We start from the raw sequence: 60,948 nt of genomic DNA, 5'->3' as shown, positions 1-60,948 counted from the left end.
ATGTCAAGCTTTAAAACCTAACTTTCTAACCAGTTTAACAATAATGCATGATTTATTTTTTTTAACGTTAACTGCTGCAGCTGGATTGTAATGGTCATAGGCCTAGCCTTTCTTTTTTTTGAAACTAATAAAAATAGGTACCATTAGCCTCTTTCTCTACCCCAGATCTTGGAAAGAGATGGATACCCAAACGAGAGGCGTTTCTTACAAATGCTCCTTTGTCCGGCCTCAATAGTCTAAACACACACTTACATGCCAGAACTATCCACCTTGGCTGTGTGAAAACAAATCACTTTTTCTTATAGCTTAGGAATAGGTCTCTACTAAAGTATGCTAGTAAATGGGCTTCACATGCGCTAACTCCCATTTCTAACATGCCCAAGAAGTGGCACAATTTCCAGTGTTTCTCTTTCAGGTCATGCACCGTTTGCATTAGCACGTATATAACTTGAAAAAAGTGACAAAGTCCTTACTGCCTCCTATTGAAGAGATGCTAACCAGTTAGTGCATAGTAATCCGAATGCGCTAGCTGGATAGTGCAGCCACAGCAGTTCTCCAACCCCAACACGCTCCATCCAGAAAATAAATTTAAAAAAAAGAAAATACTATGTGCTTAGCACATGCAAACACGTTATCTGCTACAAAACACTTAAAGGTGCTTTTGCAGTAACTGTTTTCACATGCGCTAAGAGTGCACTAGGGCTTAGTGCCCATAAATTTTCATTTTCCCCTTATTTAAAAGGAAAACATTTCCCCACTGTTCGGGTTCAGACTGAATCAGCTGCTTATGCACATACAAGTTGGGTTTACTTTTCATCTAGCACTTATGAACGCCCAGTTACATACTTGTGGCACAGCCCCTCATCTGGTAGGTGCTGCAGATTGTACACATGATGGACAAAATTTCACTTCAGTAACACGTTTCTAAAATGTAACCTTGTGTCTTCTAAAACTCTCCTGAATCCATAGATACTGCCATGCTTATAACAGTTATCACATCTCATAGTGATATAACTCACTGGGACAAAGCTAAGCTTTGTATACAGATGTCTAGTAGCTTTTAAGACCAAAGCAAACAATCACAGAGCCACAGAAGCTAATACGCAGCAGTACTACATATATATGTAAAAAACACACTTCAGAGGTTGTGACCCGCAAATTAGTATACTTCAAGAAAAATAAAATATACTGCATCAAATACTTTACAAATGATTTCACACACACACATACACACATTATTATTGACTAAAACGTCAAATGAACTGATCATTTCAGGGGTAACTATTCTACACACTGCTATGGTTTAAGGTAGGGGACTACAAAAGAATGACTTGAATCAACCCCCCTCCCAAAAAAACCCCAAAAACAATCAAATATTAACAGAAGGCAGGCATTACCGCTTCCTGCATTAATCACTGTGCCATACAAGGTGGCTATGGCTTAAAACTAGCAAATGGACACAGAACAAGAATTCGTCATCATTAAAAACTGACGACTTAAGGCATTTGCTAGGTTATGTATTATCCCTAAAATCAAAACACGTATTCAGCCTTTAGTCAAAACAAAAATAACCCCCTGAAAATACAACTGGATTTTGCCGACTCTTAAAATGTCTGGAAATAAATTTTGCTGAAAACCAATATGGAGGTTCTCAACTGGTCAAAATCGCCATTATTTTGCTCTAATGATCTCAGTTTTATAACTCTGTGCTGTATACCACATGCATCAATGACCTTCTTCCAGTCATGCTAAACATATAAGCTTATATCTGAGATGGCCTTCCAAAATTATGCATTGGTATTGCATTGCATATGCTCATTTGAGAACATATCTATAACACAACTCAGCACAGCTGCATCAGCAAAATCTAAGGCGTTGGCAGGACACCAACTTCCGTTTTTTTGTGAAGACAGACACCATGAAAACGGTCCATTCTTCAAATATGACCGTCACACTGGGGAGATAATGAAACCAACGCAGCAAAAAGAAATTATACAAAGGCAAAGGTAGAATAACAAAAAATATTTTACTAAAACATAAGATTTACAGAAGGTTTTTCCAGACAAGCCATACAAAATGGTCACAAGCTTTTTTTCTTGAGGGGTCAGGATCTACATTTGACAGCAGTCATTAATAGTGAAATGATGGTAGCTTTTGTTTAAAATGTTCCCATTTTTTGTTCACACAAACCAAGCTTGTCCATCTAGAGTCTTCTAAGTTAAATGGACTGGCTAGAGGGAGTATCCTAATATGTAACTGGTTAGCTGTTTCAAACAATGCAATTACATCACCTTAAAAGGTGAGAAAAAGCTCACAAAACTGAAACAAAAGGAAAAAAAAAATGTACATATCCTACAGCTAACCCTGACTACCTTCAGTCACAGTGCTTATACGTAAACCATGATGGGAGGAGGAACGGATTAGGGCAGAGGCATGACGCCGCTTCCTACAATTTCAAAAACAAACCAGATGAGACTTCTAGCTCCGGTTCATGCGTTAACAGTGAATTAGGACAAGACAGATTTGCTAAATGTGCATTTAATCACCAAGAACTGACGATGTCTGGACTTTTATTCTGTTGTTATGTTTATGCTTCTATGACTGTGTCCATTAAATGCAAACAAAAAAAAAAAAGGAAGAAGTCTTGGCAGAACAGGAGAGGTGATGCACGTGATGTTCAGATCAGATTTAAACATTATTCGTGGCGTATAGCCTAGTCCATGCTCTAGCTGCAAGAAGGGAAAAATATGTTAAACAGGTTCTCATTCTACTCCTTGCTTCAAAAATCATCCCTCAGCTAGATATTTTCTGTCAAGTACAGGTTCCAGGGATCTCAAAGTCCCTCTTTGAAGGCCGCAATCCAGTCGGGTTGTCAGGATTTCCCCAATGAATATGCATTGAAAGCAGTGCATGCACATAGATCTCATGCATATTCATTGGGGAAATCCTGAAAACCCGACTGGATTTGAGACCCCTGGGTTAAGAGGAACTCAAAAGATACAACCTGAGGATGTACCTGATACAAGATCACCATTTCATAACCCAGTTCTGCTTTTCAGCCATTTTTAGACAGATAATATTTCTCGGAGAATGCTTTCTGGCTACCAATTACATATGGATGCTTGTAACCCACTTAGAATTGTAGACCATTTCAGGCTGGAAAATTTTACAGGCATACATTTCTAGAAACTTCCTCCAGCTTGAGAATCTAATTTGCAGGCCAAAAAGGTAGACAAGGTCAATGGGACTTCATTTGTTTTTGGTCTGAAGTTGTCTTTAGTGTTAGTAAATCCTAACACAGGCACATTTCTGACATCAAAGATAATGGTGATGCTGTTGAAAGTACAGTGGCGTAAGCGAGGGTGAGAGGTGCCCCTCCCCCCACGTCTTCCCCCATCCCGTCTGCTGCATGCCCCCTTTCCCTTCCCCCGTCCCTCTAGCTGAAGTTGTTGCTCGCAGCGGTCAACAACGTGCTCCTCGTGACCCTGTGGGCTATCCCTCTGACGTCACTTCCTATGTGCGGCACCCGGAAGTGACGTCAGTGGGAGAGCCGACAGGGGTCGCGAAGAGCGTGTCACTGACCGCTGCGAGCAACAATTTCAACTAGAGAGATGGGGGGAGGGAAGTGGGGGCGCACGCGTGGAGGGGAGGAATGGGATGAGGTGGGGGGGGGCAGAAAGGAGGAGGGGTAATGGCGCCCAGGCCAGACCGTCCCCCTCCCCCTTACTACACAACTGCATCTCTAACTAGGGTACTTTTAGTAAGTTGTGGAAAGAAATTGGCTTAGTGCACCCTTACTTGCCCTTCCCATGCACTGGCACGCTGTCAAAAAGGGTTCTTCTTTATTTGTTTCATTTTTGGCATGTGTGTGGCCATAACCCCCCCCCCCACCCCCACCACCACCACTACTACAGGAGCACTTACTGCATCCTCTTTAGGAAGTGCTAGGGGCTCCCATGTTATGCATGTGCTAACCCAGAGGTGGGCAAGTCCGGTCTTCGAGAGCCACAGCAGGTCCGGTTTTCAGGATATTCACAATAAATATGCATGAGATAGATTTGCATCTCAAGGAGGCAGTGCATGCAAATCTGCCTCATACATATTCCTTGTAGATATCCTGACCTGCCTATGGCTCTCGAGGACTGGAATTGTCTATCCCTGTGCTGACCAGATATCATGGCAGTAAAGTAGTTGCACTGATTAGTGAATAATAATAATAATTTATTTTCTTATATACCGCCCAACCAGGAGTTCCGGGCGATTTACAACAAGAGAACTGAGACATATCAGTGAAAACACAAAATTCAGTAGGATACAATACAAAATAGTTGTGTAAATTTACCAAACAAATAGATTTTCATCAAATTTTCTAAACTCACAGTAAGATTGGAAATGTGCAATCAGAGAACACACCCAAGAATTCATTTTCCCCGCTTGAAAAGCCAGAGTTTTGTCTAAAAAGCTTTTAAAATGACAGGCTTTCAGAGTGGGGTACATGAACATACCTGAGTTTCTTGTGTTCTTACTTGATAGAAATAATTTTAATTGGGAGGATAAGTATGATGGTAGTAGCCCAAAGAGTACTTTGTAACAAATGCAGCTGAATTTAAAAATAACTCTATCTTCACAAGGGAGCCAATGGAGTTACACGTAAAAAGGGCTTACATGGTCAAACTTTTTTAATCCAAAGATCAAACGTACAGCTGCATTTTGAACCAGGTGTAGCCATCCTTCATCGATATGCCCTTTCTAACTAACTAACTAACCACAAGCTTAGATGTCAAAATAAAAGCATAGCATCAGGTTGTTTTTTGCTGAACAGTAGAGAATGACATGGGGACAAATGTTTCCCCCAACCCCGCGGAAACCCATTTTCCCGTTCTGTCAAGTCTTTTTCCTGTCCCATTCCTCAAACACTTTAAAATTATAAGTGTTTGAGGCTTGTGCACTTAAGGCAAAGCTTAAAGGAATGGGGCAGGGACAGTGACAAAACTCAAGAGGGACGGGGAAAAAATTTGCCCCCGTGTCATTCTCTACTTAATGCAGCTTAATAAAGTAAAAGGGCCCCTAAATATTTTTTTATAATGTGAACAAACTGTTTCTAGATATAAAATTTAATGTTAGTTTGGGGGGATTTCTTTTGCTGCTTTGGGCTTCCAGCTCCACTGGAACTATCTTCAGCACATAAGCCTTCAAGCAGAACCACTCGTGGATTTTTCCTCATTATATGTACAGCGCCGATGCAACTCAGCTCTTTTTTTTTTTTTTTTTGCAGCAATGGCCTGCAACCCCTATGTGCAACGACTGGGATTTCCACTTCCTCAGCAACTCCAGCCTCAACGGACCTGGGTCCTCCATACAGCAGTAGATTCAACACCCCGAACCAATGCACGGTTCACAGTCAGTGGCGCGCAAGATGCCAGCGCGGCGACAATCCAGTGCCGACAATTTGGTGCAAGACAGAAGCGCGCGGAAGGAAAAAGTAATTTTTAAAGAGCTCCGACAGGGGTGGCAACCCCTCCACTTTATTGGTTAGTGCTCGCGCTGCTGTTGGAGGGGGGCTCGGGGGGGGGGGGGGGGTTGGAAACCTCCATTATAGTCGGAGCTCTTTAAAAATTAATTTTTTCCCCGCGCGCTTCTGTCTTGCGCTGAATTGTCGGCGCGCTGGTGTCTGACGTGCGATTATCCCGTCACCCCAATGCACAGCCTACAGATTTACTACTACTAATCACTTATATAGTGCTAAAAGACGTACGCAGCGCTGTACATTTTGACATTTATAGACAGTCCCTGCTCGGAAGAGCTTACAATCTAACTTGGACAGACAGACACGACATTTAGAACTACAAGCCTCTTTTCCTTTTATTTTAAGGTATGTCAGAGCCTGGCCCCCAAGGCATTGGTGTGATCTATCAAGAGAACAGCTCTGCGTAAGCCAGATCACTTAAGGGGTAAAAATCTTAGCAATATAATGTTACAGGACATATGCGCCCCCTCCTCTCTACCTATCTGGCGACAGCTGCTCAGTTTTCCAGTTCAAACCACGTCATTTCTCATTTAGTTACTGAGCAGCCTTCTAAGTTGGAACCATTTTTTCTGATGTGTAACACTAGACACAGATTGGCCCACTGCCATAGGGAGGGAGAGAGAGAACACACAAGGAGCTCCTAATTTTCACTAAGCAATGATGTGCTAAAAATGACTGGGCAAATGAGCCAAGATGTCTTAGTAAGGGAACACAATGCCAGACATGCGCTATATATCCTGTGGCTCACTACAGCAGTTTTCAAATTATATAGATACCGTTAATGAAATGGCTTCTGCTAAATCTAAATAAAGTATCTCTCTTCACAACACATTTGACTAGCAGCAGAAGTAGGTAACTTGTCTTCCTTTAGCACACCTGACATATTGCAGTTGTGCTGAATTACCACTACCCTCTACCTGTTTGCTTTTTCAAGAAAGAGCAGTTGCTTACCTGTAACATGGGTTCTCCGTAGATAGCAGGGGAATGCCGCCACACTTGCTGGTGAAGTCCTAGACTGATCCTATGTGTCGGAGCTCTCCCCTAGCTAAAGTAAGCTTTTGCATACTAAGCATGTTCAGTTTCCCGCCTCTCACAGCTGGTTCCCTGCAAAAATCAGTTTTGTCCCTAGCTGAAAAAAGTAGCATGTCAAAGAGGGAGGGAGAAGTGTGGCTGCATTCCCCTGCTGTCTACGGAGAACCCATAAGAACATAAGCAATGCCTCCGCTGGATCAGACCTGAAGTCCATCGCGCCCAGCAGCCCGCTCACGCGGCTGCCCAACAGGTCCAGGACCTGTGCAGTAATCCTCTATCTATACCCCTCTATCCCCTTTTCCAACAGGAAACTGTCCAATCCTTTCTTAAACCCCAGTACCGTACTCTGCCCTATTACGTCCTCTGGAAGCGCATTCCAGGTGTCCACCACACTTTGGGTAAAGAAGAACTTCCTAGCATTCGTTTTGAATCTGTCCCCTTTCAACTTTTCCTAATGCCCTCTTGTTCTTTTATTTTTTGAAAGTTTGAAGAATCTGTCCCTCTCTACTCTCTCTATGCCCTTCATGATCTTGTAAGTCTCTATCATATCCCCTCTAAGTCTCCTCTTCTCCAGGGAAAAGAGTCCCAGTTTCTCCAATCTCTCAGCGTATGAAAAGTTTTCCATCCCTTTTATCAGACGTGTCGCTCTCATCTGAACCCTCTCAAGTAACGCCATGTACAGGTAAGCAACTGCTCTTTTTCCAGAGACAAGCAGGGGATATGCAGGCACACTTATTGGTAAGTCCCTAGCCAAAAAGAAAATAGGGTGGAAGAATAAAAAAAATTATGGAGCAAAAAGATTCTTTTTTCTAAATGAAAAGTATGGAAAAAAAATCCTTGCCTTTATCAGACAGGAAAAGTCTTTACTTTTTTTCCCCTCTTTAAAAAATTTGGAGTGAGATGGAGAGAGCTGTGACTACTAAGGAGCAACTGAGAGAAAAAATGATTTTTGCAGGAAGCCAGCTGTGAGGCAGGAGACTCTACACATGCTTACTTTAGCTAGGGGAGAGCACCAACACATAGGATCAGTCTAGGACTTCACCAATAAGGGTGCCTGCATGTCTCCGGAGAAAAAGAAGCTTTAAAAGAGATCTCATAGAAGTGTGTGGTAGAGAGCAGGAGGGAGAGAGGAAGGGATAGATGCATTTCATTTGCCCTTCAAGAACTTAATGATTCATGATAACATTTCCAAGGTTTGACAGGGGCTAGCTTTAAAGAAAACTTCACTCTCTCAAGTGTGCCTGTAGGATGCAAGACATGCTATAATTGCTATAAGGCTCTCAACAAATCAGATTAGACATGTAACAAAACCTGAGCAGAGGTTATCAACGTGTGGTACCTGGTAGAGGACCTACCTCACCTCCCTCCAGACCAGCAGCAAAATCTAAAGCTGTTGGGGCTGCCGTCTTCATATGTGCACTGTCAGCTGTGCCAGTCCCCTGCCCTGGAATATGAAGTTGAAGTCATAGGGGGCAAGGGACTGGCAGAGCATACATGAAAACAGAGGCCCTGAGTTTGCTTTATGTTGTTTTGCCCCTGGTGCTACTGGTCTGGAGCAGTGGCTGGGTAAACAAAAGATGCGAGGGGAGAGAAAAGTGGAGCGATGCTGGACAGAAGGGAGGGAGCGGATAGAGTGAAAGACTGAGAAATAAGAGGAAGGGTAATATGAAAACTGGAGCGAGGTAAGGAGATGGAAAGCTGTAAGTAAGAGATACAATAAAAAGAGTGAAACTGAAGACTGGATAGTAAAAGTGAATTAAACCTGGAGAGAGGCAGAAAAATAAATTGAAGCAAGTTGAAAGGAAAAAGGCGAGAGAGACAAAATGACAATTGAGAAGATGGAGAAAAGCAGAAACCAAAAACTCAGACCAACACAAACATAAAAGCCAAAACAAAAAGATAGAGAAAAGTAATTTTATTTGCTATTTTGTGATTATTTAGAATGTCAGTTTTTCACATATCCATTTCAAACACTCTGCTGATCAGAGTTCTAGGTACTGGGTTGAAATTTGTTCAGTTTAGGGGGTACTTGACTTGAAGTTGAGCAACACAGAACTTGGTGGTGTGAAGGGATAAAAGAGGCCTAGCACCTACCATTCTATATACCCCCCTCCCCAATATTTTAGAGAATTAATTTGAACAAGCTTAAGAGCCAGTCACTTGATCAGACTCTTTCCAAAGTAATTCCAGATATTTACTGGATGTGAGAGCCCATTCCATTTTAATCTAGAACAAATATATTGCTCTTGAGACTTACCCATAACATTTTAATCTAGAACAAATATATTGCTCTTGAGATTTACCCATAACATTTTTATCTAGAATATATTGTTCTTGTGACTTACCCATAACATTTTAATTTAGAATATATTGTGACTTACCCATAACATTTACTACTCATATCCCTACCTATGGCACATTTAAATAGCCAAGTATGATAGTTTTGTGCTGCATATTTCTAGGAGTACCAGGTTAAAAAGCCTTTGTAAATGATGCCACCCAATACCTGTTTCTATGGCTTGGGCTTCATTGGTCTTCCACTGCTCGGCTACATCATTTGCTAATGGATCATCGGGATTAGGAGCACTTAACAATGCCTGAATTGATAGCAGAACTGTACGAATCTGCAAAGCTGGAGACCACTTATCTAGAAAGACATAAGAAAACTGTCACGTTCAGGACATGAAAGCAATTCCCCTCCTGCTGTCACACACACACTCTCAGTATCAACTTAAAAGGTTTTTCAGTGAAAAGGGAGTGCCAAAAAAAAGTCACACTTTAACACACAGAGAAACTTGTATGTACAACATCATATGCTGTTACTCATCAAGGAGGCCCTTTTCCCAAGCTGCAGTGAGCACCAATACACTGTGGTAAGTTGCAGATGTGTACGCATTACCTACATGCTAAAAAAATATTGTATTTCATTGTTAAATCTGATAAAATTTAATAAAGATGGATTGAACTAAAAAAAAAAAAAAAAAAAGATTTTTAGCTGAGGGCATGTCTGGGACTAGAGAGTAGAAGTTTCTGTGCTAATTAGCGCAGCAACATTAGGGCCAGATTCTCAAAACAAAATCTGCCTTTAACGTGCTCACTAAATAGGTTCCAGATGATTTAGCGAGCACATGCTTTACTGGCGGATTATTAAAATGTCTTACTGAGGTCTTTTGCAAGCTTTCTAGCAGTTTCCGACACTGCTATGCAAATGGCCTCTTCAATATTTAAACGAGCACTCTGGTGGATTCTTAAAAATTGCCGAGCCATTTTCCAAAAGCAGCATCGGCTTTTGGCGACAAAAATCAGTAGCTGGTCCGGGGGTGCCGGTATAGTGCCAGCACTGTGAAAAACATCTTCTCTGGCAAGTGTTTTGACATGCAATTTGAAAAAATTAAAAAAAAAAAATCCCAAATTGAAGTTCAGCAGGAGAGATGCCCTCTCTCTCTCTCCTGCAGCATCGCCGACAACCAACACCCCCCATCCACCACGGCAGCGGGAGAGATGTCCAATCTCTCCCGCTCAACTAACACATCCCCTGGCAGCAGGAGAGATGCCAAATCTCTCCCGCTGCCAGAGGATGTGTTGGTTGGCGGCAGGAGAGATTGGGCATCACTCGTGCTGCTGGGGGCTGTGTTGGTTGGCGGTGGGAGAGATTAGGCATCTCTCCCGCTGTTGGGGGCTGTTTTGGTTGGCCTTGGGAGAGATTGGGCATCTCTCTAGCTGGTTTTTTTTTTTTTTTGTATTTATTTTGTGCATGTGCCCATCACTATCACCAGCAATGGGCACATGCAAATTTAGCGAGTCTTCGCTACTCTCCATCAACTTCATTTAAGAACATAAGAATTTTCCACTGCATTTGCATGAGCATTTTTTGGAGAATGACTCGATTTAAAAAAAAAAACAAACGCTACTATAATGGCTGCAACAGCAGCCCGTCTGTTTTTTACACGGTTTTTTTGAGAATCTAGGCCTTAGTGTAGGATTAGTGTGTGAGCCCTTACCACTTACAAAATAGGTGGCAGTAAAGGTTCATGCAGGGCAAGATTAACCAATAGGCCAACTAGGCACGTGCCTAGGGCCCGAAGTTGTCAGGGGGGCCCGATGAAACAGAGGACTCATTTTCAGTGTTTTTCCCCTTGGCAACGCGGGACCCAGGAAAGATTGGCAGCGCTGGGTCCCCCCCAGGAGATCGACAACACCGCCCTCCCCCAGCATCGCCATCAACCAACCTGTATAAGTGACATCAGAGGGGGTGGACCGGCAGATGCAAAGAGTTGCTGCAAGGTCCCGTAATGACTGCGTCTGCCGGATCTGCTCATGGAAGAGGTAAGTGACGTCGGAGGGGTTGGACCGGCAGACGCAGTCATCGCGGGACCTTGCAGCAACTCTTTGCATCTGCCGGTCCACCTCCTCCAACGTCACTTTTTCAGGTTGGTTAATGGCGATGCCGGGGGAGGGCGATGTTGTCGATCTCCTGGGGGGTGCAGCGCTGCCGATCTTTCCCGGGGGGCCCGCATTGCCAAGGTAAAAAAAACCAAAACACCGGGTCCTCTGTTTCTTCAGCAGGCCCCCTCTGACCTAGAAGGGTGGTGGAAGGAGAGAAAGGGGCAGATGCTGATGGAATTGGTGTTCAGGGGAGAGATATAAGGGGAAGGATACTGGATGGAATGCCAGACCATTGGAGGAGGGAATGGAAGAAGATGGATTCCAGACCAATGGGAGTGAAGGGAAAGATGGAAGGGGGAGGCATACAATTTCTGGAAGTGGTACAGAAGAACAGAAGATGAAAGGAAGAGAGTGACAAGAAGATGAGGAGAGCTGAAACCAGACAAGACAAAGGTAGAAAAAAATTTCTATTTATTTTTTTGCTTTAGGGGACATGCATTGTTGTTTCTGTGGTGTTGCATTGTATGCAGAGTCCAGCGTCTTGATGGTTTTATTTAACCTTTGTCTACATATTTCTATTTTATCCCCCCTTTTTACAAAACTGTAGAGCATTTTTTTAGCGCTGGCTATGGCTAAAAACCATACAACAGTTTTGTAAAAGGGGGGAGAGGTTAATTTGTGATTACTTATTCCATACTAGGTGAAGGTGTTTTCTGTGTTCTGTTTGTTTGAAACACATGGTTTTTTGTTAGCGTTGACTAGCCTTGTTTGGTGAAATGCATCAGGCATGGTAATTCTTAGGAGCACCTTGAATTAACCTGATTTGAATCTCCTTATTTTCTGCCAATCTTCTTTTGTTTCACGTTGGATTCTTTGGTGGACTGCTTGCCTTGTTGTTTCGTGGAACGTACTAGAGGAGTTACAGATCTGGTTGTTTATACATACATATGGGTTACAGTTGGTTGATGTAGAGTGAGGCAGTTGAGAGGCGTTGTAAACTTGGTTATTAATATAGACTTATATTTCAGATACTGCTTTACAAATATTTGAACACTTTTATATATGCATGGAAAGGGTTCAGAGTTAAATTCCTGGGTAAATAGGTGGGAAGGGAAGGAAGGGGGATTTGTTGAGATCTTTGGGGGTTGCATAGAAGAAAAACTGTGCACTGGTATACTAATCTTTGTTTGTTTTGAATTTAAAAAAAAAAAAGAAAAAAGAAATACAAGTGGAAATAAAGAAGAAGAAAACAGATAAATGGGGGCGGGACATGGGCGGGGCAGGGGGGCCCAGTGTACTTGTGTGCCTAGGGGCCCTCGAAGAATTAATCCTGCCCTGGGTTCATATGCCAATTTCTGTTAATGGTCGTGTGCTAATGGCAGCATTAACACATGGCTGTTAAATCGGAAAATGGAAAAAAAAAATCCCCACCCAGCCATTGCAAAAAGTGTCCTTAGAACAAAGGAAAGACCACTCAGGACGGCGTTAAAGCCATATTTTTGCTATAGCTTTGTAAAAGGGCCCCTAAAGTATTTGCAATAGGATGTTCATCATATATTTGGTTAAAATGAAGACCAAACATCCACAGTTGAGTCTTCTGATTGTTTCATAGCTCTCTCTACTTGATAATCAAAGGAAACGTGAAAACACTTTACATCTGTGGCCAATTCTGTAGCATGGGGAAAAAAATCCTTCCTAATCCCACATAGAGGGATAATAACCTTTCCCTATATTATATCCATGGATTACTTGCTCCCTCATACTGTATTCAGACAAACCTCCCTTCCCAAAGAACCCATCTTTCCACATTTTTGTTAATCGCTCCTCAGGCAGAAATTATCACCTACAGGATCCTTGTAGGACCTACAGATGAATTTGCATAGACAGTAACATGATGGCAGATAAAGGCCAAATGGCCCATCCACAGCATCCAGTGTCCTCCTCTCCCTATTGCTAAGGGTCTTTACAGCTGCATTGTGATGTCATAGAGCTTTATGGTTATAGAAATATAGATCCCCAAAGCAAGCTACTAGGAAAAATCTCAAAAAGAACGGGTGAGCCAAAAGCAAAATAACCAAAGTACTTTCACTAATCTCTTGATGACTAAGATGTGGTCAGAACTGTTGTTAGGTAGAACGACCACAAACGGGTCAAGCCCCTAAATGCAGCTTCCTTAGTTTATCATTGCACAGCAAACAGTCTTTAGAGATACCATGTCAAAAAATCATTACTGTTTGTTTCTTTGAAAACTGTAAACTTTCTCAAATCCCTTTATTGGGTACTTAGCTGAGGTTGCTGAAATCATCTTCCAAAAGCAAGCAGTATAGAAATATAGAAACATGATGGCAGACAAAGACCCAATGGCCCATCCAGTCTGCCCATCTGCAGTAACCATTATCTCTTCCTCTCTCTAAGAGATCTTACGTGCCAATCCCAGGCCCTTTTGAATTCAGACATAGCCTCTATCTCCACCACCTCTTCCAGGAGACTGTTCCACTCATCTACCACCCTTTCTGTAAAAAAGTATTTCCTTAGATTACTCCAGAGCCTCTTAACTTCATCCTATACTCTGGAATTACATATATGTAGATCTCCAGTTATGTGATTCTACTATTAAAAAACCTCCCCAAAAACCCAGTTTTGACAAGCAGTATATTTACGCCCATTTTCCCCTTTGTGAGCTTAATAACCTTTTTAAACACCTGGATATACCTTTTGACAATGGGTGTAGAAAAGTTTCACTCATCCTCAGATTATACAGCATTAACTATAACCTACTGCAGCCTCCCGTAACCTGCTACCTGTCTCACTGATGTGTTTTCCTTAATCATCTTCCTACCAGACCATCTTAAAAGCTTTGGAAGCTTCCCAGTAAAATTCAACATACTTCCCATATTAAGTGCAATAAGAGAGGACCTGTTGCTCCTCAGCCCATGTTGAATCTTCTTATTCTTCCCTTTCATTCATTCAAATTTGATGTCAACTGTAACCCTGATCCCATGAAGATTACTCAGTGGATCAGTTACAATGTAAATGACGACAGTGTGATTTTTTTTTTTCATAGGGGAAAAATGTTTACAAGAGTGGCAAAATCGAAACTTACCTTTCAAAATATCTAAACATATTCTTCCCAACTTGTCTACATTAGGGTGATATATTTTGGTCATGAAACGTACTTTAGGAGCTGCCATTGGGTATTCTTCTGGAAGGAATAATTCAAGTTTAAATGTCCCTCCCTCAAAGGGGGAATCTTGCGGTCCAGCAATAACCACGTGAAAATACCGTGCATTGCATTCATCTGGCTCAGCCTTTATTCCAGGGACCGGCTCTGCCAGTAGACGCTGAGTTTCCTACAAGAGAAAGGAAAAAAGTTGAAATGCATGTAGAAAAATGTACTAGCAGCTATAAAGCTATAATACATACTAGCACCAGAGAAATACTGTACTTGTATACAGTACTGTCATGTAACATGGCAATAACCTGGGAAAATGTCCATGTTCCTGTGAGCTGCTGCCTATTACTTGGATTGAGGTATTTGCATCCATATTTAGGTAGCAAATCAAGCTGGCCTTTATCCAAAATTAGCCAGGTGTCTTATTACTACTAGGAAATTGATAAGTCTCATAGGAGGACTTCAATCAACAGGATGGAAATAAATACATATATAATGCAATAATTCTATTGACATCCTAGTGCTGGTTTATAGGCTATGACTCATTTCCTAGTACTCAATATCAATGAAACAATTAATACTCGCTGTGGAGCCAAGATTGAGACAGCCAATCAGCAATGCTCATTTTACAAGTGTTTGCAAGTAGGGGCCATTAAAATTTGCATTAAAGTTCTCGAGTTCCCAGTCAGTCATCTTAGTGGTTTCTACCAATTACAAACAGGCAAAAGAAAAAACACCTCGCCTTGAAATGTAAAGCAGTACAACAAAAAGGCAAGGGAGACGTCCTTTCAAACCAAAGTCTTTATTAATACAATGCCTAATCACTAAAGAGAGGCAGAAGAAATGCCATGAAATCCTCTAATGGAGGACTCTCTCTATTACACTCCAACCCAAACCATCTAAGGCAACACTGCAAAAGCATTTCCTACTGTGTCAAGTTGTGAGTATTTAGGTCAGACATGGACAACTCCGGTCCTCGAGGGCCAGAATCTATTTGCATGCACTGCTTTCAATGCATATTCATTGGGGAAATCCTGAAAACCCGATTGGATTCCGGCCCTCGAGGACCGGAGTTGCCTATGTCTGATTTAGGTAGAAGTTTCAAAATATATCATGTATATATATGCACAATGAACAGTGTACGCACAAATCTCTTTCCATCACACTGAGCTGCAGCCAGAAAAGTTCCCTAGGCCAATCCTACCACATACAAACCTCCAGCATACTGCTTTTTCATTTTAGAAACTAATATCTTCAAATCCTAATCTCTAGCTTTTTTTTTTATTTTTAGTTTGCAGTTCTCTTCATATGTTTACAAAACAAAAAGCACAATTCAAGATGTAAACCAAATATAAAAATGTAACCAAGGACTGGATGTTTCCCATAAAATAACTTCAAACAAACAAGGGCACCTACAATAATTACTTAAACACTTAAGTCTACTGTCTCAATTATCAAAAGACAAAAAAATTAAGTACATTTTTATCCAACAAAAACGTGTCCATTTGTATAGGATCTAGAAAAAGAATAAGATTTATTTCCATATGTTACTAGGCATTTGTAGAGAAGCATTAAAGAGAGAGGCTCCCATAGCCAAGACCTTATAGCCCAGGGGTGGGCAACTCCGGTCCTTGAGGGCCGGAATCCAGTCGGGTTTTCAGGATTTCCCCAATGAATATACATTGAAAGCAATGCATGAAAATAGATTTCATACTTATTCATTGGGAAAATCCTGAAAACCTGACTGGATTACAGGCCCTTGAGGACCGGAGTTTCCCACCCCTGCCTTAGCCTGTAGGAAAGCTTTTCACCTCATCGACCACAAAACATTGAGAACTATTCACTGAAAAATACACTTTCCAAAATTCACATCTTTTGCTTCTCAGTCTGAAACTTGACCAACAACGTAGCTCTTTTTGTAATGATGTCCCGAGAGGATTTTAAAAACTCAGAAAGTCCAAACTATCTGAGAAGCTAATTGTATCATAAGCCCCCATCCTTAACATAGAAATTCTGAAAAGCTCCAACAAAGCAAGATAGTTAAGAGTCTCAAAGTCTTAGCTCTTGTATTTTCTAGTGCTTCCAATCGCAGATGCAAAGACAAACTGCCTTTGGTGGCTCCTACAATAACAGATTGACCTGAGATTTGATTTTCTCCTATTGTTCGGATTTCAAAATCTTCATCTTGGTCTAGAAATTTGGCTGATGCCTGTAAACCTACTTAATATTTTTTCTTTTTGGATGTATAATCTATTCAACTACAAACCATACATCTTTTATAGAAACATCTTGTTTCTCAGGCAAAGAAGAGGCTTCAGTCAAAAAGTAGAAGAGAGAGGAACAGGCCATGGAATTTTAATCTAGCCTAAATTTAGTGCTCTCCCCCCTAACAAAATCTCTCAGGATTAGCAGAAGGACTTACACAGGGAGCAATCTTCCTGGAGGACATAGTGCCTTCTTTACTCAGGTCACTGATCACTCCTAGATTTCACATGTTTGTCCATAGATCCCTTTATTAGAGCCAGTTTGAAAACTGCCCTTCCCTCCTTTGCACTTCACCATAAGAGCAGAGTATCATGCTCCTCATGGGCGGGGCCACATTCCATAATAGGACCAGCAAGATGAAAGTGGAACCAAGGTTTCCTGGCTGATAACACAAAAAGTTGTTTGTTTTTTTTATACTCAATAACCTACTTTCATCTCATTAATAAAATTCTTCCTTCATTGTGGGTTTTTAATTCTACAATTTTATGTAATGTGTGTGTGAAATTTTAAGAATGTATATATGGAGATTGTTCATTAATGCTCACATACTACTATTTATAATTTTTAAAGCACTACCGGACACATGCAGTGCTGTACATTAAACATGCAAGAGACAGTCCCTGCTCAACACAGCTTATAATCTAATTATGATAGACAGAGGACAAAGGTGAATTTATACAGGACACTTAGGTGGAAATTACAAGGGACTTAAGTGGCATTGAGGGTGGGTAGTAAGAGGGAATGACAACAGATATGGGTGCTTTACAAGTTAGCAGCATAGGACTTAAATGAAGCTTCAAAAAAGTGGGCTTTCAGACTGGACTTTAAGACAACCAGAGATGGGGCTCAACACACTGTGTCAGGCAAGTTGTTCCAGGCATATAGCGTAACAAAGTAGAAGTGACGAAGTTGGCAATAGAGGAGAAGGGTACCGACAAGAGAGACTCGCCCAACAAACAGAGTTGCCGGAGTGGAGTATAGGCAGAGACAGGAGAGATACTGAGGAGCTACAGAATGAATACACTTGTAGGTCAGTAAGAGGAGTTTGAACTGTATGCGGAAACGAACAGGGAGCCATTGAAGCGACTTGAGGAACTTAACATTGGCGGAATATGAGGCGTGCAGCAGAATTCCAGGCAGACTGAAGGGGAGAGAGATGACTTAGTGCAGGGGTAGGGAACTCTGGTCCTCAAGAGCCATATTCTAGTCGGGTTTTCAGGATTTCCCCAATGAATATGCATTGAAAGCAGTGCATGCAAATAGATCTCATGCATATTCATTGGGCAAATCCTGAAAACCCGACTGGAATACGGCTCTCGAGGACCGGAGTTCCCTACCCCTGACTTAGTGGAAGATTCATAAGAACAAGTTATAACAGTCCAGGTGAGAGGTGATGAGGGTCTTGGAAATGTGCTCAGAAAGAAAAGATCAGATTTTAGCAATGTTGTAGAGAAAGAAATGACATGTTTTGGTGGTCTGTTGGATATGTGAAGAGAAGGAAAAAGACGAGTCAAAGATAACTCTGAGTTTGCAAGCATTATCCACTGAAATAGACCTGTATGTCCATTTGTGTATTGTTTGCCTGCAGAGAGCTGCGGTTAGCTCACTTGAAAGTTCTGGAGTCTAGATATCAAGATACTGTGCTTTTCATTGTACAGCTTAAATTTTTGGTTTGTGTACACTGTTTCACAAATGGACGTTAAGAGAGGCAGATGATCTGTGATGATACAATGGTAGAACAAACAGCAGACCGGTGCAGAGCAGGAAGTGGTTGATGGAGTATTGCTGCAGGATTACAGCTGCTGGATTTATGAACCAGAGAGAAGTATTTTTTTATATTTGAGTTAACTGGATGTTTTTTTTGAAAGGTGTTACTGTAGAGAGAAGCTTGCTTTTTGTTTTACCTCTGACACAGCTTTTGGGCGAAACGTGGCCACATCAGGCATACGTTGTATTAAATCTCTTTTGCTCCACATTCAGCAGAATCTCAGCTAACCGGCAAAAAAAATTCTCCCGCACTCCTAAGATGTCCAGAGTGGTGCTCCTGACCTAATAACCTCCTCTCCCTCCAGCCCGAGGCATCAGCAGCAGCCATCAATCTCCCACCCTCCAGCTCCTGAAGCATCACGGCAGCCACCAATCTCCCTCCCTCTGTTCCCAAAGTAGCAGAGCTGGTCCTGACAGCCCCCTCCCACCGTTCCCAAAGCAGTAGAACCGGTCCTGATAACCTCTTCCCTCCATTCCCAATGCAGTAGAGCTGGTCCTAACCTCCTCCCTCCATCCTTCCATTCCCAAAGCAGTAGAGCCGGTCCTGACAACCCCCCTCTCTCCCTCATCTGACGATGTAGTGGCAGCCAGCGAGCAGAGGAAGCATCGGTAACCAGGTAGCTTCTGGCCAGCCCCAGCAGAGTCTTTCTTCTGCCACGTTACTTCTGAAGCGGCAGAGGAAAGGCCCTGCTGGGACTGGCCAAAGCTGCCTGTTTACTGGCACTTCCCCTGCTCGCTGGCTGCTGCTGCTACATCATCAGGTGAGTGAGGGAGGGAGGGGGGTTGTCAGGACTGGTTCTGCTGCTTTGGGTAATAAGAGGGAGGAAAGGGGGACAAAAAGTGGGAAGGGGGGGGAGTGAAGAGAAAGGGGGAGAGAAAGTGACCAAGAAAGAAAAGAAGAAGACGGTGGACCTACAAGTGGGGATGGGGGGAAGACAGAGTGAGGTAGGAGGGAGACACAACTATTTTTACATTAATCCTCAAATAACCAGAAACTACAGTTATCTGGCATCCACCAATCCCCAGTACTAGCTCAAGGCAAGTTACATTCAGGAACACCAGGTATTTCCCCATCTCTGGAGGGTTCACAATCTAAGTTTGTACCCGAGACAATGAAGGCTTATCCAAGATCAAACAACAAACTTGTTTTCCCAATATATAAATATATGTACATTATAAAATAAAGGCAGCAACTGAAGCATCTGTTCCCATTTATTCTTTGCAGTATTTTCCTAACTTCAAGCACTTTCTGTATGAAAGTGCTTGAAGCTCCGAAACACGTCATGCCGAGATAAAGGCGACCAGAAAGACAGTATGAGTGCCAGATCCAGAAGAGTAGAAGTCTTCAGTGGCTGAAAAGGGGCTTCCACAAGGTCCTGTAGAATGATGGTAAGATTCCACGAAGGGAAAGGATGATGCAAGGGAGGCCACAAACGAAGCACCTCTCTCGAAACCTGGCCACATCTAGATGCACAGGAAGCAAACTAGAACCCCTGCGTGCCCTAAGCATGAAAAATCTGCTACTGGAACTTTAAGGGAGGCCACTGCTAAACACTCATCTAAGTCTGCCTGAAGAAAAGCCAGGACCATTGAAATGGAAGCCAACTCAGGCTCCACCCGGTCCTTTGCACACCACTGTTGGGAAACCTTCCCGGCTGAGGCATAAGAAGTCATAGTTTAGGGTTTCTTGGACTTCAAGAGTGTTAAAAGGACTTAATCTGAATAACCGCACCTCATCAAGGTTGAGTGCTCAAGAGCCCATGCCGTAAGACCAAAGTTCTGTGGGTCTTCATGGTTACTGGACCCTCACTGAGAAGGATGCGAGGAAGAGGGAGTTTGAGCTTCCTGTCCCGCTGAAGACAGACGAGATCTGCAAATCACAGAAAACGAGGTCAGTCTGGAGCAACTAGGAATCACAAATCTGGGACACATAGCTCTCCGGCGGATGACTCAACCAACCAGAAGCCATGGAGGGAACATATAAAGAAGCTCATGAGCTGGCCAGAGCTGAACCAAGGTGTCCAGCCCTAAGCTTCCATGCTCTGTTCTTTGACTGAAGTCATCCAGTCTATCCAGCGCTGTACAATCAGAGGGAAATGCTTTCCGCGAGAGGGACCATTCTTCCTGGTCCAGGACTTGTCAACTGAGGGACTTTGTCTGTACATTATCGACTCCGGCCACATGCTCTGCCCAGAGAGACAGAAGACGTAACCCTGCCCAGGGAAACAACATGTGAGTCTCCTGGCCAAAGGAAGCGCTTCTTGTGCCCCCTTGATGAATTACATACGCCACCGCCGTGGCGTTATCTGAGAACACTTGCACCACTTTTCCTTTCAGAGTGAGCTGGAGAGCGATAACGCCAGGCAAATCACCTGAAGCTCCAAACAATTGATTGACCAACACCGCTGATGAGGAGTCCACTGCCCCTGAATGGAGCGGTCCCCGCAGTGATCGCCCCAACTTGAACAGGCTGGCATCTGTCATAAGAGTTAACTATTAAGATCCAAAGAAGTTTGACTTGGTGGAGAGGCTCCCCCTGAAGCCACCAATGCAGACTTCTTTATGCTGGCTCCATGCAGGAGAGCGGCATCTGAAGGGAATGATGCTGCGGACACCACTGAAAGAGGAGGGACTCCTGTAGAGGGCGCATATGCGAACTGGCCCTGGAGACCATATCCAAGGATGCTGCCATGGTCCCCAGCATCTGCAGATAATGCTAGGGTGTGGGAGCTGGAAGGTTCAAGAGATTTCTGACCTGTTACTGAAGTTTTGGACTGCGTGGCTTGGGAAGAAATGCACGACTGCTAGGTGTCAAAGAGAAGGCCCAGATGCTCCAAGGTCTGTGACAGTGTCAACTGGCTCTTTTTGAAGTTGACAATCCATCCCAACTCCTGTAGCAGAGAGACCACCATTTCCACCACATGGGTGCACTTGTGTTGAGACGGAGCCTGGATTAATCAGTCATCCAAGAAAGGATGGACCTGGACCCCCTGCAAAAAAGCCACTTTAACTACCATCACCTTGGTGAAAGTGTGGGGAGCTGTCGCGAGCCCAAAAGGGAAGAGCTGTGAACTGGAAAAGCTGTTGCAGAACATGGAAACGCAGAAATCTGCGATGCTCCGGAAATACTGGAATATGGAGGTACGCCTCCGTGAGATCCAAGGACACTAGAAACTCTCCAGGAGAGACAGCAGCATTCAGAAATGAGGAATCCGCAGGAAGCAACTGACCGACTTGAGATTCAGAATAGACCTCCAGTCTTCTGAGCCATACTTTGGCACAATGAAGTATAAGGAGTATCTGTTGAAGCCTGATTTGTGTTCTGGAACAGATTCTAGTGCTTGGATTCCAAGAGATGCTGCAAAGTGGTGCGGACCTTTGACTCCTTTTCCAGCCAACCTGCCAGCAAGTCCAGATACAAATCCAAAGGCAAGCAAAAAAATCTTGTGCCCCTCTCGAATGATGCCTAGCACCCATTTATCTGAGGACATGCGAGTCCACTCACCAAGCAGCTGTGGATGGGATGGAAAAGAGGAAAGCATATTAGAACGGTCCATGACTGAACACTAATGTAGAAAGTGGAGATTCTGATTTTAGTTCTTTCAGAACCTCAAAAATAAAATGGTGGACAGAGCAATGCTTAAAAGGTCTGTTGACAGAGGGGTACTTACCCAAATCTGGACTCTCAGGGTGATTGTGTTGATTATTCCCAGCAAGGGTATCAGCCGGATCCAAAATAGAAGCAGTGTAAGGAGACAAAAGCAGCATAAATATCTGTATGGCATAATGCAGTGGTCTCAAACTCAAACTCTTTGCAGGGCCACATTTTTGATTTGTAGGTACTTGGAGGGCCTCAGAAAACATAGTTAATGTTTTATTAAAGAAATGATAATTTTGCATGAGGTAAAACTCTTTATAGTTTATAAATCTTTCCTTTCGGCTAAGTCTTAATAATAATATTGTCATTTATAGCTAAAGAGACACATGATCAAGAAACTGTTTTAGTTTACTTTTGTGATTATGATAAACATATGGAGGGCCTCAAAATAGTACCTTGCGGGCCGCATGTGGCCCCCGGGCCGTGAGTTTGAGACCACTGGCATAATGCAATCGAGCTCTGCCATAGCTGGGACGGAAAGGCTCCTATAAAGGGATCTCTACCATTTGTGTAACTGGTTTAGAAGAAACCAACGTGCCCACAGGCCGTGTCCAAAGAATATACTTTACAGAGCCAAAAAAAGTCTGGTGAAAATTCATACCTGTAGGACCTTACTGAGGTGCTCGCACCATGCTAAAAGAGTCCCCAGACTTGGCATGCAGGCACCAAACTCCACAATAGCCTCTGGACGAGATTTTTTTTTCTTTCTGAAATCACAGACCCAGGCTAGCTCCCCAATCCTGGAGGACCTGAAGGATGTGAAGCCCGAATCTCCCGACACCTCCCCCAGCATGTTTTGGCACGCAGTACACAGTTACTGATCCAGCGCAATCAATGCACACTTTGGACATATTAGGGGCTGGGGAGTCCATCTCAAGTTATTTTTAACCAAATTGAGGGATTTTGAGGCAGAAATACCTCTGAAAAAAAGATCTATAGCAAATTCACACCAAAAATGTCAAAAAGAAAGAAAATCTAAAAATAAAAAATAGTGGTTTGGGGATGTGAGAGACCTGAACCCTACCCTACAATGCATTTTAAAGAGTCCCACAGACTTCCCCCGAAGCTCCCATAGGAAATAATGGAGGTATACTTACATTCTGAAGTACTGCCTGCCAGCTGTTACACTGCAGCTGAATGGAAGAAAATGATTTTCTGCCTCAGAAACTGTTCCAAATGACCAATTTGAAGATCTTCAGACTGCCGGTCAGATGGACACAAACTGTAACCTCTGCTCCCACGGAAACTCTCCACACGACCGGGGGTGAGAAATGCAGCCTCTGCTCTGAAACCCGAAGGGGAATTTTCTTCAGGACACATACAGCCGCTTAAATCCCCATCAGGATCAAAGGGCAAACAAACTCCCAGGGGAATGGATTCTGAATCTGAGAAGGGTGGCACAAGCAGGCTGGCTCCACAGATCCACCGAAGCTTCTCTATGAAGCAGCAGTCTGGCTCTGTGGGACTGCATCCTTTCCTCCGGCATGGGGTCTCAAGGCACTTAAGCCACCAGAAAAAAAAAAGAACTTAAAGCATAAAAATAAGAAAAACATGCAGAGCATATACAAACGACTTCTGCACAGATTGCAGGGGACTCTCTCTCTCTAAGGTGGGAGGAGCATATGCTCAGAAAAGTGTTTGGATTTCTGCAACTCCTGGATTGCGGGAAGGTATTGAACACCTAGAGTACTGAATCCAGAAGGGACATAACAGAATGTGTCTTATGGATGTTACTCCTGGGGGAATTCTGCACAGGCAACCCCCCCAAAAAAAAACAACGAAAAACAAGGCTGCACTCAAACCAGGTTATTTTCCTGCTCCTCTCTTCTAGCCCCTCACCCAGCCTCTACCCAGCACTGTCTCAGGAGAAATGGGGATGGAATGGGTCACATCCTTTTCTTATGCTGCTCAGTGTTGAATGCAATATGACATCCCATATTGTTCAAATTTTGCAGTCAGCATCATAGCCCAATACATAATGGCCCCTTCTGTTCCTTTTCTTCTCATGATCAGTGATGAACAGGGGACACACACTACATGGATGTGCCACGGGGAGGTTTATTTAAACGGGAGAAAGACGTATGGAGGGATTCAATTATGGGGAACTGAACCTACTAGGAGTCAGAGAGTGAGATCAAGTCAGGTGAGGGGAGAGATTTCAAAACATTTGGGGAGCAAGAATGCTGGAGGAGTTGTAAGAGCTGGGGGCATCAGGTCTGGGGCACAAAGAAGCTACACCTTTATGATGGAGAAATTCTCCACACACACACACAACAAATACAAATTTGTTTGTTTGGGGTTGTTGTTTTTTTTAGTTTTAATGAGGTGCTAAATTTACAAAAATCAGATGTCATGCATGCCAATTTTGCACCCTCATTAGCCAATCTTTATATGTCAGCCTTTGAAAAAGAATGGATTTACAATTTGCCATACACGTGTACATAAGTAAAAGTTATGGCTGGTACCACTTTATGACGACATCGTCATGTTGTGGACATGAATTAGGGAAGAACTTAAAAACCTGGACAACACCTGTAATGATTGCCTATCATTCACAGTCAATAGTTCTGACAAAGAAATAAGGGTTTTTTTTGAATTTCAATATTTTGAGTAAGAGTTTTATAACAAAAGGTATTTGAGAAAACAGATAGAAATACATTCCGAAAATATAAGTTGTCATCCGAAAAGATTGAAAGTCAGTCTTTCTTTTTCCCAGTTTCTTACAATTAGACGTTAAGGGGGTTCATAATCGAAACTTAAATACATCTAAAAACCCGCCCAAGTTGGCACTTGGACGATCTAAAAGACAGGTCGTCCAAGTGTCGATAAATCAAAACGGCTTTTTGGACGTGTACCTTTTTTCGCCTTTTCGAATCCCTGGTGGTCCAGTGGTGTATGGGCAGGAGCGAGCTTTCCACGTTCTTGCCCTGCGCTGAGCCTCTCCCTCCCTGGATGGCTGCCTCAGTCAGATCTCGTGGCCAGTGAAGTTTTTGAGCTCCCGCCGCTCCCTGAATGGCTGCTACCAGTTCTCATGAAACCCGTCAGTATCAACGGAGGCAACAAAGTTAAAAAAAAAAAGTCAAGACAGCGAGAGGCAAGATGGGTACGTAAACTTCAATCATTAGAACTGGTTGGATCAAACAATATTATTGAAGTGCTTTTTTTCTTAATATAATACACATATTTTGTGTTTCACCGCATTGTTTTCCACAGAATTACAGTTTCATTGACCTGAGATTTATTTTGGATGTATTTACTTAAGAATTAAAGCCAGGGAGAGAGAGGTAAGGCGGGCGCACAAATTCTGAGCACTGGAAGCGGCTGAATTAAACAGTATTATTGAACAGAGTGTTTCATAAGAACATAAGAAATGCCTGCACTGGATCAGACCTGGGGTCCATCAAGTCCGGTGGTCCGCGCACGCGGAGGCTCAGCCAGGCTTACTTGGGCGAATACCTTAATCATTTGTATCCCTCAATGTGTCCCGCAAGATGTGCGTCCAATTTTACCTTAAATCCTAAAATGGTGGTTTCCTCCACCACATCCTCTGGGAGAGAGTTCCAGGCGTTCACCATCCGCTGTGTGAAGAAGAACTTTCTGACATTTGTCATGGCCTTGACCCCTCTTAGCTTCAGTCCATGACCTCTTGTCCGAGTCATATTTGACAAAGTGAATAATGATGTTTCTTGCTCTCCATCCTTTCCCCTTGTCGGTGAGCGAGCTTGCTCCATTTTGTCGATTCCTTTTAATATTTTAAAAGTCTCTATTAGATCCCCTCTCAGTCTTTTCTTCTCAAGGGTGAATAATCCCAGATTTCTGAGGCGTTCTTGGTAGCTCAAGTTCTCCATACCTTTTACTAGCTTCGTCGCTCGCCTCTGCACCCTCTCCAGCAATGTTATATCCTTCTTCAGGTACGGAGACCAGTGTTGGACACAGTATTCCAAGTGTGGTCTGACCATTGCTCTATAAAGCGGCATTATGACCTCTTTCGATCTACTCGTGATTCCCTTCTTTATCATGCCCAACATCCTGTTAGCCTTCTTCACCGCCGACGGCTTCAGATTCCTGTTTATCAGTACCACCAGATCCTTTTCCTGTTCGCTCTTCCCCAATGTTATACCTAGCAGTTTATACTCCTGCTCCTTGTTTTCTGCCCAGGTGCATCACTTTGCATTTTTCTACATTAAAACTCATCTGCCAATTTTCTGCCCATCTCTCAAGTTGGTTCAAATCTCTCTGGAGTTCCTCGTTGTCTTTTTGTGATCTGATTGCCCGGCAAAGCTGTGTCATCTGCAAACTTGGTGATGAGGCTGGTCGTTTCTTCATCCAGGTCATTTACGAAGATATTGAATAAGATAGGCCCAAGAACTGAGCCCTGAGGCACGCCGCTAGTTACTTGCTTCCAGTCCCAGTACTCCCCATTTACGCCTACTCTTTGTTTTCTGTATTCCAGCCAATTTCCTATCCATCTTAGTATATCCCCTTCTATTCCATGACTTTGTAGTTTTCTGAGAAGTCTCTTGTGTGGTACTTTGTCGAACGCTTTCTGGAAATCCAAGTATATTATGTCCACCGGTTCTCCGCTATCGACATGTTTGTTTACCATTTCAAAAAATTGAAGTAGGTTCGTCAAGCATGACTTCCCTTTCCTGAATCCGTGCTGCCTACCTCTCAACAGGTCATGGTATCCAGATGCTGGACTATGCTATCATTAATCAAAGACTCGACCATTTTCCCAGGGACCAATGTGAGACTCACAGGTCTATAGTTTCCCGGTTCTCCTCTTGATCCTTTTTTGAAGATTGAGCACGCACGCATGATAATGCACATTTTATTCAGGTACAATCATCATTGCGCGGTATTATAATGGGTAAGAGCAACTTGAAGTGAGCAATGAATCTTGTGAATTTGGTTATTTTTGGTGCTTTTTGTGGATGATGCCATACACAAAGTATGCACGTGTGGGCATCTTAGTTAAATACAGCTGCCATTGTACGGCAAATTGAATGGGCAAAAGCAGCCATTGAAGACATCTGAAGTACAAATTTTGACAGCTTTTGCATTGGAAGATATAAGCGGGATAGACATTTTTAAAATAAATAAATAAATGTTATTTTTCTAAAATTTTAACAAACATTGATTGTTTTGTTTATAACTTGTTTGAAAAGCCCTGAGGAAGCCAAGTGTGAACGGTGAAATGGGCCTACTTTGGCTACTTTTTAAGATAAGTGCATTTTTGTGAACGCTTTTTAAAGAACTTTTTGTTGATAAATTTCAAATAAATTTTAAATGAAAATGGAGAGGTTTTCAGGACTGAGTGAGAATTAAACCTGCTAAACCAACAGACTTAAAAGTTTTTACGGTCTGTGGTTTGGTTTTATTTGAAGTCCTTTCCTCTACAAAGGGTTTATCGAGCAGATACTTTATTTTCTGACTGGCTTTTTAAGTTTGCATCTTCATATTGTTGTCAGCAGCCATCTATGTTTGTCAAGTATGGAATTCTTGACAAACACAAAATTACAAAAAAAAAAAAAAAATATATATATATATATATTTTTTTTTTTGCATAGAATTGTCCCAAGTAGCAGCTATGTAGTTTATTTCTATGGCTAATATATTAACGTACGAGTATAATTTTCTACTTCCAACTTATTTTACCCCACCTTGAGCAGTTCACTTGAAATAGTTATTCCCTCAGTTCATGAAATCTTCCTTTCTCTTTCCAGTCTCTTCACTTGAAGTGTTGAAATCTCTCTTTTGATTGAGAGCCAGCCATTACTAGCCAGCCCCCGTCAAGTGACAGCTCTTAATTCTGCATCTGTTGTGCGTAATATAGACACTGTAGAGTGTAATATCCACATCTCAGGGAAGATAATTTTCTATCACAAAGGGCAGTCTAACATCACCAATATGTTATTTCCTAAGATGGAATTAAATCTTTCCCTTGACAAAAGCTTCAATTCAAAGTGAAAGTGCCAATACACAAAGAGTAGCCCACGACACCAATTATAAAAGGACCCACAGGACTAAGAATGAAAGGCTGCTTTTAAAATTTTTACACAGATTCTGTTACTTCACTTCAGATGCACAGAATTAGACAAATCCCAAGAGCCCAAGTCATCATGGTGACTAGAAATTTGCTTCCATGCCTGGGATTTTCTCTTCCACATACTGCTTTTAACTTTGGCACAATTCTTGGGCATCACTATGTTTGTATATTTTGATATCATCCAAATTCTCTACATCTTTGACATATACTCTTCCACTGAAATCACATTTATTAATGATAATGTCATTCCCATTATGAACTGGCTAAATACACACCAACTAAACTCTGACAAATCTTCAATCATATTTACTGCTCACTTTTACCCCTTCAAATTCAACTTCAAAGCATAGCTATTCCTTAAGCCACATCTACTAAGATTCTCAGTGTTATCTTAATTTGCCTACTACTTTTCCCCCAAACTTTAAATATTCTGGTACACTCATTAGTGATAAAACAGTTGTAATTCTCTGTATGCAGATATCCGTAGACTACAAATATAAAAAAAACCCACTATAATCTTGCTGATTCATAATTCATGCAGATTTGACCACATCACTCCCCTTTTGAAAAAAATACACACTGGCTCCCTGTAAACCACCGTATCACATATAAAACACTTCTACTGGTTTTCAAAACATTAAATTCCGGCAAACCCCCTTATCTCATTTAACTGGGCCAATCAGAGCCTTAGGCCCCTCCCCTGATGCATCCATCCACGGAGGGACCTAAAGCTCTGATTGGCCCAGATGCATAAGTTCCCACCCACAGGAGGTGCCTTAAACAGCCTGGGGGAAGGCCCACCATTTTGAAGAGGTGGGCCAGCTGGCCGGAGGGAGTAGACATCCCTCCGGCCAGCCATTTGAAAATAAAGTAAGATGAGATCGGCGGAGGCACGGGGAGGGGAGTTGGGGGGGGGGAAATGATTGGGCATCTCTCCCGCTGAAGGAGGGTGGAAGAGATTGGGCATCTCTCCCGCTGCTGAGAGGAGTTGGGGGGGGGGGGGGCGTGTTTGGCAGTGGGAGACATTAGGCATCTCTCCCGCTGCCGGTGGTGTGTCTCGGTTGGCGGCAGGACAGACAGCATCTCTCCCGCTGCCAAAGGGAGCTATAATGCAGTCATAACACACCGCAAGATGCACTTTTTAACAGTGCTGTCACTCCAGACCAGTCGCTGATTTTTTTCGCCAAAAGCCGACGCTGCTCTTCAAGAATAGATCGGCGATTTTGAAGAATCCACCAGAGTGCTCAGTTCAATGTTGAAGAGCCCATTTGCATGGCAGTGTTGGAGACTGCTAGAAAGCTCACTAAAGGCTGAGATAAGCACGTTTTGATAATCCACCGTTAAAATGCGTGCAGGCTAAACTGTCGGAAACCAGTTTAGCGACCGTGTTAAAGTTTTGAGAATCTGGGCCTCAGTCTACAAAGAACCCAAAGTTCTTTGTGGCACTCTATATTCCTTTCCTTCCACTGCCCAAGTTTTGTCTCATCTAACCTCCAACTCCACTTTTTCTCCTCCTCACCACACTTGCCTCATTGATTTAACCTGTAAGTGAAGAGCGTTTTCCGTCAAGCCCTGGTTTCTCATGTTAAAAACACCAAATATCTGCTTGTATAAGGAGGCTGTAGGAAAACATCATCAAAGCAACTAGCTAGTAAGTTTGCCAGTGTTTTTCCCCATAGATTTACTTCCTTTCAGTTTCATCTTACTCCCTTTTGTTTTCTCCCTCCCCCATCGGTTTTTTTTTTGTTTCTTATATAGTTTCTTATATAGTCTCCCTCATTATTTTAATTGTCTATGTTAGCCTCCCTGATTTAAATAATTTTTAATAATGCTTTATGTAAACCACTTAGGATATATTTTAAGCAGTAAATCAAACAGAAATAAACTTGAAACTACAGAGAAATGCTGGAATTTTTTATTGTTGTTCTGCAGAATTATAGCAATTTCTTTTCCATTTTCTTAAATCCTGCCCTTACACAGTAATTCAGACAAAAGCAATTAATAGTACGTGTAGGGTGACCTGCAGTTGACTACCTCAGTATACAGTGCGTCACCATGCCAAGCTCACCAAGTGACTGCATTAGAACAGTAATAAGGAATAGATAAGATAAGCTGCCTCTGAACACTTGCAAGCTTATCGTTTGTTCTTTCATACGCCAAGTCCAGCTACCTTTAGGACACAAATGAAAGTGACTGCATGTCATTCTAACCACCAGCAAAATGAATAAGCAGCAGCACTGTCACTGGGAGAAAGTGAATTACAGTGGTACCTCGAAATCCGAATGTCCCACGACTTGGAATCCAAACTTTTTTTGTAGTAAATTTTGTCTTGGAATCTGAACTCTGCTTTGGGATCCGAACGCCCTGCACTTTGTATGCGTGTGTTTGCGCTCCAGAATCTGAATGCTGCTTTGGAATATTTGTTAATATTTTACCTTAAAATCCTATGTATTTCCTGTTAACATTTGAGTTTGTGGGACTCAGGAACAGATTAATCCAGTTTCTATTATTTTCAATGGGAAAAACTGTCTTGGAACTCGAACGCTTTGGAACTCGAACGGGGTTCTGGAACGGATTAAGTTCAGATTCCAAGGCATCACTGTACTTCCTAAAAAGCCTCCTTTACTAAGTGTGCCCAAAAAGGGACAGATAGGGAAAATGCTTGAGTATCTGATTATTAAAACGCTTAGATAACCTTGATAGGCGGTTCATAAAAACCTAATAAACTTTAAACTTTTAACTGACAATTTATCATCACTGTAATATGATCAAATGTTTACAAAGCTAGATAGCTTAACAACAATGACATTAATTGTTTTTTATTTAAATTTTCCAAAGATGAAAAAACAAGGGGGGGGGTTAAAATGTTTATTAATTGCCTATCGCGATTTCTAGGCAATGTACAATAAAAAGGGGATACTTGTAATCAATAAAAACATAAAAATAACTTGACATGGACAATAATAGACAACTCAAAACAAAGAACTCCTTTTATAAAGGTGCGCTAGCGTTTTTAGAGCACGCAGGATTTTAGCGCGTGCTAAACCCGCACTACGTTTCTAGAACTAACGCCAGCTCAATGCTGGTGTTAAGGTCTAGTGCGCGTGGCAATTTAGCGCATGTTAAGGCCCTAACGCGCCTTTGCAAAAGGAGCCCAAAGTGAGAAGAGGTAGAAAATCAGACATAAAAGTGAAAAAAACAATAGGAAGGGGACATTGGAAAGGCGGAATCAGCCACAGTTAACTCATGATCACTGCAGCATATAAAAATAAAATTCAGTTTACGTTAACTATATATAGCCCACTGGAAAGATAAGTCAAGGGAAATCCATTCTATTGCAGTCTTCTAAGGCAGGGCTGTGGAGTCAAGAGTCGGAGGAAATTTTGGGTACCTGGAGTCGGAGTCAGAAGTACAAAAAACTGAGGAGTCGGAACATTTATCTACTGACTCCATTTTTGAACTTGGCATACCAATCACGAGCGATTCTTTCAGCTATAGCACCTACTATATACACAGCACAAATGTTGCGAGCAGCTTCTGCGGCCTTAGAACCTTGATTAAAAGCAAAAAGAAGGTGGTGCCGAAAATGCTCATTTCTCTCAACTTGACATTCCATTTTAACGATCTGAAAATTAACCAGTGCTGTGGAGTCGGAGTCGAGGAGTCGGAGGAAATTTTGGGTACCTGGAGTCGGAGTCTGAAGTACAAAAAACTGAGGAGTCGGAACATTTATCTACCGACTCCACAGCCCTGTTCTAAAGTATACCGTGGACTAAACTATCAGGACTCAAGGAAAGGAAATTAATAGGCATGAATAAATTTCACCTTCCTTATAATCTCTGCTAGATCAGACCAGATCAACAGGATGTTCAAAAGTAATGTCTCACCAGATTTCAGAAGGCAAGGCTTCTTGCAACAACTTTGGACAAGGATCTCCATCTTGTAATGTTTTGCAAAGGAGAAAAGGACAACCAATTGCCCCCATATAAATATCTTCAGGTGTCAGTGCAAGCACTTCTGCCTAGGAAGTAGCCTGAGCTAGGGCAGAATGGGCCCCTCAGGTCCACTAGCATACCCTTCCCCCAAACAACGCAAGCCTCCATAGCAGCTTTGATCCACTGTAAAATTGACAACTTAGAAGCAGCATGACCTTCACACAGATCTTAAACAAAAGAGAAACAAAAATAAAGTCTCAATTAGAAAGGATTTGAAACCTCCAAGCACTGCAACAAGGCTCTACAAACAACCAATTTGTGAAGCTTCCAAGAGGAAGAGGAATGTGTTCCCTGAAAAAAGCTGCAGGGTTATGGATTTGATATACCTAAATTATATGCAGATACTTTCTCTGTGCCTAGTGCTCTCAGGAGCAGCTGTTCATGTATCAAGCAAAGGATCCAGTATCGGAAGTGGTTTCATATTTATTAACGTTTTCTCCATTGTCCATTCAAGTGGGAAGGATAATAAAGTATTGGAAGATTCTGGGGGTGGATCAATGTTTCCAGGCTCTACACTGCATGATATCCTACAACAGAATATCATTTAAAAGATCTATTGTGCTGCTCAGATGTGTGGATAATGTCAAACTGGACTGATGCTGAAGGCCATTGGAAATGTGGATGTGCAGCTTATTTAATTACGGTAGGAGTGGCTGTATCCATCCACTCAGGATGACAATCCATCTCAAACATCATACTACTTGGTGTGGCTCAGAATGCTATTTACATTTTAATTTGCTCTTGTAATCTGATTTATGTTGGGCAAAAAGACATGTCAGCTGAAGATGAGGCTATTTGAGCACCATTACAATATAGGGCAAGGTAGAAGAGACTTTGGCTAAATATTGTGTAATAAGCCAGCGTTCCTTTGATGTCTTAAGACGTTCAGTAATTGACTCAATTGTGGGCTTGATATACTGGGGTGAGCTGCATACTCAATTTCACCAAATGGAATGTTGGATTTAACTTTAGATACAGTCTGGTCAAAAGGTTGAATCATAGGATTGAATGGTTTGCATTTTTTTTAATGGATGATGTCATCATGGTGGAACTGGTACATAGAAGTGCTTGAGTGAGCATTTTGTTTTTCAGTCTGTGTGCCATTCCGGCGGTTTATGCACTGGTTAAGGATATAATCCCCTGAGGCAACTGGGGAGACAGGCAAAACGAAGATATTTTGCTGGTTCTACAATCCATTGTGCAGTTGTTTAAAGTTGCCTTTTGGACTGAATTGATGGACATTTGCAGATCAGTGATTTTTCTATGTTAACCCTTCAATGCATGCTCTACATGCTTTGGTTGTCCATAGAACTGATCAAAATTGGGATAGAGGTTTTCTGCCTATGATTGTATGACTGACAGCAGTTGGCTTATAGCCTTAATTGTGCTGTCACTTAAGTCCGAGGCTTTTTTCTCCAACCTTTAATTGTACAGTGTGAGGATTAAACAAGTCACATTGGAACTATTTATTACAACAGATCTAAGATACCTGTGCTTAATTTTATACATACCATGACAGGAATGAAACTCATCCCTCCCTATAGGAGAGCCGACTTTTCAAGCCATCTTCACCGGAGGAACCTGCCTTTTCCTCCAGCACCCCCTGCACTAAGGAGAGGAGCGTGGGAGCCCTGCTCCGCCCCCCTCCCGACACAGGAGAGACAACTTTTTGCTGACTTCTCACCGGAGGAGCCTGCTTTTCTCCTCCGGCCCCCCCTGCATCGAGGAGAGGAGCGTGGGAGCCCTGCTCCGCCCCCCTCCCGACACAGGAGAGCCGACTTTTCAAGCCATCTTCACCGGAGGAACCTGCCTTTTCCTCCGGCACCCCCTGCACTAAGGAGAGGAGCGTGGGAGCCCTGCTCCGGCCCCCTCCCGACACAGGAGAGATGACTTTTTGCTGACTTCTCACCGGAGGAGCCTGCTTTTCTCCTCCGGCCCCCCCCTGCATCGAGGAGAGGAGCGTGGGAGCCCTGCTCCGCCCCCCTCCGAGATTGTGGAGACGGGGCGGAATTGTGGTTTTTTTAATTTCAGTCTTAGTAGTTTGCCGGTCCACAAAATAATTATTTTATTTCTGCCGGTGTACAGGTGTAAAAAGGTTGAAAAACACTGGACTATTGGATTGCTCTAAATGTTTATTTTATGAAAGACTGCATTTTCAGGTGGTCATGGTCATTTTCAAATAACTGAATATTTTTGTAAAGGATTTGGATTATAGGGATATAAATTGTGGTGGATTTTTGTTTGTTTTTTTTTAAGCCCATGATGGTATGATGAGACATCTCTTTATGTGGTAGGAGAAATACAGGCAGTCTACGGGTTAAGAAAGAGTTCCGTTTTTTTAAACCATTCTTAAGTTGAGTTTGTATGTAACTCAGATCCTGTACAGTATACAGTCTATAAAAGCATTAAAGAACATTAAAATACGAGGGTCATTTCATAAATAATGCACACTATTTTAAAAAAAATTTACATGTTTTATTTTTTTCAAGTATTTCTTTACAATCCTCCAATATAGTCTCCCTCCTTTGCAACGACCAAGTCCCAACGTCCGGGAAGCTTCATTACTCCATCCAAGACACCGTTTTGTTCAGTTGCCGAATGGCTCAGGTACTGGCGAAGAAAGCTCTTCCTAGATGCAAAATGATGTCATGCATAGGTTGTTTCAATGTTGGAAAAAGGTCGAAGTCTGGTGGACTCGTGTTTGGCCTGTAGGGAGCACCTCCCAGCCGTATTCGTGTAGTTTTTCAGTGACAAGTAGAGAGCGCCATCTTCCCCACGACCAAAAACATTTTGATGAGCTCAATCAAAAGTCAAACAAATGATGATTTTTGCTTATGATCTTGAAGGCATCATTATCACAGACAAAGTGGAAGTGTCACAGCAGTGTATTATCGTGATTTTTTTCCAAAACATGCGCAGAAAAATGCACAAAACCTGACCTCAGTTGCTCTTGGCTGGGCTACTCATTCTTCACGATAACGCACATAGGGAATATTGTCATTGAAAAACTACACAAATACGGCTGGGATGTGTTACCTTATGCTCCCTACAGTCCAGACATGATACCACCAGATTTTGACCTTTTTCCAAAGTTGAAACAACCTATGCGTGGACATGTTTTACATCTCTGGAAGAGCTTTCTTCCGCCAGTACCCGAGCCATTCGGCAACTGAACTAAAACGGTGTCATGGATTGAATAATGAAGCTTCCCGCACATTAGGACTTGGTCATTGCAAAGCAGGGAGACTATATTGAAGGATTGTAAAGAAATACTTGAAAATAAAAAAACCCCCAAAACATGTAAATTTAAAAAAAAAAAAATAGTGTGCATTATTTATGAAATGACCCTCGTACATTAAGGAACATTAAACAAACAGTCCTCAAAATAAAGTACTGTAGTTCAGATAGAAAGAAAAGATAGGAGTTTTACACTTACTTTCACTCTTCATCCGTCCCACTGTTCCCTCTCCACCAGAGAATGGCACAGTGACAAAATTCATTACTATTCCTGTCCCCGTGGATAACCGCAGAAAACCATATCCATGTCATTCTTTAAGGAGAGAGGGAAGAATCAGAGTATGAATGGACACAACCACTGATCCTCAAGCCTTGTATTGAAGAACACTGGTGTAGCAGGACTGAGGTTGACAATGACAAGGGATTGTTTCCCACGGTTATCTACGGGGACAGGAACGGTGATGAATTTTGTCACTGTGTCATTCTCTACTCTCCACCATCACATCCAACATTTCTCCCTCTCATCTCTCTCTACCCCATGCATCTGTACCTCACGCCTCTCCCACCACCATGTCCAATATTTCTATCTCCCTCCCTATGCCCAATAATTCTCTTTCTTCATTTCCCCATGTGCACCATCTCTCTTTCCCTCTCACTCAAGACAACCATGAACAAAAATTCTCCCTTTCTAGTCTCCTACCTCAGCATCTTTCCATCACTCCCTTTATTCTTCCATCCTGTGTCCCAAGTTCATGCTCCCTCCCTCCTTCTGTCCATTGTCCAAAGTTTGCGCTCTCTCCCCTTCCTTCTGTGTCCCAATGTGACCCTGCCTTTCCCTTACTGTGCCAACGCGCCCCTTCTTCCTCCCTTCCTTTCAAAACGCTACCCTTCTCCTTCCATGTCGCAATGCACCCCTCAACTTTCCCTCCGTTCAGCGTCCCAAATTCGTGCCTCTCACAAGTATTTACCTCCTCTGGCCAGCTCTCTCCTCCCAGTTGCATTTCGCAAAGCCGCAACTGCTTGTTCCTGCACCCTGCTGACCAAGAAGTTTTCCTTCACATCAGAGGGAAGGCTTCCGGGTCAACCGCGTGCAGGTTCCAGTGGCCATGGCTTTGCTAAGTGCGACTGGGAGGAGAAAGTCGACCAGAGGAGTTAAACACCCACGAGAGGCACAAATTTGGGATGCTGAACGGAGGGTAAGACGACGAGGGGCATGTTGGCACAGGACAGGCAGGATCCCAGCGCTCTCGTAACCTCACACTTAGATTACTGCAATCTACTTCTAACTGGTCTCCTGCAGTGTCACCACTCCCCTTTGCAATCTGTGCAAAATTCTGCTGCACGACTCATCTTCTATCAACTTCGCTATGCTCATGTCACCTCTCTCCTTAAGTAACTTCACTTGCTCCCTATCTGCCATCACATACAGTTTAAGATCTTATTGCTGACCTACAAGTGTGTTCATTCTGCTGCCTTTCAATATCTCTCTTCGCTTCTCTCTCCTTATACACCTCCCAGAGAACTCCGTTCCTCAAATAAGCCACTCTTAGTGTTACCCTTCTCCTCTACTGCCAATTCCAGACTTTGTTCCTTTCATCTAGCTGCCCCCTATGCCTGGAATAAATTACTCGAGTCCGTCAATCCCCTTCCCATGTTTAAGAGCAGACTGAAAACCCACCTTTTTGATTAACCGTTCCCCTTAACTGTATCCACGACATCCTGTTTGTCTGTCTTGGCTATTTAGCTTGTAAGCTCTTTCGAGAAGGGACCGTTTTCTTCTTCTTTGTGACTGTGCAGTGCTGCATGCGTCTGGTAGCGCTATAGAAATAATTAATACTAGACGAATTTGACATAAGTTGGGTGTTCTTAAACCGGGGACTGCCTGTACTAAATTCTGAGGTCATTCTCCACTTATTGAGATATTTGTTGAAATTTGTTTGATACGGTGTTTGGCACATTTTGTCCTGTTTGATTCAATCCTTTATAGCTTGTTAAGAAGTAATTTTTATATTTTTTGACTTTTGGAGTTTACTACTTCAGGGAAGCAAAAAAGGTAAGAGGATACATTGTAAAGTTAAATAATGTATTAAAACTTATGGCAAGAATGTCTAGTCTTTGTAGGTTGGCTCTTCATGATAATCCAAATTTCTAACCTCGGTTTATATTAGAGTCAGCCTTTCCCCCACCTTTTTCTTGTGGGGGGGGAAGGCTACCCTGGTTTATATTTGGATCAGTTTTTATTTGAGTATATATGGTAGCTGCTTGGTACCAACCTTTCCGTAAATTATGCTGTTTTCTCGTACTTTTACACTTTACCACAAAGTCCAGAGTTTTTGCATCAGGTTTATCTGTACAACAGCAATGTCACAGGTGATGTCTTCATTCTCCAAAATTGTCAGAGTCATGATTTCGGTATTTTCCTTAACAGCAACGTTAATATTTACAGCGCTTCCCATAGATGAGAGCTGGCTCGAGGGAACTACAGATGAGCAGCTTTATTTTGCAGTCAATTCTGACTGCAAATGTTGCCATACATGAGAACTAGGTTCAATTCCCAAGTGTAGCTTCTGCTGCTTAGTCTCACAGATGCCAATGAAGCCAATGGCCAGAATCAGAGTACACTGGAATTGATATTTAGAAGCTGTAGCATATTGTAATATTGTACCTGGCCAAGGGCAGTCAATGCTGGGTTCCTTTTTTTTTTGGTAGTGGTGATGGTGGTGGGGGAGGGGTATGGCACTATGATATATATTAAAAATAGAGAAAATTCTCCTTGCTAGCAGTGAATAAAGGCTTACGCCTCGGTACAAGCTGGCTGCAATTGACATCAAAGCACAAAGCAGGAGCCAAGCAGAGAAATCTGGAAAAATTCCAGATGCCGAGTCACACAAAATTCAGGGCTAGAGCCAAAGGAAGAGATGCCAGTTAACGCCTAGGCTTGGAAAAGTGATCAGCAGTAGATACTATGGTGTAGCGCTTCTGAAAGAGGAAATGAGGTTAAAGGGAAGGGTGCCTGAAAAGGGCAAGGGAAAATTCTTGCTCTTTGAAAGTTTTGCAATAAAGCCTATTCTTACATTTTTGTTTCATCCCAGTGAGCATAAAAATGACTTTATATACAAGTAGTAATATTTGGCAATTTACTTTTACAGAGTGCAATGGGAGTATAGCTTTCAAGAACACCCACATTTTGGCCTAATGCAATGCTTCTCTTTTATCCAATATAATTCTATTTCTCAGTGTTTACAGGTAGTAAAAAGCTAGATAAAAGAAAATAGATTCAAACTAAATCTTGTAATAATAATAATAATAACAACTTTATTCTTCTATACCGCCATAGTCAGATGACTTCTACGCGGTTCACACTGAAGAGGGCTGGACAATCAGCGAACTATAAAATACAAATAGTGAAGGTACAACATATTACACAAGAAATAGACAGAAGGAAAATATAAATTTAGTGTGGCTTCTGTTTAGGAGATAAATCTGTTAAACAGTACAGTTTTAATTACTCTCTGAAAGGCGCCGTAGGTCAGCCTGGCTCCACTGATGTAGTTACCCAGCCAAGACTGCCGTTTGCTTGCTTGAAACATGAAAGTCCTGTCCAAAAAGGGTTTATATTTACAGCTGGGGATCCTTGGGTATACAAATGTTAGAGTTTCTGGTTGACCATGTGGGGTTGTGTAGTACAAAATATGGTAGAAGATAGGAAAGCGCTAGTCCCCAGGCCTGCTTGAAACAAATACAAGCAAACTTGAACATTATTCGCGCCTCCATTGGCAACCAGTGTAACAGTCTGTAGTAGGGGCTGATGTGGTCGCTTTTCTTCAATCCGAATATCAAGCGAACTGCCGTGTTCTGTACTATTCTTAATTTTTGTACTGTTTTCTTTGGGACACCCAGATAAACAATATTGCAGTAGTCCAGTATTAATAGAACCAAAGACTACATCAGTAATCTAAAGGATGGCAAAGGCGAACAGATCGCTACACCTTCTCCTCCCGCCTCAACTACGCTGCAGAACGCATCTGATTTGAGGTCCGTTCAAGAAAAGAAACAGCCTCAACAGTCAGGGAAGGTTGTTGCGGACCAAACTTCAGCCTCGCGATTCTCCCCACCTCTGCCCTGTACCAGACTCTCAGAAGGCTTTTCGGTATGTCTGCCTAAACAGCCCTGCCGCCACCGTAGCACATTCCCTCTGCTGCGGTCCCGTCCCTACTCTGACGTACAGGACTGTGGCAGAGGGAACGTGCTACGGTGGCGGCAGGGCTCCAATTTTGACGTGGCTCCTTTTAACATTGGCGGAGCTGCGCTGCACCTGATGGAGGGAGGAAAAGAATGGCGGGCCTTGATTTAAAGGTACGGGGGGAGGGTTTTTTTTGTTATAATCGCTCCATAAGACGCACCCTTATTTCCACCCACTTTTTTGGGGGAAAAAAGTGCATCTTATGGAGCAAAAAATACGGTAATGTCTTAAAGAAATGACAATTTTGTATGAGGTAAAACCCTTTATAGTTTATAAATCTTTCTTTTTGGCTAACCCCCTCTTTTACGAAATTGCAACTTTGTCCCCCTTTTTCAGCCATTGTTAACCTGCGTTGAAAAATGAAGTCCACTTTTCTAGGGGGTTTGAAATATGCTCTTTCTAATGAGACTGATTTGAAAGAGTTTCTAAAAGGTATTTTTCTGTAAAAGCAGGCTGAAAATACCCTATTTTTGGCCTTTTTACACAAATTAGCAACTTTACACTTAATTTGTAAACTAATGGAAAGAGCTTGGAGGTTGAAATTGTACTTTTGAAAACAACGTTGTACTGAGACATTATGCGCCAAATTTCGCATTTATTACTCAATTATTGTGAGAGCTAAGTAATGTCAAACTTTGACTTTTTTTGGAGCACTAATTTTTTCGGCCAAGTTTACTGTAATTCAGGCATTCAATCAGTGCTCGGCAAAAATTGTTATTGGTAGCAATGAACAGAGCTCAAAAAGTTGTGCAGGGTAGCTAAGTTTCAGTTTTTTTGGAAACACAGCTCGGGAGATATTGTGTCTCAAAGTTGTCAGAATGTCATTGTCGTACTGTATTTCATTGTGGTATGGGGTCAAACAAATGGCTATATCTCCACAAATATTCCACAGGCGAAACTAAAACTTTACCAAAGTTCGTTTGAGACATGGTGGACTCTGCATATGAAGTTTCATCAAAATCCGTGATGGTCATGCAGGGCACTTTCCAAGAATCTGATCACTTGACATGGAATGACCCACTTAGGAGTCCTTTTATTAAGGTATGCTACCTGATTTAGCACATGTTAAATGTGCACCTTAATAAAAGTACCCCTTAGTCTTAGTAGAAGTATAGGGTTACAACCTCTCCAACCCCACACCAGCTCTGTGATGTAAACAAAATAAATAAAAAAGACCTTTCCTCTCTCTTTTAGGTCCTAGTTCACGCTTGCTGTCTAACACCAGCTCTGGCAGGCTACACATTTCAAATGTGACGTATTGTAATCACAAAACAGAAAATAAAATTATTTTTTCTACCTTTTGTTGTCTGGTCATTATTCAAATCATGTTGTAGTCCCAGGCTCTGGTTGTCTTCGGAAAATTCGCTTGCAAGGTTCTCTTTCTTTCTTCTTCCCTTCTATTTCCCTTCCCTCCCCCGGAGGTCTGGCATCTCCTTTTTTCCTCATATTAGTTTTCTGCCCACAGTGCTCACCGCAGGGTACAGACCCGTACTCACTCCAGCATCGACTCACACCCAGTAGCGTGCGACTGCAACTCCCAGCAGCGGCCCTACTGTAATTACATCAATGGAGCCAGGTTGACCTATGGCACATTTCGAAAAGGAATCAAGACTGCATTGTTTGATAGATTCATTTCCTAAAGAGAAGTTATAATAATTACAATAATTTTACTCTGACTATTCTTAAGAAATATGTTGTACTTTTGCTATTTGTATTTCGCTGATTGTCCAGCTCTCTTCGGTGCAAACCGCTTAGAAATCGTCCGATTCTGGCAGTTTAGAAGAATAAAGTTATGTTATGTTCTCACTCCTCCCCCTTTCCGGCTCGACCAGTAATACTTCCCCACCTTCCCCCCACAACACACAATCACCCTCTTGCTCGGACTTGCCTCTTAAAGAGACAATGATGCCTGATGTCAGGCACCGCGTCCCTCTGTCACAACGGTGGGCCAGCTGAAATGCAAATTGGAAATTGTCTGGCGGGCCAAATTTTAGTACGCCGTGGGCTAGATTTGGCCCAATGGCCAGAGTCTGACATGTCTGATCTAGAGTGAGGCATTTAAGACAGTGCCAAAAAATGCATAATCATGGACTTGGGCAGCAAAAAACCCAAGAAAGCAGCCCAGTATAAGATGTGACATTCTGCATGTAAAACCCCAGCTTCTGCTCTTATCTGATTATTTTAATGCACATAAGGTAGCAGCAAAGGTCAAAAGGATGTTTGGGTGCACAAGCAAAGATTTGTTCCTTTCCATTCTTCTTTATTTTGCCAAACTGGAAACTACTTTGTTGTGATTATATTTTGATATCACTCTTTATGACAATCAACAATCGCTTTAGGTAAGAATGCCATGGTCAGATACACAAAACTAGACATCTACCGTATTTCCCGACATATAGGACGCAGCAGCATATAAGACACCCCCCCCTTTTTTATACACATTTTTAAGAAAAAAAAATAATTTTCTACATTTTTTCATGAATTTCCATAATGATTTACTGCAATAATTTTATAGTTATTTATGTCCACAAAAAATGTAACTAGGGAACACTGTAGTTAGATACCTTTTAATCTTCATCCTCAAAACCCAGAAACGTGACGCGCATGTACAGCGCATACTTGTGAGACCTTGCAGCGTCCGAGAGAGCAGAAACGACGTGACGCGGGTGTACAGCGCGTACTTGTGAGATCCTGCAGCGTCCGAGAGAGAACAGAAACGATGTGGCACGCATGTACAGTGCATACTTGTGAGACTTCAAGGCGTCCAAAAGAGCAGAAACAACGTGATAGTATATTAAGATAAACCAGGAGTTTTAAACGGACTGAAATTTCAACTTATAATTTTGATTACCGGCGCATAAGACGCACCCCATATTTTAAGCATATTTTGAGGGGAAAAAGTGTGTCCTATACGCCGGCAAATACCTACATGTTAAAATGGCCCAACAGCACTCCAGGTTCAACAAGAAAACATAAGTGCAGTATAGAAATCAACAACTGAACTCAGCATCACACACACACACCAAAGTACAGTTAAATATTAGACAGACATGCAAAATGTAAAGCAAAAGTAGAGGCTCATTCACATACAAACTTTAGGTAAAGCCATGAGTTAATAGAGTTAATACAATTACTATTTTGCCACTGGATTTCTAGACAATTCAGAATGTTACACAGAAGAGTTTGTTTCTTACTATTCTGCACAAATAATCCATCAACCACCTGGAGACCCGGTGCACCTGGTCTTGTTTTATGTTTCTTTGGTATTTATAGAAAAAAACAAAAGGAATGGCCGAGAGCCCTTGCCCTTGGTGCTACTTTTTTACTTAAATTTCCAGCAAAATGCTTTATTTCCTATCAAAATAAAAATTTTCTTTTCTTTGAGCCCAAACAGCTATTAGACTTTATAGGGTCAAAAGAAGGGTTGGTCTCCTAGTTTATGGGTGAATGACCTGCCTACCGGCTGTGGGGGGGTTACCCGTTGCCGTTACTCTATATCAGTATTGTATAATTAATTGAATTTATTTTATTTCTTGATTCTAAATTTGTGGACTGAATAGTTGATTGAATTTTCTAGTATAAATGTAAAAATTTTCTTGTATCTTTTAGTTGGTAATTCTGATCTCTTTTCAAGATTGTAATTCTTGATGTTGAAATGAAAAAGGTTAAAAAATAAAAATACAAAAAAAACAAAAGGAATTGACCTCAAAATATCCACAAAGAAGAAAATCCAGAGAAAACAAAAAAAAAACTCTGGCGTGACGATGTTCCTAAATGGACTTTATTTGAAAGTGTCAAAGTTCCAAAGGTCCTGTGTCCCTAGCGGACTAGGTCCTTTAAGGCTCTTATGTGGATGATTTATTTTTATGTGGATGGAATTATTTTACGTGGATGATTTCAGTATACCTTTGGAACTTTGACACTTTCAAATAAAGTCCATTTAGGAACATCGTCACTCCACAGAGGTTTTTTTGGCTTTCTTTGGTATTTATAGACCACATTTTTTTTTATATTAATATGGCTTACATAAAAACAATTAAAGGAAAAGAATGACATTTCATTAAAAAAAAGAAAAGGATAAAAGAAAATAATTTTTTTTAAAAAAGTTTTAATAGCGGCTGCAATGACAGAATCCTGAAAAAAATCTCTAAGTAAATATTCAGAACAAATTTCAAATGGAAGGGAGTTCCATAAAAAAGGGTTTGCTGCGAAGCCCCCCCCCCAAAAAAAAAGCAGAATTATGAGTAGATGTTAGCTAAATACACTGAAGGCAATGAGAACTGATGAGAATTGGTTGATCTCAGATTCCAACCAAGAGTTTCGATAAATAACAAGGTAGGCCTGAATGTATAGCCTTAAATGCTAAAGTTAAAGCCTTATAGATCAGTCTAAATTTAATTGGAAGCCAATGATATTCCTTACAAGGAGGAGTAATATGGTTGCTGCTGGAGGGCAAGATGGTCAGAAAGATGATGTTCACTACAGCCATAGCATTGTCTAACAAGCAGGGCAGTATAAGGAGCCCAGAGGTGACAAGTCTGTAGCTAGGCAAAGACTCATCTGTTGGCCCTTTCAGTGGTTCATATTGCGGGCAAAGACAACACGTAAGCGGACTTTCTCAGTCACCCTTTCCTGGATCCAGGGGAGTGGGAGCAGGGGCATTAAGCCTCCAGCGACACTCTGGCCAACTTGCCCTCCAGCTGAAATTCCAGCAAGGTCAGGTGCACAGCCAGGGGTCTCCAGGCAGCCGATGGACCATTTGTGCAGAAAAATGAGCTGACCAAAGAAAAGAAAATTATCAGATAAGGTAGGATTTCTCCTTTAGCTTCCTCTTTACCCTATATAAACAAACAGAGATAACACAAAGCTATATCCAAGAACAATGTGTCAAACCAATCTTAGCTTTGACAGATTTATCTGCTGAAGCAGCATAGCTACTAATTTAACTGAGCACCACTATGGCCCACAGAAATGACCTAGCTACACACAATGCTTGAAAAAAAAAAAGAAAAAAAGAAAACCATGATATAGAAGATGTCAGCTTAAATGAAAATCCTTCATACTATCAACTGTAGCACTTTACCACCATCTGCTTCATGCTCAGACCACCAATCAGTGCCTAAACAAAGTAACCCCCTCAGCTCTGGATTCATTATGAAGTGTGCTTGTATCCCCCTGCTTGTCTGCAGAGACAGTAAAGTTGCTTACCTGTAACAGAAGTTCTCTGCAAGGAAAGAGCCATTTTAAACCCACCCCACCCCCTCAATACAAAAACAGGAAAATAAAAAAAATAAAAAAATCAAATCAAATAAAAATATGATCAACAGAACAGTGATTTTTATTTTAGTAAACCACTCCAATCCAAGGAGCGCTTTGAGTTTCAGGCACTGCAGACTTCTTATAGAATGTTTCCATGGCGTTAACATACAGGCAGTGAGTCTTTTTCAAATGAGGGAAAACTCCAGAAGGAGAGGGCATAGCATGAAGTAAAGAGGTGACTGGGTGACCAGAGAATTGGATAGAGGGAGTGCACTAGATGTGGTGTATTTAGATTTTAGCAAAGTCTTTGACAGTGTTCCACAAAAACATCCAATATATAAAGAGTGCCCTTGGTATGGGCCCCAAAGTGTTGGGAGTGTGTCAGGAACTGGTTGAGTTGAAGGTGATAGAAGGTAGTGGTCAATGGAGATTGCTCTGAGAAAAGAGATGTTACCAGTGATGTGCCTCAAGGTTCGGTTCTTGGGTTTGTTCTTTTTAACATTTTTGTAAACGATATTGCTGAAGTGCTGTCAGGTAAGATTTGCCTCTTTGCAGATGATACCAAAATCTGCACTAGAGGAAGGACTTAAAGCTTGAAGAATGGTCTGAAATTTGGCAGCTAAGATTTAATGCTAAGAAATACAAGGTCATGCATTTAAGCTGCAAAAGACCAAGGGAATGGTATAGTTTAAGAGGTGAAGAACTTTTGTGAATGCAAGAGGAGCGGGACTTGGATGTGATAGTATGTGATGATCTTAAGATAACCAAACAGGTTGAAAAGGCGACAGCGAAAGCTAGAAGGATGTTAGGATACAAAGGGAGAGGTATAGTCAGTAGAAAAAAGGAAGTATTTATGCCCCTTTATAAGACTCTGGTGAGATTTCATTTAGAATATTGTGTACAATTCTGGAGATCACATCTTCAAAAAGGTATAAAAAGGATGGAGTCGGTCCAGAGGAAGGCCAGTGCTCTTCGTCATAACACATACGAGGACAGAAAGATCTCAATACACTCCTCCCTCAATGTTCGCGGGGGTTAGGGGCATAGCCAGCCTGCAAATATTGAAAATTCACGAAAAACCTTTGGGCTGACTAACCCACCCCCGCCTTTCCGGACCTTACCTGGTGGTTTAGTGGTCTTTCGGGGCATGAGCAATCGTTCTACGCTCCTGCCCCGTGCAGATCATTCATTCAAAACAGCTGCCGTGAGTTCCCATAGTCTCTTGAGAGTACGATGGGAACTCACGGCAGCTATTTTGGATGAGCGATCTGCACGAGGCAGGAGCGTAGGAAGATCGCTCCTGCCCCAAAGACTGCTAGACCACCAGGTAAGGTCTGGGGAGGTCCGGGAATGATTCCGATTTTAGGAAATCACGAGTCCTAAATCACGAATCGGGAGGGGGAAGTGTATGTTTACTCTGGAGGAAAGGTGGGAGAGGGGAGATATGATGAAAATGCTTAAATATATATGTGGCATAAATGCACATGAGGCAAGTCTCTTTCATTTGTAAGGAAGCTGTGGAATGAGAGGACATAAAATAAGCTAAGAGGTGCTAGGCTCAGGATAGAGAACAACTTGGGGACAAATCTGTCCCCATTCCCACAGGAACTCAATTTCCCTGTCCCATTTCTGTAAGCTCTGCCTTAGCCACACAAGCCCTAACGCTTATGATTATAAAGTGTTTGAGGCTTGTGCAGATGTGGAGAGCTTGCAGGGATGGGACAGGAAAAGAACTTGCTGGGACAGGGAAACGAGTTCCCAAGGGGACAGGGAAAAATTTGTCCCTTTGTCATTCCCTAAGGAGAAATCTAAGGAAATACTTTTTTTTACAGAAAGGGTGGTGAATGCATGGAATAGTCTCCAGGTAGAGGTGATGAAGACAAAGCCTGTATCTTAATGCAAGATAGCATGGGACAGGCCTGTGAGATCTCTTAAGAGGATAGTGGATGGGCAGACAGGATGGGCCATTTGGCCTTTACCTGCTGTCACGTTTCTATGTTTTATGAACATATCTATGTTTACGTAAATTGAGGGCTCTTTAGTTTATGAAAATAATATTTTAGGGGTTCCACCATAAGGAAGTTTTGGAATCACTGCATCTAAATGACCTCCATCAAAGATAAAACCTTGTAGATCTATAGTTTAAAATACCTTGCAGAATCGATTTGACAATATACTTGAATATTGCTCACCATGTTTACAGTACTGCATGCACCCTGTGTAGTGCTATAAAAGTTACTAATATTTCAGAAAATGCCCAATTTAGGCCTTGCAAGCACTTAATAGGACACTGACCCTGATAATGCGTGGTGCGTGTGTGGGTTTTTTTGTTTCCGATTTTGCTATCAATTATTTCACGCGCATCACGGCCTCCAGAGTTGACAGCAGCAGCAGCCAGCGCCGCCAGCGTACGGGGTGTGTCGTACTAATAAACGGCCAATAAGAGTCACCGCGCGGAGCTGAGCGCTCGCCTACTCCTGGGCGATGAGATACGCCGAAAAGCGTGAGGCGGAGAAAAGAGGAGGCGAGGGCGGGCCACACAATCCTAGACACCCCCCCCCCCCCCAAATGGAGCAGCGGCTCGGAAGGGGGCCCCGCCTCGCCTTTTTCATTCATTCATTCGGAGCACTGAAGGCGTTGCAAAGCCCCCTCTCAGGCTCGCGTCAAACTGATTATCAGTGGGGGAGGAGGTGAAAACGAGGGAGCCCGTCCCGCCACCCAGCACCGAAAACCGTAGGCCTCAGTCGGGGCCTCGCCTTCCCCTCCACCCTGCGAACCCCACAGCGGCAGTACCACCGCTCCTTCCCCAGCCGTAGGAACCGCGGCGGCGGCACTGCCCTGTTGCAGCGGGGAGGAGGCGTCGGCGGCAAGAGCCCAACCTCTCGCCACCGCAGACAAGCGGAAGTCACGCGAGGAGGCGGCGGCCACAGCACTGACTCTGCCACCGCCAAGGAGCGCCTCTTAGCCGGCTGACGAGCCCTCAGCGGAGCGCGTTCGCGAGGCTGCGGCCGCCGGGATGTTACCTTAATGATCCTGCGGGGCAGCCCGGCCATCTTGTCTTATACAGAATTCCCAACCTCAGCCTCTCGCTCGCCGCCTTTGCGCGCAGAAGTGGAAACCCGGGACGCTTCTCTTCCGGCCGACGTCATGGCGGCGCTCGGAGCACGCCGGGAAACGTAGTTGCTCGCGGACGAGCGCTCGCGCCTCGAGGCACTACAAGGCCCAGGAGGCTGCGCGGGCCTCTGGGGAGGTCAATTACTGCGTGGAGGAGTGCTTGTTCACGCGCACAGACAAGACCGTCAAAATGAAGAGGTTTTGCAGCTTTGCTCGTAAAAGTTCTCTTTAGAAAAGACAGCGAGGCGCAATTTGCAACGTTCGTGTAGGTCCGCGTATAGGTGCTGCGGCTACATTTGATGAGGCTGGCTCAAATGTAAACAGTGGCCTCCGTTAGACCGATCGAATCGCGTGACAGTTGCGCATGCATTTTAGCTACTGCGCCTCTTATATTCATTCCTTCAAAACTCGGAACCTACAGGTTTTTACTGAAGGCGTACGGTAGTAAAGCGCACCTGCCGTATCTTGATTTGAAACGATTCTGATCCTTTATGCAGGGCTATAACGTCCTTGGGGGTTTTTTTTTTGTGTGTTTTTTTTTTAATGTATCCTTTTCTCTGGTAGGCGCCGAAAGGGGGACAAACGTTTGTCTGGAAGTCGATTTGCAAATCTGCGTCCCAAGGGAGTTCCTTAGCCGTCTTAAAAAGCGATTTTGTGTCGCAAGTGTACACGCTTTTCTGAAGATCTGAGCCTGATACAGTATTAACTATTCCTCCCTCTTCCATAGAACCACTTATGGCTATCAAATATTAGTCACCTACAACATTCGGCTGCACCTACTATAGAGCAAGGCACGTTTATCCACGCCTACCCTAGAGGTCATTTCAAGCACTTTTTCTGATCTCATGTGCAACTTTCTTCAAATCAGTCCCTTATTTTCTAACCTCTGTTACTCTACAGCAGGGATCTCAAAGGCCCTCCTTGAGGGCAGCAATCCAGGCGGTTTTCAGGATTTCCTCAATGAATATGCATTGAAAGCAGTGCACGCACATAGATCTTATGCATATTCATTGGGGAAATCCTGAAAACCCGAATGGATTGCAGCCCTCAAGGAGGGCCTTTGAGATCCCTGCTCTACAGCACTTCTTCTTTTGCTTACACCCCATGCTATTAAAATGTTTTATTGCCCATTGTATTAACCTGACAAACTAAGCCATATTTCATATTTTAATTTGAATATATAAATATATGAATTTACTGCTTTGTCTGTTGCTTATGTTAGCTGTACACCACCTTGAGTGAACTCCTTCAAAAAGGTGGTAAATGATATATGGTATAATAAAATCAATGTTTTGGCAAAGTTATGAAATTAAGTTTTAAAATTGTGAACTATGGTTAGATCTCAAAATGTCTGGATTAGTGGATTAGTACCTGTGCCCATCTCCAGAAAAAGATGACTAAAGTCAACAAACAAAAAAAATGAGGTTTTAATGAAATCTGTCAGAGCAAACAATATGTAATACAAGTCCTCCATCCTTTCATGTGGAAATAAAAAAGGTTAAAGTCCAAACATGTAACCTTTTCAGGCTGTTCATGGAACTATGGCACAAAAAAAAATTAATTGGACATTGTCTACAATGCTCAAAATTTTCCTACCTAACCTCTTCATGGACTTTTCCTTCAAAAATTATCTAAACCTAAATTCAACAGCCTTGACCACCTCCTTCTGCAGCACTTTCCCCAGCTTCTATTTTGAGGGAATAAATACTTTCTTTAGTTTGTTTTAAATGCACTACCCTTGTCTTAAAACTATTTCAGAGGGTAAACAACAGTTCCCTATTAAACTGTTTCAAACTGTCAGAGCCCAATGCTCACCTGCTTAACATACTGTTGTTTTTGGCCATCAAAAATATCTTGCACTGTTGGAAGAGTCTATCTGAAGTAGAATTAAATTAATGGTATGGTGGAATACTGTATGTATCACTAACAAATATAAAAGTGTAATCGCAGGGAAACATCATGCTACTAGCACATTTCTCAAAATATGGAGCCCTGTTCAAACCTATTGTTCTTTAGACCATTGACAAACAGAGTTTCAGAATACAGTCAAACCTTGGTTTAGGAGCATAATTTGTTCCAGAAGCATGCTTGTAACCCAAAGCACTTGTATATCAAAGCAAATTTCCCAATAGGAAATAATGAAAACTCAGACGATTCATTCCACAACCCAAAAACTTTAATACAAAATACTATACGTACTCGTATTACAAGACCTCGCTCGTTTAGAACAGTCACTACACTCTTACAGTGTCGGAGAGAGAAGAACCATTGGCTCAGTTGTGATAATGACACGTGTATACTGTATATTTATATTGCACTACACTTGCAGTTTCAGAGAGAGAAGAATCATTGGCTCAGTTGTGATGTGTGTATACTGTATGTATGTGTATTGCAAGACATTGCTTGTATATCAAGTTAAAATTTAATCAAATGTTTTGCTTGTCTTGCAAAACACTTGCAAACCAAGTTACTTGCAATCCAAGGTTTTACTGTATATTGCTATCTTTAACTTATTTAGCTGGCGATGCCACTTGAAAGTTTCATTATATTTTAATATGATTGCTGCTTACCATATGCTGGTCCCCCCTATTCATTTGCTATTTATATTTTATGTAATTACATAGATTTATATGCACACAATGATTTGTACATATGATTTGGTTTGTTCCACACTATTTGTGCTTTTATAGATCCCTCTTTGCCATCTCTCCTCCAAGATGAAGAAAAGGAATGGGACTTGTATACCGCTTTTTTTTTTTTTTTTTTACATGTTCAAAGCGGTTTACATATACACAGGTACTTATTTTGTACCTGGGGGCAATAGAAGTTTAAGTGACTTGCCCAGGGTCACAAGGAGCAGTGCTGGGCAGCAGCTCTACCACTCGGTCACTCCTTCCTAGAGGAGCCATTCCAATAACTTTAGGATCTTGATTGTCCTCTGTACCTCTAATCGATGACAACATAGTTTAGCTATCTTCTTTTACAAGGAGGGATGAGGTGATCCAATCTACATAGTAATTATGGTGCCATCAACATTTCCATAAGTTGATACTAAAGCAGAATATTTTCCATCCCTTCTGAATAAATTTCTAACATTGGATTTTTATTTTTCACTGCAACACCACACTAAGCCATGAATTTCAAGATCCTTTCATGGGTAGTGGCTTCTAAAATGAACTCCAGCATAATTTACCTAGAGTTAGGATTATTTTTCTCTTATTTGTTATCACTTTGCACTTGTTCACATTGATCTCATCTGCTGTTTGGAGGTGTTCGTGCACTAACAGGCCTTTTCCACTGGAGGAGAAAGCACAGTTACTTACCGTAACAGGTGTTATCCAGGGACAGCAGGCAGATATTCTTGACTGATGGGTGACGGCACTGACGGAGCCCCGGTACGGACAATTTTAGAGTGATTGCACTCTAAGAACTTGGAAAGTTCTGGTAGACCGCACCACGCACGTGCCTTCCCGCCCGACAGAGGCGTGCGGTCCCCAGTTAGGATAAGCCAGCTAAGAAGCCAACCCGGGGAGGTGGGTAGGACGCAAGAATATCTGCCTGCTGTCCCTGGATAACACCTGTTACGGTAAGTAACTGTGCTTTATCCCAGGACAAGCAGGCAGCATATTCTTGACTGATGGGTGACCTCCAAGCTAACAAAAAGAGGGATGGAGGGAAGGTTGGCCATTAAGAAAACAAATTTTGCAAAACAGATTGGCCGAAGTGTCCATCCCATCTGGAGAATGCATCCAGACAATAATGAGATGTAAAAGTATGAACTGAGGACCAAGTAGCAGCCTTGCAGATTTCCTCAATAGGAGTGGAACGGAGGAAAGCTACAGATGCTGCCATAGCTCTAACTCTATGGGCCGTGACAGAACCTTCCAGTGTCAGTCCGGACTGAGCATAACAGAATGAAATGCACGCTGCGAGTCAATTTGACAGCGTACGTTTAGAAACAGGACGTCCCAATTTATTCGGATCAAAGGACAGAAAGAGTTGGGGTGATGATCTGTAGGGCTTAGTACGGTCTAAATAGTAAGCTAAAGCCTGCTTACAGTCCAAAGAATGAAGAGCCTGTTCTCCAGAATGAGAGTGAGGTTTCGGAAAGAAAACAGGCAGAACAATGGATTGGTTGAGATGGAATTCAGAGACAACCTTAGGAAGAAACTTTGGATGTGTACGCAGAACCACCTTGTCATGATGAAAGACGGTAAAAGGTGGGTCTGCTACTAGTGCATGGAGCTCACTGACCCTCCTGGCAGAGGTGAGAGCAATAAGGAAAAGTACTTTCCAAGTAAGAAACTTGAAAGTGGCGGTAGCCAAGGGTTCAAATGGAGGCTTCAAATGGAGGCTTAATTAGAGCAGACAGAACCAAATTGAGATCCCAGATCACAGGAGGGGGTTTAAGAGGTGGTTTCACATGAAAAAGACCCCGCATGAATCTGGACACTAAAGGATGAGCTGAGAGAAGTTTCCCCTGAACTGGCTCATGAAAAGCAGCAATAGCACTGAGGTGGACTCTGATGGACGGAGACTTGAGACCAGAGTCAGATAAGGAAAGAAGATAATCCAACAAGGTCTCCACTGCAAGGGAAGTGGGATTATGATGATGAAGAATACACCAAGAAGAAAACCGTGCCCACTTCTGATGGTAACATTGCAGAGTGGCCGGTTTCCTGGAAGCATCCAGAATAGAACGAACTGAGATAGAAGAAAATCATGTGAAGTCAGCCCGAGAGATACCAAGCTGTCAGGTGCAGAGACTGGAGGTTGGGATGCAGAAGGGTTTCCTGATGCTGCATAAGCAGAGAAGGAAACAGTGGAAGAAGAAAAGGTTCCCTGGAACTGAGTTGAAGTAGAAGGGAGAACCAATGTTGCTTGGGCCACCGTGGAGCAATCAGAATCATGGTGGCTCGTTCCCTCTTGAGCTTGAACAAGGTTCGTAGCATGAGCGGCAGAGGAGGTAAAGCATAGAGGAACAGATTGGACCAATCCAGGAGAAATGCATCCGCTGCCAGACGGTGAGGAGAGTAGAGTCTGGAGCAGAAGTGGGGCAGCTGATGATTGTGAGGAGCTGCAAAGAGGTCCACCTGAGGAGTGCCCCATTGAGCGAAAATGGACTGGAGAGTCAAAGGATCGAGAGTCCATTCGTGGGGCTGGAGAATTCTGCTGAGTTTGTCCGCTAAGGAATTCTGTTCCCCCTGAATGTAGATAGCTTTCAGGAATAATTGGCGAGCTGTGGCCCAAGACCAAATCTTCTGGGCTTCCTGGCACAAGAGGCGAGAGCCTGTCCCACCCTGTTTGTTGATGTAGTACATCACAGCTTGATTGTCTGTGCACAGTAGAAGAACCTGAGGAAAGAGAAGATGTTGGAAGGTCTTGAGGGCATAAAACATCGCTCTGAGTTCCAGGAAATTGATGTGGTGCTTCATTTCCTGGACTGTCCAAAGTCCTTGAGTTTGGAATTCGTTCAAATGAGCTCCCCAGGCATAAGGGGAGGCGTCAGTGGTGATGACAAGTTGATGAGGAGGTAGATGGAACAGAAGACCTCTGGAGAGATTTGAGGATATCAACCACCATTGAAGAGATTGACGAAGAGATGATGTCACAGATATGTGTCGTGAGCAAGGATCCGTCGCTTGGGACCACTGGGTAGCTAGGGTCCATTGAGAAGTGCGCAGGTGAAGACGTGTAAGGGGGGTGACATGAACTGTCGAGGCCATGTGACCCAAGAGTATCATCATTTGCTTGGCAGAGATGGAACGTTGTGGAAGCACCTGCTGACAAAGAGATTGAAGAGTGTGAAGACGGTTGGACGGCAAGAATGCTCTCATCAGGACTGTGTCCAACACCGCTCCAATGAATTGAAGTCTTTGCGTGGGGATAAGATGAGATTTGGGTAGATTGATCTCGAATCCCAGGAGTTGTAGAAAAAGGATGGTCTGGTTGGTGGCCAGGAGTACTGACTGAGATGAAATGGCCTTGATTAACCAGTCGTCCAGGTAAGGAAAGACCTGAAGGTGGTGAGAGCGTAGAAAGGCAGCCACCACAATCAGGCATTTGGTGAACACTCTTGGAGACGAGGCAAGACCGAAGGGTACCACCTTGTACTGGTAATGACAATGATTGATCATGAAGCGAAGATACTGTCTGGAGGCCGGATTGACCGGTATGTGAGTGTATGCTTCTTTGAGATCGAGGGAGCATAGCCAGTCGCCGTGATCGAGAAGAGGGTAAAGAGTGGCCAGAGAAAGCATTCTGAATTTTTCCTTGACCAAGCATTTGTTGAGATCGCGAAGATCTAGAATTGGTCTGAGATCTCCTGTTTTTTTGGGGACTAGAAAGTAACGGGAGTAGAATCCCTGCCCCTTTTGAACCAGAGGAACTTCCTCTATAGCGTTCAGAAGGAGGAGGGATTGAACCTCCTGAAGAAGGAGGGAAGACTGAGGAGTGTTCAAAGCAGACTCTTTTGGTAGACTTTGGGCCGGAAGGGTCTGAAAGTTGAGAGAGTAGCCGTGGCGGATGATGTTGAGGACCCATTGGTCCGAAGTTATAACTTCCCACCGGCTGAGAAAAAAAGTGAGACGGCCACCTATAGGTTGAGGTAGGTGGGTAGATGTTTGGACGCTGGCTATGCCCTGGAGAATTAAATCAAAAGGGCTGCGTAGGTTTCTGCTGTGGAGGCGGCTTCACAGGTTGTTGCTGTGGTGGTCTAAGAGTCTGACGTTGTTGACGTTGACGCCTAGTTTGCTGGGGAGCTGATGGCAATGGACGAGCCACATAACGGCGTTGGTAGGCCGACTGCTGTCTGAAAGGCCGTGCCGGTGGAGTCTTCTTTTTTGTTTTGAGGAGAGTATCCCAGCGTGTCTCATGGGCGGAGAGCTTTTGGGTGGTCGAGTCCATGGATTCCCCAAAAAGCTCATCCCCCAGGCATGGAGCATTAGCCAACCGATCTTGATGGTTGACATCAAGCTCGGATACTCTAAGCCAGGCAAGGCGGCGCATGGCCACAGACATGGCCGTTGCTCTGGAGGTAAGTTCGAAGGTATCGTAAATGGATCTTACTATAAATTTACGCAGTTGGAAAAGAGAAGATGAGCATTGGTGGAAAGCCTGTCGTTTCCGTTCAGGAAGGTACTTTTCAAAGGAAGCCATGGTGGTAAGGAGATGCTTAAGATAAAAAGAAAAGTGAAAAGCATAATTACCAGATCTATTAGCTAGCATTGCATTCTGGTTTAACCGCTTACCGAATTTGTCCATGGCTTTACCTTCTCTGCCAGGAGGGACAGAAGCATATACACTAGCTCCCGCAGACTTCTTAAGTGTAGATTCCACAAGCAGTGATTCATGTGGAAGCTGTGGCTTATCGAATCCAGGAATAGGAATTACTTTATATAATGAATCCAATTTACGGGGAGCTCCTGGGATAGTCAAAGGAGTCTCTAAATTTTTATAAAAAGTTTCCCTCAAGATGTCATGAAGAGGGAGTTTCAAAAATTCCTTTGGAGGCTGGTCAAAGTCAAGGGCATCAAGAAAGGCCTTGGATTTTTTAGACTCAGCCTCCAAAGGAATAGAGAGAGATTCGCACATGTCCTTCAGGAAAGAAGTGAAAGACGTGGAATCATGTTTGGAGGATGGATCAGGAACAACAGGATCATCCTCATCCGAGGAACACTCACCCTCAGAAAGAAAAGGCTCTTCGGAGTCACCCCACAGATCAGGGTCCCTAATATGGGAGCTACGGTCTCGAGACTCCGGAGTCGAGGGTTCTAGGTGTCGGGATTTGCGTGCCGACTTACCCGACCTCATAGATACGGTACCGGGAGATGTTACCGACTGCAACGGTGCCGAAGTCTGCACCGACTGATGCTGGGCCCTCGGTTCCAGTGCAAGAACTGGCATCGATATCGATGAGGCCGAGTGAACCGGTACCGAGACAGTGGACGCAGATAATAAAGGTTGCTCCATTGCCGGTACCGGCGGCTCAGACCGGACCGGGACTGGAAGGTTCGGTGCCAATAGAGCAGGAAGGAGTTGTTGTAACTGCTCCTTGAGCTGCGTCTGTAGGACGGCTGCAATGCGCTCATCCAAAGAAGGCACCGGTACCGCCTTTTTCTTTTGCGGTACCTGCGGTGCTGCTCGACACCCCGGAGATGAGGAACCCGAGGTCGAGGGACTCATCTCGATAGGGGCGGAGCGCTTCCGCGGGCGCCTCATGGTCGGCAGGACTGGGCTCGCTGCAATCGAGACCGGAGGACGCTCCAGCGGGGAAGGCTTCTTAGCCGGCTTACCTGGATTTTGCGACGCCGGCGCGGTATCGACGAAGTGGGTGCTGACTGCGATGGGGCCGATGCCGGTGTCGATGCCGCAGGATTGGACATATCGGCACCGAAGAGTAATCGCTGTTGTATCTGGCGATTTTTTAATGTACGTTTTTTTAACGTGGCACAGCGGGTGCAGGTGGAAGCCTGATGCTCAGGACCCAGGCACTGTAAGCACCAGTTGTGTGGGTCTGTGAGGGATATAGGCCGTGCACACTGCTGGCACTTTTTAAACCCTGGCTGGGGGGGCATGAAAGTGAAAACGGCTTCTGCCAAATCGAAGGCCGAGGCCTCGATGGTGGCAGTAGGCCCTGCCGGGGCAAAACCGAAATGAAGAAAAAAATAAAGAAATAAACTCTCGGTTTTTTGTTTTTTTTTTTTTTAAAGAAAAAGAAAGAAGGGAAAAAACTCCCAAAAAGGTTTCGCGAGCGGGAAGGCGTATAAGAAAAAATTTCAACAGCCGTTGAAAAATGCGACTTCTTAGCTCCGCGGAAACTAAGAAACTGGGGACCGCGCGCCTCTGTCGGGCGGGAAGGCACTCGCGCGTGCGCGGTGCGGCCTACCAGAACTTTCCAAGTTCTTAGAGTGCAATCACTCTAAAATTGTCCGTACCGGAGCTCCGTCGGTGCCGTCACCCATCAGTCAAGAAAATGCTGCCTGCTTGTCCTGGGATAAACTGTAGAACATGATATGAAGCTGCAAGGAGGTAGAGTTTAGCATTAAAAAAAAAAAAAAAGCCATACTGAGTCAGGCTAAGGTTAATCTACCCTAGCATCCAGTCTCCAGCAGTGGCCAGACCAGGTCACACGTTAAAAAGAAGACATTTATGTTTACATTTCTCCTGCTGTTGAACCAATCCCACCACTTTCAATATCACAATGTCAGAAAAATAAGGTATAGCCACTGTAAAGGGTGGGGGGGTTGTTGGAAATTGATCTAGAATTAATATCTGTAATTATCCGACCAAGTTTTGTGGGATGGAATAATAATAATAATAATTTTATTCTTATATACCACCATACTGAAAAAGTTCTAGGCGGTTCACAAGATGAGCTAATACATGGGATACAAATAAAATACAAATTAGAATAGCATTTACAATATAATGCATCTAATATAATAAAACGGTAAGCCGCGCATGCACACTTCCTATGTGTGCGTCTGTTTTCCGTGAGCTGTAGCACACATAGAAGTGCGCATGCGCGGCTTACGGTCTGGCCTCACAAGGCAAGACAAGTTGATGTCGGCCGCGGCGGCTGCTGGCCACCCAAAGCTCTCTCTCTCTCTCTCTCCCCTCCCCCCCAGGCGGATGTCGACCGCGGTGGCCCGAGGCGGATGTCGGCCGCTGGCCGCCCGAAGCTCTCTCTCTCTGGCGGCCCGAGGCAGATGTCGGCCGTGGCGACTGCTGGCCGCCCGAAGCTCTCTCTCTCTCTTCCTTCCCCCCCCCAGGCGGATGTCGGCCGCGGTGGCTGCTGGCCGTTAACATAAGTAGGCCATGGAGTTCAGCAGGAAGGTATGGGGGAAGGAAAATACTGCACAGGGAAGTGGGGTGGGAGGGAAATGCTACAACACACGGAAATGGAGGGGCAGAAAAGGGGTTGATGGACAGGGGAACAGGTGCTGATTAACAGGGAGGGGGCAGAAAAATGAAGAAGGGGAACAGGAAGGAGGTGATGATGGACAGGGGGAGGTAAAACAAAGGGAGAAGGGCTTCTGCTGGATAAGGTGAGCAGTGATGGGGTGGTGGAGGACACAGGGGAGGTAAAAGGAAGGGAGAATGGACAGGGGGAGCAGGCAAGGGGTGGTAGTGGACAGCCAAGGAAAAAAAAAAAAAAACAACAGATAGAAATACAGAAAGCGGCTAAGGAGAGAGAGAAAAACTAAAGACAGACACACACACATATATTCTAGCACCCGTTAATGTAACGGGCTATAAGACTAGTTTACAATATAATGCAGAAAATACCGGCATGGCAGGGAAAGAAGTAATACATAGAACAGAAAAAATACATCAAATTTACTATAAGGAACTTGATTGAAAAAAATGAAGCAGAATGCATTAAGATACCAGCCTATCAAAGAGTTGAGTCCAGTACTGTACCTCCCTTCTCCTCTTTCTGGACTCTCTTCTAACTAATACAGTCCATTCTCATTATTCACCGAGTAGGTGCCCGAAAATGTTTGCGAACTGCAAAATTGTGAAAAACAAAATGTTGAGTCTATGGGAAAATAAAGTTTAGGTTCCAGCAGTACATGTTGTGCCTCAAGCAAAGCCTGATTGTAAAGTGAAAGTAAAAGCAAAAAAGCTATTTTTACAAAGTGCCAGTCCACAAGTACGCAAACAGCGGTGCAAATGGGGTATATTGGTTAGAATTGATTCAACCGCTGATAGGCAAAATTGTGTATTGTGAACACACAAATAATGAGAATGGACTGTAATCCCAGTCCTCTAACTGTACCCACAGAATATATGTCAATACTTGCTCTAACTATGCAACAATGTGCCAGAGAAATTAAAATATAATTTTCAATTACATGTGCTACAAAAATTATGTGCATACTGCTGTAAAGTTTTGTTTTTAAAGTTTCAAGAATTACCGTATTTTTTGCTCCATAAGACGCACCCACCTCTAGAGGAGGAAAAATCAAAAAAATTCTGAACCAAATGGTGTGCCCTGTACCCTTCCCCCTCTCTGGTAGTAGGCTGGGTAAGGGTACAGGGCACATCTAGTGGTGGGCATGTCTAATAATAATAACTTTATTCTTCTATACCGCCATAGTCAAAAAGGCACGTCTAGTGCCAAGCCAGCCAGCCCCCAGTTAACCCAGCCAACCAGCCCAAAGGCAACCAGCCAACCCACCCCAAACCAGCGAGCTAGTCCAAGGCCAGCCAGCCAGCCCAAAAGCAACCAGCTAACAGCAAGTCAACCCGGCCAGCCAGGCCCAGTTTAACCCGACCAGCCCAAAGGCAGGCACTCCCCCCCCCCCCCCTCCTGTACCTTTTTTTTTGGCATCCCGGTGGTCCAGCGCACTTTCCACACTCCTGCCTGGGTTCCGCTGCTGTCTTCCGGCAGTGGCACAGCGGTGCAGGAGGCAGGCGTGCGCTTTTTGCGTGCCTGCTTGGTCCCTCCCTGTGCTCCAAATGGCTACCTGTCAGTTCTCGTAACTATTATTTCATAGGTATTTTTGTGCACAAAAATGGATATAGATGAATGCAACTGAACTGAAGGAACCAAATGAGAATCAATGCGTATCCTCAAAGATAAAAACAAAGAAAAGGAGCCTTTACAATTGTCTCAGTTCCTTCTTTTTTTTTTAGTTCAATAATTTTATTGAATATTTTAAGAAATACAAAAAGCAGTTCAAATACACAGAATCAGAGTAAAAAACATTTGGTATAGTAAGGAACCATGTCTACAATCAGTTATATAGAACCAAAATAGTGAAAATGATCCAGAGTACTGGAATTGCTTATGAAGGATATAAGAGATAAGGAGAAGAGAAAGCAAGAAGAGAAGAAGAAAGGAAGAGCAGGCAGAAAAAGAAAGGAAGGGAAGAAGAAAGAAAGAGAGAAAAGGAAGAAGGAAAGAAAGAAAGATAGAAAGAAAGAAAGAAGGACAAGAGTGTCTACTGGACAGAGAAGGACAGGAGTGTCTACTGGACAGAGTGAACATATGAGTCTAAGAATGTCCAAGGTGATTTATTTCGCTTCAAGTTCGTGGAAAGTTGGGATATATTTTTCTTCTCATATGCATAAGATTCGAATTTGTGGTACATGCTCAGAGAATTCCACCAAAAAGTATAGTCTAGTAACAAGGGCGATTTCCAATTTTTCAAGATGTGCATAAGGGCAGTCACTAACATGGCATCAATGAGTTTAGGAGGACAGTTCGATTGTGCAAAACAGGGGTGTTGAGAACGAAGAACTATGATGTCCATAGAAATCTCTTCCGCACAGTTAGTAATAGATTTTATGGTGACCCAAATGCGAGCCCAGAAGGAACGAACCAGGGTGCAGGGGAAAAGCATATGATCTAGAGTTCCAGCTTCTTTCAAACAGTTCCAACAGACAGAGTCTTGCTTTAGGTTAGCTTTCCACTTACGAAATGGGGTCCATACTGCATGCCACATGAGAAAGAACATTGATTGCGAAACTCTGGAGGATAAAAGAGGACGATTTGTTGAAGACCCGAAAAGTTCCCAATCAATGTCAGAAAGCGGAGTTGTCAGCATAGAGTCCCAATGTTTCATGGAATGAGGTGAAAAGGTGAAGGAATGATCTCTTAGAATACTGTAAAAGAGAGATATCGCCTTACCTTTCAGTAAAGCCAGTGTAGACCAGTGACGAATAGTATGGATGGATGTCATAAAATCAGAGCGTATATGCACAGAGGATAATACCCCAGTGAGTGAAAGCCATTGCGAGTACACATAAGAGGGTAGCGAGTAAGTAGAACATAGTATGTCAAAAGGGACAAGAGAAGTGGAAGTGATTATTTGATGAGCAAACCACAGACCCGCCCGCTGCCACCTCTTCCATGAAAGGGATCTGCCACTGTTTTGAATTTTAGAGTTATTCCTTCTTGAATGTGAAGAAAGTTTGTGTACATCACTGGTTAGAAAACTGGCTTAAAGCTTAAAGTAATGACTAAGGGCTAGATTCATGGCACACCGACTGGCTGGCCGATCAAAAAATAAGCGACTGGAGAGGACCAGTTGCTTGTATAAAACCCTGCTCTCAGGCCCGATCTCTTGCTCTCTGCTTCATCTCCTGCTCTCAGCCCCAACTCTCCTGCCATTCTCCGCAGTGCAAGCCTGTGGTTTTAACCTGCCCTTTAAAACCAAAGGCTGGTAATGCGCTTTTCCAGAATGTATAAAAAAGGAATTCTTCCTTTTTTATATATTGAGCAAAAACTTTTA

General features: G+C 43.1%; 1 protein-coding gene across 2 annotated transcripts; it reads right to left on the bottom strand.

Moving 5' to 3' along the window:
- Positions 1-2,007: 2,007 nt before the first annotated feature.
- On the bottom strand, positions 2,008-47,784 carry UBE2N (ubiquitin conjugating enzyme E2 N). Of its 2 annotated transcripts, none has more exons than XM_033952587.1 (4): positions 47,614-47,784; positions 14,049-14,295; positions 9,066-9,206; positions 2,008-2,729 (listed from the first exon to the last, which is right to left on the bottom strand). In XM_033952587.1, exons 1-4 carry the CDS (start codon positions 47,641-47,643, stop codon positions 2,689-2,691), a joined length of 459 nt encoding a protein of 152 aa, XP_033808478.1. In that variant the 5' UTR covers positions 47,644-47,784; the 3' UTR covers positions 2,008-2,688. The 2 variants fall into 2 exon arrangements, with proteins under 2 accessions (XP_033808478.1, XP_033808479.1); XM_033952588.1 differs by lacking the exon at positions 47,614-47,784 and adding an exon at positions 16,540-16,665.
- Positions 47,785-60,948: the final 13,164 nt, after the last annotated feature.

This window comes from Geotrypetes seraphini, chromosome 7 (genome assembly GCF_902459505.1).
Source record: "Geotrypetes seraphini chromosome 7, aGeoSer1.1, whole genome shotgun sequence".
Taxonomy (NCBI): Eukaryota; Metazoa; Chordata; class Amphibia; order Gymnophiona; family Dermophiidae; genus Geotrypetes; species Geotrypetes seraphini.
This window is presented reverse-complemented; position numbering and strand designations above follow the sequence as displayed.

Excerpts from the sequence above, each read along its gene's own strand:
- UBE2N (XM_033952587.1), bottom strand. The coding sequence starts at position 47,643 with ATGGCCGGGCTGCCCCGCAGGATCATTAAG. Across the intron at positions 14,296-47,613 it reads TGCCCCGCAGGATCATTAAG|GAAACTCAGCGTCTACTGGC; the intron begins GTAACATCCCGG and ends TTTCTCTTGTAG. Across the intron at positions 2,730-9,065 it reads AGCCCAAGCCATAGAAACAG|CTAGAGCATGGACTAGGCTA; the intron begins GTATTGGGTGGC and ends CCCTTCTTGCAG.